The sequence below is a fragment of the Mercenaria mercenaria genome, chromosome 10, assembly GCF_021730395.1.
Source record: "Mercenaria mercenaria strain notata chromosome 10, MADL_Memer_1, whole genome shotgun sequence".
In the NCBI taxonomy this organism is placed as follows: domain Eukaryota; kingdom Metazoa; phylum Mollusca; class Bivalvia; order Venerida; family Veneridae; genus Mercenaria; species Mercenaria mercenaria.
This window is the reverse complement of record NC_069370.1, coordinates 73,983,751-74,055,839: the sequence shown is the minus strand read 5'-3', so window position 1 is coordinate 74,055,839 and position 72,089 is coordinate 73,983,751. Positions and strand designations below refer to the sequence as shown.

Genomic DNA, 72,089 nt, shown 5'->3' with positions numbered 1-72,089 from the left:
AGATAAAATTATAATATAATATCCATTCATATTGCTTGAAATATTTCAGATGTTTGCTGAAAGGCATATGTTTAACAAATAAAGGTTCATACGACGATTGACGTAATAAATCGCTATAAAAGGTCTTCGATTTTGATCTTGCATAAATGTTGAATAAAAATTGCATATTTTATGCAAAGCTAGCAGGCTGATAGGCTTGTATCTATACACCATTTCTGCACTTGTTGCACAAGAAATTATTATTAATCTTTTTTTACATTTTGTTACACTTGCTTGCGTGTACACCATATATCAGCATAACATTTGTGCCTTTAGATAGTTCAGTTGTAATGTTTGCATTTTTAAACACTGCATTTTGTTACCAACACTATCCTATTTGTCAAGTGGCACTATTAAATAGTACGACCGCTTCTTTGAATCATTTTAAAGTTGAATCTAGTATCTTTGTCTTTAATACTTTTTTTCTCTTCTATGCATCGGAAGACACAAGTAAATAATGGGAATTAGGGGGTTATGAACTAGATATGTTGTTGGCCATACTGGCATTCCGAAGAGAAAACTATAAAACATGAACAAAATATTTCAACAATATGTCAGTTACAGTGATATCATGGTTAGTCATCTATGAAAGTTTGTGTCTTTCTGCTAAATAAACTGTAAGGAGTACGAACATGTAGGTGGAAAGGAGCATTTCTCACTAGCCGGTGCAAAGACAATGCGACACTGTAAAACTGTATTATGTTAAGTACGACCGTAGTTTGTTTAATTTTTTACAATGCTCAGTTGTTAAATCGGCCTTTCTCGTTTAGGGTAAACCAATTATATTAACTAGGGATCATACGCCGCTTTTCGTGGAATGCACTTTGTTTATCATTGAAGGTTCCATGTGCACCGCCGTATGATTACATCTACGGGTGTCTCTAGATTATATTCTGGTACTTATAACATGTGTTTACAATGTTGGGTTCCGCTTGACGTTGGCTAGAGGAAGCGGACGGTATCTTGCATTTCCATTACCGTTCATGAATCGAGCCTGCAACATTTTCGTTTATGTCGTGTTGGGCGACCTAAGATGTTCCTCTTTTTTCTATTTTGTTTGCCTAGAGTTAGTCTTTAATTGCATCTAATTTTTGAAGTGGAATAACATTTGTTCAGTTTGGATCCTTACTATATGTATAAATAAAATACGAAGAAAGTTCTTATGACAGTTATATTTTCATGTTTTATGACGATATAATTGAATGATTTATCAATGATAAAAAGTAAAGCTTAAAAGGTGAAAGAAACATACTGACCTCTAGCCGTCACACACGCAAAAAAAACAAGGACAAAAGTGCAACCGGTAAAGCCTAAGCTGAAAGAATGTTGCCACTTATACAGGACTACACATGAAAATGTTTACACAAACAAAAATATTGATGGGATGTAACAAACAGACATGCAGAAGAAAAACAGCAATACACCGCCTTAAAAGAGTATGGGGAAAAGCTTACACTGTTTTGGCATCCAGTTTAACTTCTTCTAAGTATAGTGGGAATAATCTAGATTTTCTAGGGCAATGAACGGCAGAAAAAAATATAATTACGACCATTGACATTTTTATCACAACTTAGAAAAATAGTTACACGCCATGACATTAACACTTAACATGTTTGTAGATACTTTAATTCATTTGATGTGGTTCAAATACGTTGTTTGTAGACCTAGTAACAAAAATAGAGAAAGAACTATTTATTAATTTCTTATTACTTATACTCGTACTGAATGATTTTAACATTGTTTTGTGAAGTTTGCAAATTGTAGAAGAAAGGTGTTTGAACCATACGTTGTAATGTTATTAGTCGCATTTTATTAAATATTTCTTGTTGCAGAAATAACGATTAATCTGCTCGTATATGACCGATATAGCATATAAAAGGGAACATATAGCTTTTTACTTTACTCAAATAAATTAAGATTATTTGTTTTCTAGTGGCCTTCGTTGTCGAGTTGTCACTGACTTCAAATCACTTGCCCGTCACCGCTGTGGTTTCAAAACTTCGCTTGGGGTTTAAAATTATTTCATGTGAGGAAGACGTTCATCTGGCTTGTAAATGGTCGGTGGTTCTACCCTGGTGCCGCCCATACCTGCTCAGAGGGGAACCTTGTTTTTTTCTCTACCAGAGTGTCACAATTTTATTTTATTGTGTCGGTGTGACGTTAAAAATTAAATTATTTCAACTATATATTATAAATAATAACCAAGTTTTCATAGTTTTCATTTTACTTTTCATGGCCACGTTTCAGGTTCCTGTATCCTTTAAACGAATTACAATGTGCATGATCTTCTTATTGCAGTCAATGATATCATCTATCATGTGATTATTGTATTTGGTATATCATATCATGTCAGAGACTTTTTGTGATATGATGCGGTATCTCTTTGATATGTTTACTCTTGTTTAAACTCACGTCTTTTTTCTATAAAAACGTTTCATTGTATACATTACAATAACATTGAATATAGATAATAAAAAATGAGTTCCGTTAAAATTCTGTAATTGTTATGCTCAAGTACATTTTTATTATTTCTTTTTACAAATATAAATGAAGCCACTTGAGTTACTTTTTTATACTACTTAATTGGATTAGAATTATTAAATATTTAAAAAATTAAAGGCATCTTACTTCATCTTTTTTCCGCTTTTGAATATCCGTATTGCCAATCAATAGATATTGTACATCTTCGTTGTAATGTCAAGACCATAATTGAAACGATATTTTATTTATCTTTCAAGTAATTCTTATTTCAATCATTTTTGCAGATGTTGTTAGGCTTTATGTTGTATTTTACATGTAATGATGATAACACTATCTTCTCGTGCGTTGTTATTCAGTCTGTTTAGTTCGGCAGCTTTACCTTGTTTGTTGTTATTTACATGCTTGCCAGGTTACACATTATACTTCTGCAAATAAATGTGCGTAAAATAAATAAAAATATGTTGCAAATCGTACTTTTAGGCATTACATGAATAGAATTTTGTGCGATAATTTTACAACACGCCTCTTGTGTAATGGGTCAGTCACACTACACCGTATAGCGTTACCGGACGTCCAACGTATAACAAAATTTTCAATCCGTCCTTGTCCGTTCGCATGCGTTTCTTTTCCGTTTCTCGTGTGGCGCCTGTGCTCCTTGTCCGGCAATATTCGTTCCATCCGGTGGATGAGCATGTTCAAAATTTGGAACGTACACCACCGGACAAAGTTGTCCGTTAGATGTACGGTAGCAATGCGCTGGTATGCGTTTTGTTCGTTACTCGTGCGTTCCTTATTCTGTACTTATCCGGTTCGCATCCGTTCGCGTCCGGTGGACCTGATTCACGGCCGAACTATTACCAGACATGCAACGGATGTAACGTATGTTCAAAGGACGATAACTGACGATAACTGACAAGAATGTTTTGTCAATTTCTCATGCGTTGTGCTTACATTTAACGCGGTAGAAGTCCGTTACTAGTACGGTGATATCCGTTAGTTGAACTTTGTTCGTTTTGTATATGTGCGTTGATCTTGCGGTCATTGTGCGTTTTGTCCGTTTTATGCGCCCCGTACACCGATCACGAGAGCACCGAGCAGCAACAGGGGATGCCTTTCGTCACCGGATAACTTTCTGCCGCAATTTTTGTATACGTTGAGCGTCCGTTAACGCTATACGGTGAAGTGTGACTGATCCATTAACCCAAGCAGTGGCAGGCCGATGCGTTGGCCGTATATACCGTTGTCGAACAATTTGATTTGTTATTGTGTGTGTTCTTTCGACAGCGAAATCACTACATAAGCATTACATGGTCGATTCATCGATTCACAAGAAATATGTCCACGAAAGCTAAAGGTCAATGAAATGTTCCAAAATTTGGTAGAAGTCATGATATAATTTGACTTTGTAATGAAGATTTTTTTGGGAAAACTACAGTGAAACTTTTTTTTTAATCTGATCATTTCTTTCTTTTTCTACTACATCTACCTGTCAGTTATACCTTTATCCTAACGTTCGTCCGCCTTACTTTATTTCTTTGTGAACTTTTATTCTTCTTTTCTAACAAGGTCACGGAGGCTCATCGATTCATCAATTTAAATATACTCTATTACCATATTACATAAGCTGTAATATTTTCCTGAATAATTTACTTCATCTTTGTTTTTGTTCTTTTTTTTTCGGTATTGAGATTCCAAATGTGTGTTTTCTCCATAGTTCTTTACTGCTAAGGATGCCATCTGTAGTTTCTGTGATCCGTCAGAACGAAAGCATCAAATTTTAGCTATTGTAAGATTCATCAATCATAAAAAATGGCCTCATATTGTTGTCATTTGCGTTGCAAATCCGTCCTTATTCAGTTATCATCATGTTTTATCGGGCATGTTGTAAAATTTACAAAGAAGACATGATTAACACATCATATCTGATATAATCTGACCATCAACACGTCTCAACTTTTGTATGCTTCACAATATACGTGTAATTATTGTCTAATTATCATCATTAATTCCGTAGTCATTTAAAAGAGATGGGCAATCTGATTTTTTAATGTTATTTTAAATGCTCACAGACGTGTGTGATTTGATGTATTCAAACAGAGATGTACAACTGTGCTTCTTTTATTACTAGTGTCTTTTTTTGTAAAATTTATTGGACATCTGATTAAACTAATTTGAATTTGAATTTCGTAACGGTGGCAACCGCTTTTATTTTTTCCTGAAATATATTATAATAGTTTCCTTTTTGGATAGAGGTTACACCTGAGATCTAAACAGCATAATTTTGAAGATCTTTCCAGTAGCTTGGATTCCTCGCGAAGTGTTGTTGTCAGCTAAAACACCATTTTTAGAATATTTTAACTGACACACTTCACTAAACTGCGTACTAGTTTTCTCAAAGTCAGTTTGCAAGTTAGTTTCAGTTCGTAAAGATACGTATTCCACAGAATCGAGAAAGTTTTTTTTCCACTGACATGGTTTGAAAACAAACAACTGAAACATGAATATTATACTTATGGAAAATCAAAGGTGTACCGATTAATATCGATAAAAATATATACCAAAAATGAGTTTACTATTTTCCTTGGCAGGAAACCCGCTTGATCTCAGTATTGTTATTAACTATTGTCCTCTGGGATTATGGAGTCTATTCAATGTTCTTTTTATAACAGAATTTCATATAAGCAGGTGCTAGGGGACCTTATGTGTGTTGCACTTTTCCTTTTTATCTCTTGAACACACTCAGTCAAACACAGGCGGCTATTAATTTACTTTGTTGCATCACCATGCTTCCAACGAATCTGCTTATAGATTTAATACAATTTCTAGTCAAATATGTGTCGACAGAAAAAGAAAACTTTGGTCACTGGTGTTTAAAAAGTAACGTACCCCATGCTAAACGCCATATCAGTGATGAACTTGAAATTCAAAATTGAATATGAAATTCCATATGAAAACATAACAATTTATTACCAATGTTATTGCTGTGCTAAAGATTAATGAGAGATGAGATAAGGGAAAATTAAACAGATGCCTTCAATCTTGTTTGCGCCATTTTTTGTGAAGTTAAACGGGTACTGTACATTTATGAGCCGTTTTATATAGTACAGTTTATGAGTCTGTACTATACATAAAGTATGTTGGCAAGTTAAGAAAAATCAATGAGAATACGAGAAATAAATGATGCCAATTTTCTAATTCTCATATTACGCAATATGTGGAATCACACTCGCCTCCTAGCGATTGTTCTCCCAAGCATGGGATAAAATCACATTAAAACCAAATGTTATGTTATCTTTAGAAACCGAGATGGCTTAGAATCTGACAGTGCACGTGACATCACGTGATATGCACGCATAGAAACTATTGACCGTGGAATTGTCGTGCTATGCTCCAAAACGATTTATTCGTTGCAAGGATAACCCCATGTAACGACCAAACACGGCACGTGTCCATTTCGGGATTTCAAATTTCAGATGTCAATGGCAACCGACCGCGATATATTCGAAAATAATGAACTAAAATCTGATATTGACCGTTTGTTTGCGAGCTAAATCAGAAACCAGAAAAACCTGGGATAAGGGTGCCAGTCGCTCGTGAATCTCCCATCCATGTGGGTGACCATTTGCAAAATGTCAATGTATACGTTATGTTGGTTTTATACGATGGACGGTCACGAGATGATTTTGTGTCCTGGCTTGTATCCTGTAACTATGATTTAAAGTTTTGGTTCGCTCGCTTCCTTCTAAAACTTCTTCTTTTGATTAAATTTCAAATCTCTTTTCAATGATTAACAATAAGTTGAAAACGGTTGCCAGTCTAAGCAATATAGCACTAATGGACAAGTTAGTAGTATCTGTAATTAAACTTTCAATTGAACATTTCTTGCAATTTAGCTTCTGTTTAATCAAATGAAATGCTGGTATACATCTTTTTTTTTCAGATCAGGTATTTGTGTGTATTCCAAACAGAGTGTTAAGTGGTTATACTACAACTGATTACGTATACATTTAAATCATATATTTCAATTCATTTACTAAATGCTACCTTTCAGAACAGTGCATATAAGATTTGGTTTGTTATTGAAACACAAATACAAACATGTATCTGTATTCTGCATTTACAAAATTTTGTAAAATTTTACATGGTATATGTTTGTTTTGTATACTATGTTTTATATGATAAAACATTTTTATAGGCAAAAACTGCAGAACTGTGTAGATGGTATTGTTTTAATATATTTTAATATTTTTCTTTTTATAGCTTATGCCGTACATGATTTTATGAATGCGTGCAGTATCTGTGTTTTGCTTTGGCATGTATATCCATCACTAGTTATGTTTCATGCTTTTATAGCATGCATCTTTTCATTCAATTTAAACCATAAAATGTATTTTATATTTGATATGCCTTATGTCAGTACATACGTTTATATAATATTCGCAGTTCGTAAGAGTAGCTCATATGTTTTCACGTGTAAGCAAATATTTCATTTTACTTTTACCACATTTCTATGGTTTTTTTTAGATATTCTGTTATATCTGCCATCTTTTTCTGTTGCCCGGCGTGAGCTTTATCGAATTGAGGCATGTTTAGCCATTGAGATACTTACAAATAAAATCCTTTCTATTTGTGCAAACTGGAATAAAATGCGTTCTATTCGAGCAAGCAAGAATAAAATGCGTTCTATTAGAGCAAGCAAGAATAAAATGGGTTTCAGCGCTTCATGTTGCATTATGATGTATTTGTAATTTTAAGTTCGTGTACACTTATGTCTTAATCCACCAAAATCACTGTTAGAATTAAAATATACCTGAACAATTCAACTTTTCCTTTCTATAGTTATGATTTTATATGTTAAGTAAGTCAGTGCACCAGCTCTGGAAATGTTTGCATAATGTCTTTTGTCGTATCAGTTGTAAATTTTAGAACTGGCCTTACTTAATAATTTTGTCATATATCTCATATTTCCACAAGATGTTATATTATTAACTTATCAGTAATTGGAATATTTCCACGTTTCCATAACGTATGACTCTGTATATGTTGATTGACTTTTAAACAAGTTTGCTTTGAATAAAAAAGCGTTTCAAACTTGTTCTTTGCGTTGTTGTCAGCTTCTAAGCCTGATGGAATAATAATGAAACTCATCTAAATAAGCGTTAGCTTTTAGTTTTGCAACATTTCATCTTAAATTCCTGTTTGTTCAAATGCTATCGATTTCGTTATTATCATTTCTGGTAACATATAACGGCCAATGACATGGACCAAAATCTTATCAAAGATAAGTTTTCTAACTCAATTACCATCGTAAGATTCGCAATAAACAGCAAAATGTACTTCTTACATTTTTATAATTTTTACATTTGTATAACTATGTCTATGTACAACTATACCTTTTTAAGTAGCGAAACAAATACTATAGTTTTAATCATTATGCGTCTATACGAGGGAAAGCTGAAACAAATACTTCACTCTACTCTGCATACACATATCATTTCTGAAATTGCAGTCAATAAACTCTTAAATTTCTGTTTGTTTGGATAGTTTCATCATCATCAACGTTTTGGGGTTTTCTTTTATTTGAAATTTGATGGCTATTTTCGGCCAGCAGTACAGTCAGAAGTTTTGTATGGCCGGTACTTTTTGTATTCAAGGACAAATTTAAGTGTAAGTAATAAGGTAATGGTCTATAAAATATAGAATTCAAAAATAAAAATTCGCATGTGGAATAAACTACAACCATTAAATGAACCTTTACTTATACCAGTTCATTACTACGGAGTATTAAAATAACTTCTGTTTAAACTAAATCAAACACAGAAATAGGAATGTATTACAATAGTAAAATATATCACAGATAAAAGAGAAAATTACAGTCCACGTGACGAATAAAACCTGTTTTGTAGTGCAGAACTGCCTTTTCATATTTTTTTTATTTTTAGTGAATATAAACAATATCCTAATCATTGTCTTTTGTTCCTTGACGTTAACTATGAACATTTTTACATAGCTTTGTAACAAACACAGAAATCACGGGAAAGAAAAATCCAGACTCAATTATTTCTACGTCATCATAAAGCATACATCATATAATGCGTAAAGATAATGGCGAAATAAATGCCGATTCGGGTAATTGCCTATAATAGCAGATTTAATTATGAGAAATAGGACACTGTGTATTTCCCTTCGCCGGAAAAAGCGCTGGAATAAATGGCGAGGACGCAGGGGAACTTGGCATTTGTTTTATAAAATCAATTTACGCTGTGACAGAAATGTCAGATTTAAATGGTAGTCGAGATTGTTGTCCCGTTCTTGTGTTACTGCTACGGTAAGAACGGTCAAGGAATAATGGTGAATGATGTTTAAGAAGTGGCAAACAAAAATGAACATTGCTCTTAACATTTAATTTTGTTGAGCGCTAAGCCTATTTAAAAAATAGTCGTGTAGACATAATTTATGCAGAAGTTCATCAAGCTCAGTTATAAGAAATATTGTTATGAGGATATTACATAAATATACGCCAATATCTGTGGACAAAGATCAAACAGCAATAACCACGCTTGTAAAGACAGTAATGATATTTAGTCTTTCCAGAGACATTACTTTTATTTTGAACGAATGGGTGGTACCAGAGTGAAACATAAGCTATATTTTATTATTCTATTTGTGAAATGTGGAAGAGACTTATTCTTTTAGAATAAGTCATTTTAAAGATTTATTTTAATTCTAGCATCAAAAATATACACATAGATGTCTTAACTAAAATTATCTATTTCCACGGCTTCCTCGTGTGTAGCATAGAAGTCGATGGAATACCTGATGACAGCTCATCAAAATATATTGATGATTTGTCTTATGTATAATTGCTGACGGTATATGTTTAATTGCTGATGGTATATGTTTAATTGCTGACGGCATATTAGTGTTAAAAGTCTACGTTTTGCACATAAGTAACTCATATCGGTCCCATTCAATTCATTTTAACCTTTGGCCTGCTGCCTGCACGGATGTGGTTTGCACTGTTCGCTATTCAGCAAGTAAATTTTCAATGAACACCCTTTTGAATAAGAAGTGATACTGCCCATATTGAATGATGGACCAGTCCATTTTAGAAATTTAGCAGGGTAAAGGTTAAGCAACATCAGGTAAGAATTGCTATTGACAGACTTACCGTCAGAAGTAATATGTATGATCGTAATATATGATGTAACTTAAAACTTTATATTATTTTGAGGATATATTCACCATTGTGATAAACTGTTTAAGAATATGTGATTATTTGTTTAATGTTAAATATGCGAAATGATCTAACTTAATCGTGTAAGCTCGGGTCGACCTCAAACAGTATAAAAATATCGTCTGTTCGTGCCCTACGCATTTTATTCCTATTGACAATGACCTTAATATCCTCCATCATTTTGTTACAAATTAAACCATTATACTGTTCCGCTTCAACTATTCAAGAAGTGCACAATTCATCACAGGTATTTGCATTTTAAGCATTTATCAATTCAAATATTAGACCAGGTCTGTTATGTAAATACTCAGGAGTTTTCTATGTTCAATTTCAAACAATCAAGAATGAAAACAAGTTGTAACTTCCCTAATAAATGGTAGAAATTCCTGCAATGCAATATTTGCTTTATAGATTGAGCGATAATTGCCATATCGTTATATAATAGATATTTTCGGGTACCGGGTTTAAATTAATACAAAATATTAATTAGTGGGCTTGAAAGGGGCTGGAAACTTCGCAAAGTATGCCTTTTATCTAATAGAATGGGCCTTTTGCTGTTGACTTTCTAATAAATCCATATAATCGAGTTTCCGTCAAAAACTTTTTTAAATGTCGGAATGAACTTTATCAGCAACAGAGTAAATGAAAAATGAAAGCTCTTCTCATATTTTATAGTATAATAAGTGAAAGATTTAGGTAACAGATCATCCCTTCAAAGCTTCAAACACGTTATACGTGCATGCTGTAGAAACAAAGCGGACACATTTAAACAGTTGGAACATGCAACAATAATTCATCACGTGCATAGGTATGTGAATGTCGGTATGTAAGGAACCAGTGAACAAAATAAATCAGACGTTGTTAAATTTAATCATATATACTTATTTCAAATGATAATAATTTATTAAGAAATAATTATTTTTTCGGTGTTCATGCGAAATAAACGACAGAATAGGATCGGCAAATCTATGAATCGCGCTAGCGATTCATGTTTAGTTTGCCGATCCTATCCTGTCGTTCATTTCGCATGAACACTGAAAAAAACATTTCTTATATTTACATTATATTTCCTTTCCATTCGAAAACAAGATTATATTATAAAGTGCATACATTTTGTTGCATTTAACATTAAAATCAGCGTCCCGGCCATTCTGTTCACCAGACGGAACAACTGCGACGTTGAACGTTCGCCCTGACTATACGCGGACGTCGTCAAAACAGCGACCCGTTATCACTAAGCAGCGTTGACGTAACTTTCGCGCCTTTCCTTTTGCTGTTCATACGAAATAAACGTCATAATTTTCAATGGAAAAGAATAGAGCGAATGTAAAAATTATAAATTATAAAAGTATTATACTGATTCCAAAAGTGTGTAGTCATATCTATAGACAAAATTAGATATGAAATGTATAGCCTTACTGTCGTTCGCATAAAACATAGTTTGCCTCTCAAAATCGTTCAATGGTCTTCCGTAGGAATTCAGTTTTCCCTAATTGTGCATTTTCTCCAGGAACGTTCAACCACAGACCCTTTGCCATTTGATATATGGCCTGACATGACTGATAAAACTATTAAGTGTAATTTAGCACAGAATTCAATAATTTCCATATTGAAAATTGATTCATCCGCGTTGTATTTTTAGGACCGCAGTTTCGTTGATGAGGCCGTCAGCTAAACATGAATCTTGAGTCTGGGTTGGAACAATCGCACGCGAATTTAGCGGGAAGGTAGCAATTTCGCATCGATTCCGGGAAAATAATTTGAGAATGGATGCCAGGGGTAATTTAGGATTTTCTTCTTTCCTTCCTTCAGACGTTTTCGATCATAAAGCTATTTTAGCAATAGCGTACTCATGTGCGCAAATGTCTTACTTTTTCTTTAGATAAATAGGCATTCAACTGGAAATGTTAGTATCCGATAAAAAATATGTACTGTATATCTAATTTGTAACTAAATACACATGTACGCAAATAAACAGGACGCAGATCCAACAAGAAAGCCATGTTCCAAGAACACAAGCCCTTCAGACAGAAACCTTAAAACAGTGTATAATGAAGTGTACTGTTTTTATACAAAACAATACGGAACAGAACATACTTTTTAATTACGATTTTCATCCATAACATGTAAATAACAACACACAGGAAGGTTACATATAATATCACAAATGATATCTTGAACATAACTCTAATTTCTGTTACACAAATATGTATCAAGTCAGCAAATTTTCGCGTATTTTCTATACATAGACAAAGTAAAATATGCAGTCAACATGGACAAAACAAACATAAAGGAACACGCTGGGTCACCGTCTTGGAACAGCCACTGGGGACTTTTTTTAAACTTGTCAATATGTACACCAAACGTCACTTTTAATCCAACTATGTTCCAAAGTTACAGAAATGTGCAGATGAAAGCAATATTTGCAAGGTAAATCCTAACACATGTATTTTAAAACTCTTTAATAAACTTCTGAATCTGCTGACCAAATTTTGCAGCATGTCTCTTAGATTAAATCTACTTTCAAATTAAAGATACATTTGAAATTCAGCAGATATTTTAATGCTCGAATTTGAGCATTACTTGGTATTTGAATTGAAATGCAAGTTAGAAATACAAATAAAACCCAAAGATTTTAGTTAGATGGACTACTTAAACTGTGTAGTTGTCCTGTGCGAAGACAAGCGTCCAGTCTACGTAGTTATGCAATGATAAGTGGTTGAAAATCCTATCCGTTTCATTCCTTACGAATGTCAAAAATATATTGACTATTTTTTCAACTATGTAAATGACAGTGTTTATTAAAAGGTAGTCAATTTCTTGAGGAGAACATGAATTTCAGCTGCTAGTATTCCATTTAAAATAATGAGAAAAATAACTGTAAGCACAGGTAGATTTATTTAAGTATTTAATAGCTTATATAGATATGAATTTCAATGGTTTAATAACATCGTTTCAATAAATACTTCACAGAGTACATACGTACAGCTTCCATTATCAACACTATTAGATGAGGCAAATTTGTAACTGAGATAAAATGTAATTTTAGGTTGAGATAACATTTAGTTTCTCTATCAAACAATTTACAAAATATGTTTAGATAATATTTAAGGCATATGGTTCAAATATTAAGAACAGATATCTTATATCATCAAACTTATATCAACAGATAAATTTGTAAGCTTAAACATTAAAATGCAATATTAAAATGAAATATGTTTCAACAACGTGAAATGGTGAGTAACGCCAACTTTAGCAGCTTGCGAATAAACGGAAACCATGTACTGATGAATATATATTTTAATTACCTCCGTAATAACCATTGTCGCCGTGATGATATTGTGGTATGGTTTTCTTGCCTAGTGCTAAAACAAGCTATTTCCACAGGAGCCTTGTAACGGATTATACTGTCTAACAATACAGCTTAGAGCACCTGCACACCCCTTAAGAAAATATTATCTACTAGTATTCCAGAATTTTTCATCCACCAATCAAAATGTACAGTTTTAATCAGCTGTTAAATGACCTTCACCCCGATATAAACAGGAAGTAAAGATGAAATCATTACCGGCCTGCGGCCGGAAAAAGATTCTAGGTCAGGATCAACGAAAGAAGTGCATTTCAAAATTAGACTCTGTGTTGTTATTTTTTCAGGTCATTTTGGTTAAAAAGATCCTGTGGAAGCAAAGTTCATTTAATGTTCTTTTAAGATAGAATTTTGCTTAAGCCAATGCTGGGCAGACTATAGGGCTGTTGCTGGGCAGACTATAGGGCTGTTGCTGGGCAAACTATAGGCCTGTTGCTGGGCAGACTATAGGGCTGTTGCTGGGCAGACTATAGGGCTGTTGCTGGGCAGACTATAGGGTTGTTGCTGGGCAGACTATAGGGCTGTTGCTGGGCAGACTATAGGGCTGTTGCTTGGCAGACTATAGGGTTGTTGCTGGGCAGACTATAGGGCTGTTGTATTTTACATTACCTTTTATGAACAGACTAACAAAACGAAATGTTATTTCTTTGCCTAGCTATGGTTTGTTTATAACTTATGTCTTAATGCGTTTTCCTGAATGAATCGAATTGCCACGAAATTTAACTGACCAAAACGACGGAACATTTTATCGGCCACAATGCTCGTTTCGGTCATACTTGTTTATGCGTCATTTAGTCATGCGAGACACGTGAAATTTACTAGAAGCACGTGTTAGAACTTCTGATATTATAACCTGACGTCGCTATTGTTCTTTAAGGAATGTAACATTGGATCAATTAACCCTTATCATGCTGGACACGATTGTTTCTGCTTTTGCGACCAGTGCAGATCATGATCAGCCTGCTGTATCAGTATCTTTTTGGTAAGCACCCCTATTAACAGTTAATGGTATTGTCCAAACTGAAAGATGGACAAGTTCGTTATAGAAGCAGGGTAAGGGTTAAAACAAGTGAATAAAAGAGAAAGCAAAACCGAAAACTAAGCCTAGAAATTTCAATTTCATTGTGAAATTCATGGTTGTTTTTAAAATACGCATTAAGGTCGAACCTGTCTGACTGTCACTTTGTGAAATCACAAAAATTTGAATATCCAATGCTGCATACACAGAGTAACAAGTCTTCATCAGACCTACTCGTAGCGAACTGTACGTATCATTTATATGTTTGGTTTGGCCTCAAATAGCCTTTGCAAAACCAGGATTTTAGCCAAATTACCAAGCATTCCGACTCGACTTAGAGACTTTAGTATTACTTTTCAGTTAATGAGGTGATAAGCAATATATGTGTTCATTTTAAAATATTTAATAATGAACTTTGACTTGACATTAAGGTGCCCTATTGGATTTTTTTTATTTGTTTTTTAAATATTTTAGCGAACATGATTTTTTCATTGTCAAAATGTGAGCAGTGAAAATTCATATTTCTGAATAGTAACTTGTACGTTGCAAAAATGGGTATTTAAAAATGAGGTCCCCAATTTAGAATGGGTTTAGAAAATGGAAAAAAATTCGGATTCTTTACCATTGTTACAATAAATTGCTTCCTTATAAAGCACGGTACCAAAAGTTGATCTATCATATACCTTATCATAATTGTTATTTGTGAGTGTCAAATATTCATTTTATTTGATCTCCAAAATAGAACAATAAATTTTCTTTCCTTTTACTTACTTTTTATCTGACATATATCATTTCATCGAGTGGAAGCTTAAGAGTAAAAAAACAACAGATATGTTGAATCATCCATTAAGGTTTTCCCAAGCATTAATGCAAATAAAATAATAGTTTAAATTGAAATCTTCATAATTCAACAAGCATCATGACAAAATAAGGCGGATGTGAAGTGTGATATGACTGAATAAAAACCGTACATAACAAGAAATATCTTTAAAAATGATGGTCGGCGAATTGTAATAAGGACAGAAGTTTATAAATTTTTCATCTAACATTCATCTTTCATCTAACATTTTTCAAATTGCAAAACTAAACACCGCACTTTAACAATTTAAATAGTTCTCTTTTAATTTTTCGCAAAGGTTTCGTAGGGTTGCAATTTTGTTTCGTTTATCCTTAGACGAATAATTACAGCAGTAGTTCGATGAAGATTCATAAAGCGGTTCATGAGAAGAGGTCATTAAACGTGTTTATATTTTTAACTAAATTGGTCCCTATCCCCATTTGTAACAAAATAGCAGGAGACCTTACGATATTGTTACACATCGAGTTTGATAAAAATCCATTACATTTTAGTGGTTAATGCGAAGAAAGGCATATCTACTTTTAGCTATAGTGGTCCCTAATAGGGCCCAAGTTCCTATATAAATAAATTTGGAAGAGGACCTTATAATGATGCTCCAGACCAAGTATGACAAAGATCCACCAAGCTGTTCATGAGACGCTGTATAAAGGCATTTCTAGTTTTAGCTCTAGCAGCCCCTAAAAGGGGTCAAATGTCCCAGCTGAACAAATTGGCTGCGGGCCTAATAAAGATGCTACAAATCAAGTTTGATTAGAATACATGAGAAAAAATCAATTAAAGGATTTTTTTATTTATTATTTTTATTTATTTCTAAAATAGGCCAACTGATCCCGCTTTAACAAATGCATATTCGCTATTCGTGAATCTTTGGACAATGACGTCACACCTATAAAAAGTGAAGTTCAAGCAAAACACACAATTGTTATTATTTCAATATTTCTGTTTCATAAGCAAATTTTGACCGCATAAGCAAAGTTTGACCGTAGTTATATCACATAGATAAACTGTATACAACGTACCTTCATTTCAGTGTAAAATGAGATTCAGTCATTATATAGCATATATATAATGAAACAGATTTCAACTGAGTTCAATACTTGCATACAATAATAAAAAAAATTCATATATAACAAATCAGTTAAATAATTTGTAACAAATATATCAAAGCAAACAAGTACTCATTTTAATATGCAAACTGAATAAGTCACAAAAGCAAGAAACCTTTTCATATACAGACGACAATTGTAACAAGGAAAATCTTTTAAAAAGCACTTCTCTACATAAAAGACTCTTATCACACCCTTATTCATGTGATACGCAGACCGTATTCAGCTCTTTCTTTAATTTGATATATGTTGGTATTTGAACAGGTTTTTATCATATTTATTAAACTTACTTATTATTTTGAGATATATCAATATTCTTGCTAAATATACTGAGCCAAAGTTGACTTTAAAACTGTGAGCAGCGTTTTTAGGATAAACGCTTTGTCTACATTTCACTCAGCGTAGCACAGTCAACAGAGTGAAAGAAATTGACACTCTCGTCCAATCAGGCAGAGTGTTGCATAAATCTTCCGTTTTGATAAATTATCTATAATGCGTTATCAAGTAGTTTGATTGGCAAACTGAAGTCACGTGGCATAGGAAAACGAAAACGAATTTAGACGGCGTCGCCGAAAAAGATTAATTTATTGCCAAAAAGGAGATTAAGCAGGCCCTGACGTAACTTAGGGAGGTATTAGCTTACATTTTAACAAAAATTATCTTATGAGTTTTATGTTTTTCTTTAGTAGTGTTTGAAGCAAAATATAGGGGACATTTCTAAAGGTTATGGTCCAAGTTAGTTACTTAATCTGATTACATAAACCGGTGCTGGGACCGGTATATTGCAACGTCTTAACTTCTCAAAGTTTTATTTGCTAAAATCTTCAAATGCTAGTATCTATTTAATAAGCTTAGATATATTCATATACAATGTTCACAGAGCTGTCACACTAGCTAGATCCATTTCTGGGCAAAAATCCTTGCCTCAATTTGAAGAATCATCTAAAAACGATGCAAAATGAAGAGCAAAGTAATAACATATCTTTTCTGTCACATTTGCGTACCACAGAATCACACCAGATTAATTTCTCTACCTGAACGATATATGAATTAGATGGTAATTACTATACTTACGAGTCTGCTGTTGTTGTTTTTTGTTCTTCAAGTTGCTTTTTGCATGCTATGTTTCCAAAGGATCTTCTTATAGATTTTATTAACTATCACTACAGCAGTGTTTGAGTACGCTGTACATGGACTCAGTTTTGTCATATTTTCTGGTACATTAGGATCGCAGGGTCCATTCCATGTTTATGTACAATGCAGATATTTCGCTTAGTTGCATACTTCCAAAGGATCTTCTTATATATTTTATGTATTGCCCAAACCAACAATGTTAGTAATAGATAATTAACGACCTTCGTTTGTTTTTGGACAGGGTTCTTCTATAAATAAAAAATATTACTTTCATATGTAGAAAAACAAATTGCTTACCAACAACGCTATCACTTTCATATTTAGAAAAACAAGTTGCTTACCAACAACACTACCACTTTCATATGTAGAAAAACAAATTGCTTACCAACAACACTATCACTTTTATATGTAGAAAAACAAATTGCTTACCAACAACACTATCACTTTCATATGTAGAAAAACAAATTGCTTACCAACAACACTATCACTTTCATATGTAGAAAAACAAATTGCTTACCAACAACAACAACACTATTACTTTCATATTTAGAAAAAAACAAGTTGCTTTGCTTACCAACAACGCTATCACTTTCATATTAAGAAAAACAAATTGCTTACCTTGTATATTTAAGCATACGGGCCTCAGTTTAATGTGTGTGAAAGTATGATATCATCCACGAACATCTCTATCGCCTACGGGTAGCAATTTTAATGACTTTCTCCTTCAAAATATAATTTTAATCAAATATGTTGGGTTCATGGTGTCAAACGTAGTTGTATATATACCATATTATGGTTGCATACTCCATTAGTAAGGTTAGATTAATATTTGATTAAACTGTGACCCCTATCACAAAACATGATGTGTTTGTAAAACACTATTTGAAGAATAATGAATCTATAAATATTCATAAACGATCAGAAATTATAACAGTGCAGGTGTTGAGAGTTTGTTATATTGTAAAATATTGTGCAAACGAATTTAAAACCGTCACATTTACAGCCCATGGATCGTGAATCTGCATTTTTGTGATGTAAAGATGCCACAATATGTTATACTAATTCAAGTGTTAGTCATAAAATGTTTAGATGTTGAGTTAAATTTAACACGAAACGTAACCCCTTTTCAAAGGAGACGTAAATCAGTTTTGCTACTTTGTATAATAATATGGAATACATATATATGTAAATATGTACTTCGTATTTTTGAGAATTGTTGAATTGGCTGTATAGTTTACATTACACATATTTCTATTCATTTAAATTTAAATAAAAATGAACATCTTTGACGGGCAAAAAGCAATTCGTCCTAAATTGCTTGATTTGCAGTCAAGTCTAGTCAAATCATGTAAAAAAATATCAACAAAACTATATATACATGTTTCGCCAAAAACACGTCATTTGATTTGCAATATGTGGCTTCTTTTTATTGTTTTATTTTTTAAGGTTTTTTTTCGACTGCATAAAATGTTTGGCTAGTAGAGCTTTTACTTACACAAAAATATTACATCAATTTTCATAAAGTATCTTGTTATATAGGAATAACCATTTTATGATTTGGTATATATATTCTTCTACGCAACAGGTTTATACCTCGAAGCGTGTGTCGCAATCCCTTCTTGGGTAGTGGCCAAGACAAGGAAATATTTGTCTTATTTTCTTAAATTTATTGCAATAAAACATGATTGGTATGTGTATGTGGTATGTGTACTTCAGAGGGGCAATAAATAGGATTCTTATAGTTTATACATCTGTAACGTAAGTAAGAATACACCTTTGCAATTTAAATTTATATTTCCATTTTATTGGAATTAGACAATTCGACACCGTTTTATAGCCCATTCCAGATTACATGTTTGTTTTTATGATGCAATAAAACGTAAACAATGGGGAACTACAAAGCAAATGTAAATTGACGACTTCATACAGCCTGCCATAAAAGTGGACTACTGAAGTAGTCATACCGTGGTCATATAGAGCTACCGGCAGCTAGATGGTAATTGAGTCATGTTGATATAATGATGGTACACTTCTTAAATATAGATAATGCACACATATCATATTTGAAAATGTTAAAAATTTACTACACTGTATTTGTTTGAACATAAAGCAAACACGTTTGTGTGTATAAACATTACTATGTGTTAGGTTTAAATTGTGCACATTAATAGTTGCATTTATAAATAAACACAGTATTTATATCGTTTGATGCCACATAACAATATGGAAGCTTTTAAACGAATGAGATTACTAAAAATTGAATTTAATGACGGTTGCAGCTCTTCATGCAGCTATTCATATATAATTTGATGAGGATTTTCTAGATTTAAAACGTGTTTATTGATAAATTGTTTTATTGGAAGATAAGCATAGTTCATCTTTAAATATGAGACAGCGTCATAGGAAAATGTGTTTATTACGAGACAATGTTATACTTGTACATGTAAGGTCAAGAAACAGTTTCGACTAGATTAAGGACAACCGGTGCATTATAAAATCTGCAATTTATTGTAGTATATTTAGTTTTCTAGGCCTGTCATTCTTTGCTAGTTTGTGAAAGTTTACTTTGATATTGCATTATTTATTACAATGATTTTTTGATATCGTGGTTTATTTCTTTGAAATCTACCAATTTATTAATACATTTTAAATCCACTTATGCAAGTTCAAATTAACAACAACGTCTGATTCCTAACATAAATATGATCTTTTAGGTAGTAAGTATTGAAAACTACATATATGTCACACTGACATTGCCCTCTTATTTTCATGTTATTTATTTAGGAACACATTTGTTAATAAAAATATCATGCAATGTAATTAGAAACACGAACTGTATCATTGCTTTATTTGAAGGAATGGCGTTTTGTGTTCGTTTATGAGCGAAACATATACATTGCATATATAAATGGCAACATGCGAGCAAAAGAACTTTTTTTGAAACAGAGCCAAATGAAAAGAAAGACTCACTGAAAGATTTGAAACCTTAACGGAATCAAAGTTTCATTGGCAACTCGCAATTTGATTCAATAATGAAAACATTATGATAGAGTATAGAGTTTCCTTTATTGCACTCTATACAAACATATTAAATATATACTAAACCACCAGTTTAAACCATTGATCCGTATTTTCAGCCCTTCATTTGTTTGCACCTTATGTTTTACCCCGAATTTCAGTCGGGTAAGTTTTCAACCTCCTGTGGTGTCCCTGATGTTCAGCTGATTTGTAGCGTGCACTGTACGGCTTTGGTATACCATTGCTATAGATGTTGTTTGCATCTTTCAAATATTCTGTCTGATGTACCATTCAAGTCAACCTTGCTTAAGGTTATGTTTCAGTAGGTGAGATTTGGATTTTTTTTCGACGCTATTGTACTCACTTGTTTGGACATACAGTGGGAGGAGAATGGTTAATAGTTTGTGCTTGTGTTACAGGGAAAGGAGGCATAGTTGTCAACCTGTTAAATAAATTAAATGGGGCCTCCGTGGCCGAGTGGTTAAGGTCGCTGACTTCAAATCACTTGCCCCTCATCGATGTGGGTTCGTGTTGAATTCTTCATGTGAGGAAGCCATCCAGCTGGCTTACGGAAGGTCGGTGGTTCTACCCAGGTGCCCGCTCGTGATGAAATAATGCACGGAGGGGCACCTGGGGTCTTCCTCCACCATTAAAAGCTGGAAAGTCGCCATATGACCTATCATGTGTCGGTGCGACGTTAAATCCAAAAAAAAAATTAAATAAACGTAAATATAAAAATAAGACAAGAAAATATGAGTATGGATTTAAGAAATTGAAAGGCCTATACAGTAGGTTAAGAGTGAAATATTTTAAATTTCTATATGGCAACATAACAGGGTCAGTAAAATGAATGGCCCATTTGCAGACTTTCAAAAGCAGCCTCTCATCTTGGTAAGGAGGGAGTGCAGTGAACGTATAGCATCCATTGCCAACTTCTTTAATATGTCTCACTTTATTATTGCAAACATTGACCAACGGGGATATACCTCTAAAATAGTTTGTGTATTTTGTCTCATTTTTAATGTAAACACACACAACAAAAACAACGGCAACAGTACTGACTGACCTAATATCTTGTTGACCACTTTGAAAATTGCAATACTAGAGCTTCTCCAAAATAAAATCGGAGGTGTTGTTACACAATACATTATCATAAATGGGTATAAATGTTAAGAAAGTGTGTACTATTCTCATAATATTCTTATCATTTTAGCATCAAAACATGTATTTTCATTTTTGTTCAAGTGCTGAAAGGTTATTCAGATCGGGATCAAAATTAAGTAAAATAATGTACTTTCAACAGATTTTTCTTCCTTGTCTTCATGTTGGTTATATGGATGGTGTCTCGGTAGGTATGTCTATGTCTATGTTGTACTGCCTAGCAATCGTAAATGATTATTATGACTAGCAGGCGCGTTGTCACGGAAAGCTGTTAAAAATAGTAAAAATACAGAAATTATGTGCATCACAAAGATAGAGTAAAAGACCTATTTTACAGGCTAGGTTAAAAGTAAAAGCAGGAAGTTGAATTAGAACTGATAGAAAGGAGGCAGCTGCCCAGCAAATACTTCTAAGCTGCGACTAGCTTGCAAAGACACAGAGATACTTTTCCACAGTCGTATACTTCTGGGAAAAAAGGAGTTTGCATGATAGTGTGTCTTTGAATACGGTATCAACTAGTTCAGGTTTCTAGTTCTTATAAGGTGTCTATGGTCAACACAAACAAGGTGGTTTTGGATCTCATACAACATTGTTACTGACTGATCTTACGGCGTTGTTCTAGGGGTTGCCAGTTTAGTTCATTCAACATTTTGGAAACACTACTGGTGTAACTCTAGTCATTATAAACATATCTTGCTGCTGATCTTTGGACTTGCTCTATTTTGAGGGTTAGATATTTTGCCACGGATGCTATATGGTGGAACAAAACTCTGACTGGGGTCTAACATAAGTTTTATATGCAACCTCTTTGACTCTTTTATTTGGGGTTTTGACATTTAAAGAGTCTTTGGACATAATGTTGTTGATATGATCGGTCCATGATAGACCTTTGCTGATGGTTTCAAGGCTTAATAGGTCTTCCTGTAGAGCTTAGGCATCACCTTATCATTTGCGAACAGCCTCACTAAGAGAAGCGTAAAGTGTATTCAATTACCTCTATATAAAATACAATTTTTTGTCGCTGAAATATAAACCTTAATGAGCCTCTCTGTGAAGATAATCAGCAGCCGAAGATTGTCTTCAACTTGTTGCTACTTTCAGCGTGACGCTGACTCTACTGCCATATCTACTAACTACAGTATGTAGTTAAGATAGTTTGTATGCCCGTTCCCATTTCCATTGTATTCAAAGATATTATAATCAACGAAACAAACAAAATCTCAGGTTGCAAACCTAAACATTTAAACACTGTTTTCGAACAGCATTGTTCTTGAGCTTCTGAAGAATACTTTCACTTTTATTAAACTACGTTGCCGAAAAGGCTTACAAAGTTGGCTAACATACCGTGGGAAAGTATCAAAAAGGAAAGCATTGTCTGGTCACAATTTTTTTCATCTGTTCGGTGTTTTATATCAACATTTGATACCAGTTTCTCTCTATATCCATGTGTATGTTGATATATTTTCCCGGACTTCAAAAGCGATATTAATACTAGATTACATAAGGCTTTGACCCTATTTAACTGTACACTGATTTTTGTTGTCTCTTTGAACCTAGTTAGTGAATTTATTACAATGATTTTTGTTGCCTCTTTGAACCTAGTTAGTGAATTTATTTTTGACAGGTTTAAGGCAGATGATACAGTACTTCCTGAAAATTTTAAATCCTGATAGTTTGAAATATTATTCTCTAATTATTAATTGTCATGGCTAAATAACCTAATTGAAAAGTGGGTTTTTGATTTCTTTAATTTGCTTATTTCTTTAGTATTTTGTTGTCTGATGATGTATCTGCATCCTTTGATGTGGCTTTTCCTGTTGGACATTCGTCCTTATATTGTGGACATTGCATGTTAAAATGTCTGTCCCTTTACTCGGAATACGTTGTATTGGCATCAATTCAGACTAATTGTCTAGCTGAGAGCACTGTCAGTGCCTACCAAGATTGTGTCTTTGTGTAGTTTGTTTACCCATGTCATTATAATTTTAGTAAATATCAGTATATACTGGATGCATCTTAGCGCATTAGAGTTGATCATTGAGCAATAAATGCCATTTTTTCTAGAAGATATAACTGTATAAGAATATGTGTGTGTGATTATTACTGTATGTATTAAAAACTTTATTCCAAATAATTTCGACCGAACAAATATAATATAAATTGTGACTGGACAAAAGCGGTTAATATACCGGTAAGTCTAGATCATTTTAATTCTGTTCGTTCATAATAACATTTTGATATCATAGCAAAGATATTACAAAACTCAACATCAGTGTTTAAATGCCGTATGGATGCCTTAAAAGTCACCCAGTATGTATCATGTAATCCATTCAATATGCATTTTATAACAACGGAGTTTCATCTTAGCAGGTGCTACGAATTATATGGAGTGCTGCACTTTATATTATCTTTCATGAACAATGTCTGATTACGTTCTATGCTTCCACTGAATCTTCCAAGGAATCTTACTATATATTTATTTATTTATATTGCTTTAATTATAAATAACACATATATTCACCATGGTATGCAACGACCTTAACATGATTAAATGAATAATGTATTTTTCATTAGGATTAATATAAAACCTAATTGCTTTATGGCGCGTGTAAGAAATCTGATTCTTACAATGAATCCATGGGAAAAAGTAACAAAATAAGATATAAGATTCAACTTTAATCTCATTTAACTACATATTAAATGCGCTGTGGTTTCACCACATACTGAACATGTTAATAATATAACTTACAAAGAAAACAGAGAACAAAATGAAAGTAAAAATATAATAATCTAGACATGTAAGTAAACTGGGACCTAGTCAATGGAATGACAGAATGGTCATCTGATAAACACAAGAGTGAGTTGGCTGAGAATAAACGCACTGTTTCCTTAATATTTGTTTCTTGTTTTATCTTTAAAGCAAATGTGCAAAATGAAATCCTGTCGCAAATGACATATTCTAGCTAGTGTTATATATATAAAGTGTTTTAACGTTTCTCACAATTACATTTTTGTATTTTTTCATTAATAAAATCTCCAAAATGAAATTCTACTGATGCAGACGACAAACCTTAGCTAGTGTTATTACAAATTCGGATTTTTCTTGAGTCGCCTGTTGTTTAAACTGCTTTTGCAATGATAAAGCAATGTCATTTGTTGTTTCATCCAATTTTGCTTTTGAGTTTTTAGTTCCAAAATTAAACTTTCACGTTTTCTTTGTCTATACCAACTGTCTCTTTTGTTTACCAAATGACATGTATAATATAGCTTGTGGACGAACGGACGAACAACAAATTAACAACTTCCAACCTGTAAGCACTGATTATATATAAAATGATTGTAAAATTGGAAAACTATGCATCCATTTCTTTTGGGAATGTTTTCTTTCATTTCAGTACAAAAAGAAAAGAAGGAAAAAGATTGAACAATCCTGCCTGAATGGCCAAGTTAAACAGTGAAATAAGACAATTTAACCAGTTTGCCACAACAACAACATATGTCAATTCACAGAAGAGTTTTTTTTTTAATTAAACACGGTTTCTTATAGAAACATACGTCAAATACGGCAATATAAAGTTATATTGTTTACTTAAATCATTTTTTACTTGTTTTCGTTTGCAATATTTAATGCAATTAAGTACTTCACATTAGTAGAAACAATTTACATCATTTCCTAGACAATATAAAGCAATTCAGAAATTGCAGCTTGTGTGTTGCATATGAATAGGGCAAACAGGAGTTTTCGATTTCAGTAGAGATAAAAGTTTATATTAATAAGTAAATCTGAAATAACATTACAACATATAAAACATTTAAAATAAAATTGCAATAAATATATACACATATAAATTTGATTTTTATAATTGTCATGGCAGTTCACTGCTCTAGTGATTCGCAATGTCATCCTTAGTGCTTATCCTCAAAGCCCTGAGTGTACACTTTTAACTTTGTCCAGCCATATCGGGCTACTTCAATTGGCGTTCATTTAACGCCAGTGTTTCTATGCCCAGTATAAACACCATTTCAACATACTACCCTTTGCTTTCTTCATGACATCTTTTCGAAAGATGCCAAAGTCTTCATCACAAATTTGAACACCCATGTGCGTATTTATATAAATTTGAGCATTTTCTAATACAGCGTTATTCATTAAGAGACAGGAATTATAAAGTAATGCTAGAAGCAATACCGCAGAAGTTAACTGACAATCCACACGTCAGTTTCGTATCCAGTACAAATTTTCTATACGTTTCATTTTATAGACAACTTCTTCAAACTAACTCTTCACAGCGTCCAACATTCGGCTTTTGCAGTAGCACTAAGACGACGTCTAAAAATAGACATTTCTGTGCACTTTACAAATGTCCTCTTAACTGTTGCACATCCTCGGGTTTCGTCTGTGTTTTATTCACATCTGATCAAATAAACAATAAGCTTGCTCGAACTGTTTTCCAGACCAGATTTATTCTGGGGCAAGAGCTTTTTTGAAGCTTATTTTAAACTCGAAATAATAAACAAAACTGAAGAAGTCTAAAATGTCTTTAATGAGCTACAATTAAGTTAGAAGAGACTGCTGGTGTGGCTGAGAGTACCAAGAATAATGGTGAGGTGCCATAGCAGACATCGGAGGCATGCCCGACATGTAAGCATTGCCCGCCGACGATGGGTTCATGTTATTTATTTCCGACCATTTCATTTCAGGTTGAGGACTGACGGATGAGGACTGTGGGGGCATCATGGAATGATGATGTCCATTAGGGACACTGTTGTTATTATTATGTTGTTGTTGCTGCTGTTGATGACCTCCTTGTCCATGCTGGGAAGTTGGGATCTCTGATGAGTGTGGAGGAGGCGGAGGAGAAGCCTGGGACTGCTGTTGAGGCTGGGGTGTCACAGATCCTGGATTTCCCAAAGACATTTGACTTGGTGTGGTGCCTGGACTCTGCTTCATGATCTTCTTATATTTGGACCGCCTGTTCTGGAACCATATCTTTACCTAAAACAGATAATTTCATTAAATTTCGTAAACTTGAAATAAAAACAGCAGCGTGTATTTCAATTTAAAAACTTTATAAATGATTTGTTCATTGGTTCTCAACTAGAACTTATCTTTTGACAAGAACGAGAATAAAAACTGCTGAAGAAACTGTAAAAGGTAAAAACATTATGTATGTGTCCATATGTTTGCAAGATATATATTAAATAGATACTCCTTATATATACAAAATGAGGAAATAATTACATTTCGATTACAAGAAAACGTATGGTTTTGTTTAGTTAATGCACTATTTATTTATGTTTTCACATGCATGTAAAACAAATACAATGCACAAACAAACACACAAAAACAGTACTTCATGCAGCTATTAATATATAATTTGATGAGGATTTTCTAGATTTAAAACGTGTTTATTGATAAATTGTTTTATTGGAAGATAAGCATAGTTCATCTTTAAATATGAGACAGCGTCATAGGAAAGTGTGTTTATTACGAGACAATGTTATACTTGTACATGTAAGGTCAAGAAACAGGTTCGACTAGATTAAGGACAACCGGTGCATTATAAAATCTGCAATTTATTGTAGTACATTTAGTTTTCTAGGCCTGTCAGGTTGCAAGTTTGTGAAAGTTTACTTTGATATTGCATTATTTATTACAATGATTTTTTTGATATCGTGGTTTATTTCTTTGAAATCTACTAATTTATTAATACATTTTAAATCCACTTATGCAAGTTCAAATTAACAAACAACGTCTGATTCCTAACATAAATACGATCTTTTAGGTAGTAAGTACTGAAAACTACATATATGTTACACTTATATTGCCCTCTTATTTCATGTTATTTATTTAGGAACACATTTGTTAATAAAAATATCATGCAATGTAATTAGAAACACGAACTGTATCATTGCTTTATTTTGAAGGAATGGCGTTTTGTGTTCGTTTATGAGCGAAACATATACATTGCATATATAAATGGCAACATTGCGAGCAAAAGGAACTTTTTTTGAAACAGAGCCAAATGAAAAGAAAGACTCACTGAAAGATTTGAAACCTTAACGGAATCAAGTTTCATTGGCAACTCGCAATTTGATTCAATAATGAAAACATTATGATAGAGTATAGAGTTTCCTTTTATTGCACTCTATACAAACATATTAAATATATACTAAAACCACCAGTTTAAAACCCATTGATCCGTATTTTCAGCCTTCATTTGTTTGCAACCTTATGTTTTACCCCGAATTTCAGTCGGGTAAGTGTTTCAACCTCCTGTGGTGTCCCTGATGTTCAGCTGATTTGTAGCGTGCACTGTACGGCTTTGGTATACCATTGCTATAGATGTTGTTTGCATCTTTCAAATATTCTGTCTGATGTACCATTCAAGTCAACCTTGCTTAAGGTTATGTTTCAGTAGGTGAGATTTGGATTTTTTTTCGACGCTATTGTACTCACTTGTTTTGGACATACAGTGGGAGGAGAATGGTTAATAGTTTGTGCTTGTGTTACAGGGAAAGAGGCATAGTTGTCAACCTGTTAAATAAATTAAATGGGGCCCTCCGTGGCCGAGTGGTTAAGGTCGCTGACTTCAAATCACTTGCCCCTCATCGATGTGGGTTCGTGTTGAATTCTTCATGTGAGGAAGCCATCCAGCTGGCTTACGGAAGGTCGGTGGTTCTACCCAGGTGCCCGCTCGTGATGAAATAATGCACGGAGGGGCACCTGGGGTCTTCCTCCACCATTAAAAGCTGGAAAGTCGCCATATGACCTATCATGTGTCGGTGCGACGTTAAATCCAAAAAAAAAATTAAATAAACGTAAATATAAAAATAAGACAAGAAAATATGAGTATGGATTTAAGAAATTGAAAGGCCTATACAGTAGGTTAAGAGTGAAATATTTTAAATTTCTATATGGCAACATAACAGGGTCAGTAAAATGAATGGCCCATTTGCAGACTTTCAAAAGCAGCCTCTCATCTTGGTAAGGAGGGAGTGCAGTGAACGTATAGCATCCATGCCAACTTCTTTAATATGTCTCACTTTATTATTGCAAACATTGACCAACAGGGATATACCTCTAAAATAGTTTGAGTATTTGTCTCATTTTTTTAATGTAAACACACACAACAAAAACAACGGCAACAGTACTGACTGACCTAATATCTTGTTGACCACTTTGAAAATTGCAATACTAGAGCTTCTCCAAAAAAAATCGGAGGTGTTGTTACACAATACATTATCATAAATGGGTATAAATGTTAAGAAAGTGTGTACTATTCTCATAATATTCTTATCATTTTAGCATCAAAACATGTATTTTCATTTTTGTTCAAGTGCTGAAAGGTTATTCAGATCGGGATCAAAATTACGTAAAATAATGTACTTTCAACAGATTTTTCTTCCTTGTCTTCATGTTTGTTATATGGATGGTGTCTCGGTAGGTATGTCTATGTCTATGTTGTACTGCCTAGCAATCGTAAATGATTATTATGACTAGCAGGCGCGTTGTCACGGAAAGCTGTTAAAAATAGTAAAATACAGAAATTATGTGCATCACAAAGATAGAGTAAAAGACCTATTTTACAGGCTAGGTTAAAAGTAAAAGCAGGAAGTTGAATTAGAACTGATAGAAAGGAGGCAGCTGCCCAGCAAATACTTCTAAGCTGCGACTAGCTTGCAAAGACACAGAGATACTTTTCCACAGTCGTATACTTCTGGGAAAAAAGGAGTTTGCATGATAGTGTGTCTTTGAATACGGTATCAACTAGTTCAGGTTTCTAGTTCTTATAAGGTGTCTATGGTCAACACAAACAAGGTGGTTTTGGATCTCATACAACATTGTTACTGAGCTGATCTTACGGCGTTGTTCTAGGGTTGCCAGTTTAGTTCATTCAACATTTTGGAAACACTACTGGTGTAACTCTAGTCATTATAAACATATCTTGCTGCTGATCTTTGGACTTGCTCTATTTTGAGGGTTAGATATGTTTGCCACGGATGCTATATGGTGGAACAAAACTCTGACTGGGGTCTAACATAAGTTTTATATGCAACCTCTTTGACTCTTTTATTTGGGGTTTTGACATTTAAAGAGTCTTTGGACATAATGTTGTTGATATGATCGGTCCATGATAGACCTTTGCTGATGGTTTCAAGGCTTAATAGGTCTTCCTGTAGAGCTTAGGCATCACCTTATCATTTGCGAACAGCCTCACTAGAGAAGCGTAAAGTGTATTCAATACCTCTATATAAAATACAATTTTTTGTCGCTGAAATATAAACCTTAATGAGCCTCTCTGTGAAGATAATCAGCAGCCGAAGATTGTCTTCAACTTGTTGCTACTTTCAGCGTGACGCTGACTCTACTGCCATATCTACTAACTACAGTATGTAGTTAAGATAGTTTGTATGCCCGTTCCCATTTCCATTGTATTCAAAGATATTAAATCAACGAAACAAACAAAATCTCAGGTTGCAAACCTAAACATTTAAACACTGTTTTCGAACAGCATTGTTCTTGAGCTTCTGAGAATACTTTCACTTTTATTAAACTACGTTGCCGAAAAGGCTTACAAAGTTGGCTAACATACCGTGGGAAAGTATCAAAAGGAAAGCATTGTCTGGTCACAATTTTTTTCATCTGTTCGGTGTTTTATATCAACATTTGATACCAGTTTCTCTCTATATCCATGTGTATGTTGATATATTTTCCCCGGACTTCAAAAGCGATATTAATACTAGATTACATAAGGCTTTGACCCTATTTAACTGTACACTGATTTTTGTTGTCTCTTTGAACCTAGTTAGTGAATTTATTAAATGATTTTTGTTGCCTCTTTGAACCTAGTTAGTGAATTTATTTTGACAGGTTTAAGGCAGATGATACAGTACTTCCTGAAAATTTTAAATCCTGATAGTTTGAAATATTATTCTCTAATTATTAATTGTCATGGCTAAATAACCTAATTGAAAAGTGGGTTTTTGATTTCTTTAATTTGCTTATTTCTTTAGTATTTTGTTGTCTGATGATGTATCTGCATCCTTTGATGTGGCTTTTTCCTGTTGGACATTCGTCCTTATATTGTGGACATTGCATGTTAAAATGTCTGTCCCTTTACTCGGAATACGTTGTATTGGCATCAATTCAGACTAATTGTCTAGCTGAGAGCACTGTCAGTGCCTACCAAGATGTGTCTTTGTGTAGTTTGTTTACCCATGTCATTATAAATTTTAGTAAATATCAGTATATACTGGATGCATCTTAGCGCATTAGAGTTGATCATTGAGCAATAAATGCCATTTTTTCTAGAAGATATAACTGTATAAGAATATGTGTGTGTGATTATTACTGTATGTATATAAAACTTTATTCCAAATAATTTCGACCGAACAAATATAATATAAATTGTGACTGGACAAAAGCGGTTAATATACCGGTAAGTCTAGATCATTTTAATTCTGTTCGTTCATAATAACATTTTGATATCATAGCAAAGATATTACAAAACTCAACATCAGTGTTTAAATGCCGTATGGATGCCTTAAAAGTCACCCAGTATGTATCATGTAATCCATTCAATATGCATTTTATAACAACGGAGTTTCATCTTAGCAGGTGCTACGAATTATATGGAGTGCTGCACTTTATATTATCTTTCATGAACAATGTCTGATTACGTTCTATGCTTCCACTGAATCTTCCAAGGAATCTTACTATATATTTATTTATTTATATTGCTTTAATTATAAATAACACATATATTCACCATGGTATGCAACGACCTTAACATGATTAAATGAATAATGTATTTTTCATTAGGATTAATATAAAAACCTAATTGCTTTATGGCGCGTGTAAGAAATCTGATTCTTACAATGAATCCATGGGAAAAAGTAACAAATAAGATATAAGATTCAACTTTAATCTCATTTAACTACATATTAAATGCGCTGTGGTTTCACCACATACTGAACATGTTAATAATATAACTTACAAAGAAAACAGAGAACAAAATGAAAGTAAAAATATAATAATCTAGACATGTAAGTAAACTGGGACCTAGTCAATGGAATGACAGAATGGTCATCTGATAAACACAAGAGTGAGTTGGCTGAGAATAAACGCACTGTTTCCTTAATATTTGTTTCTTGTTTTATCTTTAAAGCAAATGTGCAAAATGAAATCCTGTCGCAAATGACATATTCTAGCTATGTGTTATATATATAAAGTGTTTTAACGTTTCTCACAATTACATTTTTGTATTTTTTCATTAATAAAATCTCCAAAAATGAAATTCTACTGATGCAGACGACAAACCTTAGCTAGTGTTATTACAAATTCGGATTTTTCTTGAGTCGCCTGTTGTTTAAACTGCTTTTGCAATGATAAAGCAATGTCATTTGTTGTTTCATCCAATTTTGCTTTGAGTTTTTAGTTCCAAAATTAAACTTTCACGTTTTCTTTGTCTATACCAACTGTCTCTTTTGTTTACCAAATGACATGTAAATATAGCTTGTGGACGAACGGACGAACAACAATTAACAACTTCCAACCTGTAAGCACTGATTATATATAAAATGATTGTAAAATTGGAAAACTATGCATCCATTTCTTTTGGGAATGTTTTCTTTCATTTCAGTACAAAAGAAAAGAAGGAAAAAGATTGAACAATCCTGCCTGAATGGCCAAGTTAAACAGTGAAATAAGACAATTTAACCAGTTTGCCACAACAACAACATATGTCAATTCACAGAAGAGTTTTTTTTTTAATTAAACACGGTTTCTTATAGAAACATACGTCAAATACGGCAATATAAAGTTATATTGTTTACTTAAATCATTTTTTACTTGTTTTCGTTTGCAATATTTAATGCAATTAAGTACTTCACATTAGTAGAAAACAATTTACAATCATTTCCTAGACAATATAAAGCAATTCAGAAATTGCAGCTTGTGTGTTGCATATGAATAGGGCAAACAGGAGTTTTCGATTTCAGTAGAGATAAAAGTTTATATTAATAAGTAATCTGAAATAACATTACAACATATAAAACATTTAAAATAAAATTGCAATAAATATATACACATATAAATTTGATTTTTTATAATTGTCATGGCAGTTCACTGCTCTAGTGATTCGCAATGTCATCCTTAGTGCTTATCCTCAAAGCCCTGATGTACACTTTTAACTTTGTCCAGCCATATCGGGCTACTTCAATTGGCGTTCATTTAACGCCAGTGTTTCTATGCCCAGTATAAACACCATTTCAACATACTACCCTTTGCTTTCTTCATGACATCTTTTCGAAAGATGCCAAAGTCTTCATCACAAATTTGAACACCCATGTGCGTATTTATATAAATTTGAGCATTTTCTAATACAGCGTTATTCATTAAGAGACAGGAATTATAAAGTAATGCTAGAAGCAATACCGCAGAAGTTAACTGACAATCCACACGTCAGTTTCGTATCCAGTACAAATTTTCTATACGTTTCATTTTATAGACAACTTCTTCAAACTAACTCTTCACAGCGTCCAACATTCGGCTTTTGCAGTAGCACTAAGACGACGTCTAAAATAGACATTTCTGTGCACTTTACAAATGTCCTCTTAACTGTTGCACATCCTCGGTTTCGTCTGTGTTTTATTCACATCTGATCAAATAAACAATAAGCTTGCTCGAACTGTTTTCCAGACCAGATTTATTCTGGGGCAAGAGCTTTTTTGAAGCTTATTTTAAACTCGAAATAATAAACAAAACTGAAGAAGTCTAAAATGTCTTTAATGAGCTACAATTAAGTTAGAAGAGACTGCTGGTGTGGCTGAGAGTACCAAGAATAATGGTGAGGTGCCATAGCAGACATCGGAGGCATGCCCGACATGTAAGCATTGCCCGCCGACGATGGGTTCATGTTATTTATTTCCGACCATTTCATTTCAGGTTGAGGACTGACGGATGAGGACTGTGGGGGCATCATGGAATGATGATGTCCATTAGGGACACTGTTGTTATTATTATGTTGTTGTTGCTGCTGTTGATGACCTCCTTGTCCATGCTGGGAAGTTGGGATCTCTGATGAGTGTGGAGGAGGCGGAGGAGAAGCCTGGGACTGCTGTTGAGGCTGGGGTGTCACAGATCCTGGATTTCCCAAAGACATTTGACTTGGTGTGGTGCCTGGACTCTGCTTCATGATCTTCTTATATTTGGACCGCCTGTTCTGGAACCATATCTTTACCTAAAACAGATAATTTCATTAAATTTCGTAAACTTGAAATAAAAACAGCAGCGTGTATTTCAATTTAAAAACTTTATAAATGATTTGTTCATTGGTTCTCAACTAGAACTTATCTTTTGACAAGAACGAGAATAAAAACTGCTGAAGAAACTGTAAAAGGTAAAAACATTATGTATGTGTCATATGTTTGCAAGATATATATTAAATAGATACTCCTTATATATACAAAATGAGGAAATAATACATTTCTGATTACAAGAAAACGTATGGTTTTGTTTAGTTAATGCACTATTTATTTATGTTTTCACATGCATGTAAAACAAATACAATGCACAAACAAACACACAAAAACAGTACTTCATGCAGCTATTAATATATAATTTGATGAGGATTTTCTAGATTTAAAACGTGTTTATTGATAAATTGTTTTATTGGAAGATAAGCATAGTTCATCTTTAAATATGAGACAGCGTCATAGGAAAGTGTGTTTATTACGAGACAATGTTATACTTGTACATGTAAGGTCAAGAAACAGGTTCGACTAGATTAAGGACAACCGGTGCATTATAAAATCTGCAATTTATTGTAGTACATTTAGTTTTCTAGGCCTGTCAGGTTGCAAGTTTGTGAAAGTTTACTTTGATATTGCATTATTTATTACAATGATTTTTTTGATATCGTGGTTTATTTCTTTGAAATCTACTAATTTATTAATACATTTTAAATCCACTTATGCAAGTTCAAATTAACAACAACGTCTGATTCCTAACATAAATACGATCTTTTAGGTAGTAAGTACTGAAAACTACATATATGTTACACTTATATTGCCCTCTTATTTTCATGTTATTTATTTAGGAACACATTTGTTAATAAAAATATCATGCAATGTAATTAGAAACACGAACTGTATCATTGCTTTATTTTGAAGGAATGGCGTTTTGTGTTCGTTTATGAGCGAAACATATACATTGCATATATAAATGGCAACATTGCGAGCAAAAGGAACTTTTTTTGAAACAGAGCCAAATGAAAAGAAAGACTCACTGAAAGATTTGAAACCTTAACGGAATCAAAGTTTCATTGGCAACTCGCAATTTGATTCAATAATGAAAACATTATGATAGAGTATAGAGTTTCCTTTTATTGCACTCTATACAAACATATTAAATATATACTAAACCACCAGTTTAAACCCATTGATCCGTATTTTCAGCCCTTCATTTGTTTGCACCTTATGTTTTACCCCGAATTTCAGTCGGGTAAGTGTTTCAACCTCCTGTGGTGTCCCTGATGTTCAGCTGATTTGTAGCGTGCACTGTACGGCTTTGGTATACCATTGCTATAGATGTTGTTTGCATCTTTCAAATATTCTGTCTGATGTACCATTCAAGTCAACCTTGCTTAAGGTTATGTTTCAGTAGGTGAGATTTGGATTTTTTTTCGACGCTATTGTACTCACTTGTTTGGACATACAGTGGGAGGAGAATGGTTAATAGTTTGTGCTTGTGTTACAGGGAAAGGAGGCATAGTTGTCAACCTGTTAAATAAATTAAATGGGGCCTCCGTGGCCGAGTGGTTAAGGTCGCTGACTTCAAATCACTTGCCCCTCATCGATGTGGGTTCGTGTTGAATTCTTCATGTGAGGAAGCCATCCAGCTGGCTTACGGAAGGTCGGTGGTTCTACCCAGGTGCCCGCTCGTGATGAAATAATGCACGGAGGGGCACCTGGGTCTTCCTCCACCATTAAAAGCTGGAAAGTCGCCATATGACCTATCATGTGTCGGTGCGACGTTAAATCCAAAAAAAAAAATTAAATAAACGTAAATATAAAAATAAGACAAGAAAATATGAGTATGGATTTAAGAAATTGAAAGGCCTATACAGTAGGTTAAGAGTGAAATATTTTAAATTTCTATATGGCAACATAACAGGGTCAGTAAAATGAATGGCCCATTTGCAGACTTTCAAAAGCAGCCTCTCATCTTGGTAAGGAGGGAGTGCAGTGAACGTATAGCATCCATTGCCAACTTCTTTAATATGTCTCACTTTATTATTGCAAACATTGACCAACAGGGATATACCTCTAAAATAGTTTGAGTATTTTGTCTCATTTTTTTAATGTAAACACACACAACAAAAACAACGGCAACAGTACTGACTGACCTAATATCTTGTTGACCACTTTGAAAATTGCAATACTAGAGCTTCTCCAAAATAAAATCGGAGGTGTTGTTACACAATACATTATCATAAATGGGTATAAATGTTAAGAAAGTGTGTACTATTCTCATAATATTCTTATCATTTTAGCATCAAAACATGTATTTTCATTTTTGTTCAAGTGCTGAAAGGTTATTCAGATCGGGATCAAAATTACGTAAAATAATGTACTTTCAACAGATTTTTCTTCCTTGTCTTCATGTTTGTTATATGGATGGTGTCTCGGTAGGTATGTCTATGTCTATGTTGTACTGCCTAGCAATCGTAAATGATTATTATGACTAGCAGGCGCGTTGTCACGGAAAGCTGTTAAAAATAGTAAAAATACAGAAATTATGTGCATCACAAAGATAGAGTAAAAGACCTATTTTACAGGCTAGGTTAAAAGTAAAAGCAGGAAGTTGAATTAGAACTGATAGAAAGGAGGCAGCTGCCCAGCAAATACTTCTAAGCTGCGACTAGCTTGCAAAGACACAGAGATACTTTTCCACAGTCGTATACTTCTGGGAAAAAAGGAGTTTGCATGATAGTGTGTCTTTGAATACGGTATCAACTAGTTCAGGTTTCTAGTTCTTATAAGGTGTCTATGGTCAACACAAACAAGGTGGTTTTGGATCTCATACAACATTGTTACTGAGCTGATCTTACGGCGTTGTTCTAGGGGTTGCCAGTTTAGTTCATTCAACATTTTGGAAACACTACTGGTGTAACTCTAGTCATTATAAACATATCTTGCTGCTGATCTTTGGACTTGCTCTATTTTGAGGGTTAGATATGTTTGCCACGGATGCTATATGGTGGAACAAAACTCTGACTGGGGTCTAACATAAGTTTTATATGCAACCTCTTTGACTCTTTTATTTGGGGTTTTGACATTTAAAGAGTCTTTGGACATAATGTTGTTGATATGATCGGTCCATGATAGACCTTTGCTGATGGTTTCAAGGCTTAATAGGTCTTCCTGTAGAGCTTAGGCATCACCTTATCATTTGCGAACAGCCTCACTAAGAGAAGCGTAAAGTGTATTCAATTACCTCTATATAAAATACAATTTTTTGTCGCTGAAATATAAACCTTAATGAGCCTCTCTGTGAAGATAATCAGCAGCCGAAGATTGTCTTCAACTTGTTGCTACTTTCAGCGTGACGCTGACTCTACTGCCATATCTACTAACTACAGTATGTAGTTAAGATAGTTTGTATGCCCGTTCCCATTTCCATTGTATTCAAAGATATTATAATCAACGAAACAAACAAAATCTCAGGTTGCAAACCTAAACATTTAAACACTGTTTTCGAACAGCATTGTTCTTGAGCTTCTGAAGAATACTTTCACTTTTATTAAACTACGTTGCCGAAAAGGCTTACAAAGTTGGCTAACATACCGTGGGAAAGTATCAAAAAGGAAAGCATTGTCTGGTCACAATTTTTTTCATCTGTTCGGTGTTTTATATCAACATTTGATACCAGTTTCTCTCTATATCCATGTGTATGTTGATATATTTTCCCCGGACTTCAAAAGCGATATTAATACTAGATTACATAAGGCTTTGACCCTATTTAACTGTACACTGATTTTTGTTGTCTCTTTGAACCTAGTTAGTGAATTTATTACAATGATTTTTGTTGCCTCTTTGAACCTAGTTAGTGAATTTATTTTTGACAGGTTTAAGGCAGATGATACAGTACTTCCTGAAAATTTTAAATCCTGATAGTTTGAAATATTATTCTCTAATTATTAATTGTCATGGCTAAATAACCTAATTGAAAAGTGGGTTTTTGATTTCTTTAATTTGCTTATTTCTTTAGTATTTTGTTGTCTGATGATGTATCGCATCCTTTGATGTGGCTTTTCCTGTTGGACATTCGTCCTTATATTGTGGACATTGCATGTTAAAATGTCTGTCCCTTTACTCGGAATACGTTTGTATTGGCATCAATTCAGACTAATTGTCTAGCTGAGAGCACTGTCAGTGCCTACCAAGATTGTGTCTTTGTGTAGTTTGTTTACCCATGTCATTATAATTTTAGTAAATATCAGTATATACTGGATGCATCTTAGCGCATTAGAGTTGATCATTGAGCAATAAATGCCATTTTTTCTAGAAGATATAACTGTATAAGAATATGTGTGTGTGATTATTACTGTATGTATTAAAAACTTTATTCCAAATAATTTCGACCGAACAAATATAATATAAATTGTGACTGGACAAAAGCGGTTAATATACCGGTAAGTCTAGATCATTTTAATTCTGTTCGTTCATAATAACATTTTGATATCATAGCAAAGATATTACAAAACTCAACATCAGTGTTTAAATGCCGTATGGATGCCTTAAAAGTCACCCAGTATGTATCATGTAATCCATTCAATATGCATTTTATAACAACGGAGTTTCATCTTAGCAGGTGCTACGAATTATATGGAGTGCTGCACTTTATATTATCTTTCATGAACAATGTCTGATTACGTTCTATGCTTCCACTGAATCTTCCAAGGAATCTTACTATATATTTATTTATTTATATTGCTTTAATTATAAATAACACATATATTCACCATGGTATGCAACGACCTTAACATGATTAAATGAATAATGTATTTTTCATTAGGATTAATATAAAACCTAATTGCTTTATGGCGCGTGTAAGAAATCTGATTCTTACAATGAATCCATGGGAAAAAGTAACAAAATAAGATATAAGATTCAACTTTAATCTCATTTAACTACATATTAAATGCGCTGTGGTTTCACCACATACTGAACATGTTAATAATATAACTTACAAAGAAAACAGAGAACAAAATGAAAGTAAAAATATAATAATCTAGACATGTAAGTAAACTGGGACCTAGTCAATGGAATGACAGAATGGTCATCTGATAAACACAAGAGTGAGTTGGCTGAGAATAAACGCACTGTTTCCTTAATATTTGTTTCTTGTTTTATCTTTAAAGCAAATGTGCAAAATGAAATCCTGTCGCAAATGACATATTCTAGCTAGTGTTTATATATAAAGTGTTTTAACGTTTCTCACAATTACATTTTTGTATTTTTTCATTAATAAAATCTCCAAAATGAAATTCTACTGATGCAGACGACAAACCTTAGCTAGTGTTATTACAAATTCGGATTTTTCTTGAGTCGCCTGTTGTTTAAACTGCTTTTGCAATGATAAAGCAATGTCATTTGTTGTTTCATCCAATTTTGCTTTTGAGTTTTTAGTTCCAAAATTAAACTTTAAACGTTTTCTTTGTCTATACCAACTGTCTCTTTTGTTTACCAAATGACATGTATAATATAGCTTGTGGACGAACGGACGAACAACAAATTAACAACTTCCAACCTGTAAGCACTGATTATATATAAAATGATTGTAAAATTGGAAAACTATGCATCCATTTCTTTTGGGAATGTTTTCTTTCATTTCAGTACAAAAAGAAAAGAAGGAAAAAGATGAACAATCCTGCCTGAATGGCCAAGTTAACAGTGAAATAAGACAATTTAACCAGTTTGCCACAACAACAACATATGTCAATTCACAGAAGAGTTTTTTTTTAATTAAACAGGTTTCTTATAGAAACTACGTCAAATACGGCAATATAAAGTTATATTGTTTACTTAAATCATTTTTTACTTGTTTTCGTTTGCAATATTTAATGCAATTAAGTACTTCACATTAGTAGAAACAATTTACATCATTTCCTAGACAATATAAAGCAATTCAGAAAATTTCAGCTTGTGTGTTGCATATGAATAGGGCAAACAGGAGTTTTCGATTTCAGTAGAGATAAAGTTTATATTAATAAGTAAATCTGAAATAACATTACAACATATAAAACATTTAAAATAAAATTGCAATAAATATATACACATATAAATTTGATTTTTATAATTGTCATGGCAGTTCACTGCTCTAGTGATTCGCAATGTCATCCTAGTGCTTATCCTCAAAGCCCCGAGTGTACACTTTTAACTTTGTCCAGCCATATCGGGCTACTTCAATTGGCGTTTTTTTAACGCCAGTTTTTCTACCCAGTATAAACACCATTTCAACATATACCCTTTGCTTTCTAAACATTTTTTCGAAAGATGCCAAAGTCTTCACCAAATTTGAACCCAGTGCGTATTTATAAATTTGAGCATTCTAATACAGCGTTTTCATAAGAGACAAAAATTATAAAGTAAGCTAGAAGCAAACCCGCGAAGTTAACTGACAATCCAACGTCTTTTTGTACGTACAAATTTTCTATACTTTCATTTATAGACAACTCTTAAAACAAACTTTCCCCCGGTCCAAACATGGCTTTTGCATAGCAAAAAGCGACTTTAAAAAATGACTTTTCTGTGCACTTTACAAATGTCCTCTTAAGTTGCAATCCTCGGGTTTCGTCGGTTTTTTCCTTTTGACAAATAAACAAAAGTTGCTCGAATGTTTTCCAGCCCAGTTTTATTTGGGGAAAGAGCTTTTTTGAAGTTTAAAATTTTTAATCGAAATAATAAACAAACTAAAGAAGTCTAAATGTTTTAAGAGCTAAAATTAAGTTAAAAGAGATGTGGTGTGGCTGAGAGTCCCAAGAATAATGGGAGGTGCCAAGCGAATGGAGGATCCCCGACATGAAGCTTTGCCCCCCGACGAGGGGTTTATGTTATTTTTTTCCGACCTTTCTTTTCAGGTGAGGACTGGGATGGGAGGGGGGCATCTGGAATGATGATGCCCATTGGGACACTGTTGTTTTTTATTTTTTGTTGTTTGGGTTGAGACCTCCTTTCCTGTGGAATTTGGGATTTGAGAGGTGGGGAGGGGAGGAGAAGCCTGGGACTGCTGTTGAGGCGGGGGGTCAAGACCCGGGATTTCCCAAAGACATTGATTGGGTGTGGTGCCTGGATCTGCTTCAGACTTTTTAAAATTTTGGACCCCCTGTTCTGGAACAAATCTTTCCCCAAAAAGATAATTTTTTAAAAAATTTCGTAAACTTGAAAAAAAAACAGCAGCGTGTTTTTAAATTTTAAAAAAATTTTTATAAAGGATTTGTTTTTGGTTTTCTCAACTAGAATTTATTTTGACAAGAACGAGAAAAAAAAAGCTGAAGAAACTGAAAAAGGAAAAAAACATTATGGTGTCATATGTTTGAAAAGATTTTTATTAAATAGAACCCTTTATATAAAAAATGGGAAAAAAATACTTTTTTGTTACAAAAAAAAGTATGGTTTTTTTTTGTTAAATGCACTATTTTTTTTATTTTTTCACAGCATGTAAAACAAAACAATGCACAAACAAACACAAAAAAAACATACTTGTAAAGTGTCCAATCTTCTCTCTCCCCGATATTTTCGCTTTTTAGTTTGTTAGACTCAAAAATTGTTGATAATGGTATGGGTTATATTCAAAAAGCTTTCAGTCATTTTAATGAAATCGTTTGATTACTTCAAAAAATTCCAAAAAATTTGTTATTTCTTCAAGTTAATTAAGGAAACACAAACAAATGTTTTACATAAAATTTAAAATATAAAAAGTAAAATAATTTACACAGGAAGAAAAAAAAGTTGTACTTTTTAATATCTTTTTTTTAAACAAGACGCAGGACATTCCACTCTACAATAAAAACCATTTTATTAAAGTGATATTTGTTCCTTTTTTAAATTTCAGAATAAATGTGTGTTAATGTGAATGTTTATTTTATATTAAGTTACGTTTGTGTCAATCCTTCGTAATAAAATCCAGTTGTATTAGCAATCAGGCGGAAGACATTTTTATTTATTCGTACATGAAGTATATTAGAAAATTAACACTACTGAAACAGACGTACCAAACCTGACTTAGCAAGATAAAAGTTTGCAGCAATTTTCGTTCGAAACTAATAAAAAATTTTTTTCTTCTTTCCCATTAAAAAAAAAGAAAACATGCTTTCAGAAACACAATTTAACCATGTTTGCCCCTTCGATTTAAGCAAAAAAAAATTTGGCTTTTTGAATTTTAAAAATGGGGTTTTTTTTTGGCTAGAGCAAAAGATTCAGTTAATATGCAAAAATATTAAACCATGCCCCTTTTATTGCGGCGCAGTTTGCCTGATTTCTTTTTCCTATGAACGATAAAGCCCCCTGGTGCACAATGATTGTGTTCTTCTGTATAAATGAATTGTGTCCCCTTTCCTACACACTCCGTACCCATTCCCCTTTGTGGTTTGTAAAAACCAAGTCATGCAAATATTAACTTAAACGAGATATTTTAGAAAAAAAGAAATGTTATGTTAAACTATGTTTAGGAACGTTTCATTTTTGTGCATAAATAGGGAAACAGCACTGCAGTAAATAAAAATAAAAATACTCCTTATTCTTGTTTTTATGACATTTTCTTTTTTTGCGTTTATGTTCTGTTAAAAGTTTTTTACTAATTGTTTTTTAGTTAGTAAATCTAAAAAACGTTAGTTTAGAAATGTGATTTTTATTTTCGACTTTAACTATTTAGAAATTGTACCATGTAGCTATTTTCAGACCTTCCACGAATATACATTAATAATAGTATACATTTTTGCCTATATTTTTGTGTTGTTGTGTTTTTGTTTCGTATATAGTGTATTGTATTATCATTTTTGAAATATTCAGTTGTTCCTTCTTTTGGATTGTTTTAAAGTTTGCTGATTTGTTAATTTGGGTACAGCCTCGTACCAACACAGTACAAATGTACATGTTAATGTGACGCCAAATAGTACATGTTAATGTGGCGCCAAACAGGACTTTACATCTCATTTATAACGATGGAGTCCATTGGAATCATAGAGATATAGAGACACCAAGTGTTCAGACGCTATACGCCGCCTCTTACGATCATCCAAGAGTAAGACAATGGTTCCAGTTCCTTTCATACACAAGCTGACCCAAAAGAACACGGGGAAACTTTTATTTAGACTACAAATAAGAATATATGTTTTTGTTTTCTCCCTTTTTTCGATTATGTTAAATTTTATGTAACTTATTTTGTTCAATATGATTTAGTTTGCGAAAGTGGTCCTAAAGTAAAGGAAAACAACCTTAATTTAAAATGCAAAAGTTTGATTGTGAAAATACACTTGACAAGAAATGACAATACTCCTGCTGAACCAGTTTCATTGTAACCTAAATAATTGCTGCATTTTCAAGTACATCAAAATTGAATAGACAATAAATATTTTAGCTTTGATAATAAAATTGAAATACATTGTTCTAAATCTCTTTTAAGTGATTGAACTAGTCAGTCACTTAATTGTACGACAGATATTAATTAAATAAAGCCATAAGAAACTATTCCGCGGAAATCAGTTTCATTCTTTATGGTAATCAGGTTTCATGCAAGCTTCATGTAAATGTCAGGCAGAAAAACGATTTAAGGAAATGTTACGACTGTTTTATTGCTAATCGCGTCTTTATTTAATGTACAAACACTATTCCGTTCAATAAATAAAAGCACGAGATAGTTTATAAAGTGGAAAAATCAGTATGCACGGCTGTCGTATATGTCCGCATGGCACGTAGCGTTTTAAACTCCGCTTACAGAATTTCATGCGTAAGTTCCAGATTTACGCCAATTTTTGGAATTAGTTATGGAAATGACTCAGTATAGTGCAAATAAAGGGCCAATAAACGTAAAGTGTTACCGAATCCTTATATAACTACAGTAACCCTATATGCGGCTATAAAATAGGTCGGTTTATAATTTGATTCCAAACTAGCTGATTATTTCTAACGTCAGGGGGAAAATGGATGAAAGAAGTGGTTTCTCTATGAAAATGTTAATGGTTCTTCGTGGACAATAAAGCAGTTATAATATGAACTCATCTAGTTTTACAAGAACTTTGTCTTGCTGCAAAAAAAAAGCAAAATGAAATGAAAATATAATTGCTACTGTTTTAATATATACCCGCTTGATAGTTGTTGTTGTTGTTGTTGTTTGGATCAATTTTTGATTCATCTAATCACGTAAAAGAAAACAGACAAGCATGCGGGAAGATTGGTAAATATGCATTGTCAGAATATGTCTTAAGCCTCTAACAATTTCAACCTTGTAAGTACGAACGACTTTTCTTACTCTCTAATTGTTGTCAAATTTATATATTTTTTATATGTTCAAACCCATATTTTTAATAGTTATTGTGATTTTATGTTGTTAATTAAGTACCTGTGAAATTTTGTACCGCTAATATTCAGTATGCTTTTCAAGCTACCTTACCTTTTAGTATTAAGAAAGTGCAGTGTGCATGAAAACAAAATATTTGATGTTTTAATAACCATTACGTAACTGTACAATCTGTTTCATATTTGATCATTTGCGTGTGGTTAACTTTCTAACTTTTCCCGGCAATTTCTATATATTATTATATTCGAAGTGTGGGAATACAGCGAGTCAATGATTTGAAAATTGCAACTATGATATATACTAATTGCCGGTTTCATATTTACCTAACAATCAATAATTACATGTTATAATAAGTTAACTACATAGTTTTACACATTTCAGCAAAAGACGTTTTGAGAGATATCTGGAAAGTTTTGAGGGTCATTAATTTGAAAGAAGTGGACATTATCCAACAGTTTTTCATCTAGAAGATGTTAAGGACCCGGCTTCCCACAGTGCTTGACAATACCCCTGAATGATGCGTGTAACATCTTTCATACGAGCCGAAAAGACGGCATTGCAGTGTATCACCCGATACCAGTGACCCTTGAAGTTACAGGCCTTTCTACACATAATACAACAATACCTGGTCAAAGAATACTTGATCATTAGTCAATCGTCCCACCTTCACCTATACAACAGGAAGTCACAGCGGTATTTCACGGAAAATTTCATTAGCCGTCAATAGACAGGAAGAAAAGGAGAGAAGTGAATGGAGTGTTTATTTCTTTGCACACGGCACGCGAAATGATGAGCGTCAAATTGGCGCCTTTCTGTGGTTAAGGCATTGAGAGAGCTCTATAAGATGACACAGGGAAACATATTGAACAGTTATGCTGGTCAAAAAATCCCCAGCTTGAAATGCAAGGACATGAATATTTTGGAAAATTAAAATGAACATTTAACCTAATTATCAAAAAATTCACTATCTTACGTCATAACTGTGACGTACATTGTGCTCAAATTAGCTTCATCTTAAGCGACAAATAATGGAAATAAAAAGCGTTAATTTATTACTTCAAGATCTAAAAGTAAATGCATTCTTTACGCGTCTGTCAGATTTATATCTCTGTTTTCATTTTTCATTTTTTGTAATTTATTTAAACTTGCACGAGTTTAAGTCACCTTTATGTGAAAGAAAACAAGAAGTTTCAGCCTTAATAATCAGTTCCATGTATAATATATGACCTTGTCGAAGTCCATTTTTCATGCTTTTGCAGCTGTAATCGCGTTCACTTAGTCATATGTACCCGCAAAATAGACGTTTGTCGTGTAGTAAATACGCTCTCCCTCGGCTTATCACAATAAAACATCTTACGTATTCGTTCATCTATGAATTTGTTTCTTTGTTAAAATCAAAACTCCATGTTTCCCATTTATTTCTAAGCTTTTGATGTCGTTGCCGGTGTATTTGTCTAGTTTTATATTGTGTGAGGTGCGGGGTGGAATATAGACTGTCAATCAACTTAATGTTTACCTAGAGATTTGTATCTGCTATAAATACCTTTATGTTTTATAGAAAATATGAGCAACTTGTAAAATCAAGTGACACAGATATACAAATCGAATATTGCATATTAATGTACCAATCAATATATTTTGTATGTAAATGTTTGGAGACGCAGTTCTTAACAAAACAGTTCACCCACCACTTCTTATTTTGCCAATATCATATCTCAGACTTTCACTTCATGTAAAAGCATTTCATTTCAATGCTCTATAGAAGAAATCTAATTTCTTTAATTTATCATTCATTTTAGGCAATGCATTCATATTGTTAATATATATATTTATTAGAAATCTGATCTTTTGTCCTAGGTTATAACCCAGAATAGTCAAGATGTTTCGTCATTCAAGTATCTATGTATACAATTAAAATCGCTTTGCTGTTGTTGTTGTTGTTGTTGTTGTGATTTTTATTTCATGCTCATTTACTGCTGTAAGTCATTTTTGTTATGATGTTCGGCTGTGATTTGGAAAACAAATTGTTCTCAGAACTCATTTATTTTTTTGTTTTCTCTGGTCTAATATCTTGACATCATTTGGATATATCAAGGTCAAAGGTCTTGGGCAGATGCGGTCTTCTTCTATACCCGATTATATTCCTTTCACCTGAGATCGTGTCATGCGGTGCAAGGACCATAGGACTACTGCTATTTATTTTGTTTGTTTAATTTTATGACTTTACATCGTCCATAAATTCATTTTACGATGGTTTTCACATTGAGGTATGGGTACTCCTGGCCGAACAGCCCAAATGCGATCATACAGTTTGATACGATAGCCTTCGGACATCTAGCTATTGGTAATTGCAATTTTATACCCCTGGAATTGCGAATTTGTATTTCTTTTGTTGAAGAGTGGCAAATTTAACTGCGTCAAGGAGACATTTAGCTAATCTTGTTTAACTTAACACTAGGTAGCTATGTCTAAAATACCATTATCACGGACTTGACAGTTTGTGTGTTACTGAAATGTATATTTTAGCGTTTAAGGCGAAAGATATATACTGGCTTAGGACAGGAATCAATTTCACAACCGAAATTCTGAGGAGGCAAACAGCGTTGACTTTTTCTGGTAAAACTGAGATACATCATAGTGCAGAATTCAGTGTTTGCATATCATGCTATATACTATATTCGTGAAACAAATATTTATGTGCGATACATTTAAAATACCTGTTCTCAACTCAGATCAGAACAATGTTGACGATATACAATTTCAATATAACTCTTTGTGTTTGCATGTTTGTAATATATTATTTATGACGATGAGCTGTTGAGCTCAAGTCTAAAACTATATGTTCTGTTCTATAAACGAACAACTGACAATGAACGTTTTCCTGTCAAATATTCTTTTGCTGAATGGGGAGATTGTTGGGGCATTTCGTACGGATTCGGCGATTGTTTGCCCTATATTCACAACTGAACTATGAGACTGAAGAAAAAATTAAAATAGAAAAAGTTTGCAGTACACACTTTTTTTTCTATGTTTTATAAAACATTTACCAGAAAAGATATTAGAGTCCTGCAAGTCCATATGTGAAAAAAAAATTGATATACTGTATAGTGTATAAAGAACATGGTAAAAAAATAAGCGTATACTCTCCATTTTAAGTAATAAGGTTCAGGTATAGTTGTGTTATTTGATCTCAGTGACTTTTTCGAGAAAACGTTCTTCCTATAAAAGTGTCGATTTCACTCGAACTCTACCAGTAATCTAAATGCAGGAATACACAATGTTTAAGCTTGATGCAGTCAGTTCTAAAGGCTTTATGGCATCTTATTTTGCCCTATTTTATCATTTTTTGCCCTAGTTGTAAATTGCATACTTCTGTTGTAAAATATACCCAGTCTAACTTCTGAAACCAGCTACGTTTAGGCTGTAAATATGCATTTAAAATACATGTACATCAAAAGCAGTGCGATTGCGCTATTTCAGATTTTCTTCATTTTTGCTGAAAATTGCAATGAAGTTGTCTTTTTCTGATGTGACCTCATTAGTTCATTCCTATCCTCATCTAGACCAGTTTCACTTTTTTACTCCTATTCAATAAGATTAGATTGTATTAATTCAGTTTCCTTATCATTTAATATAAAATACGTTATTTCGAGACTTTAATTTAAACACTAGAGTATTTGAATGATCCGAAAACCATACATATATAGGCATTTAGTATATCTCCTTATCAAATATGAAAAAAAAATGTATTGTTAAATGATAAACTGTTTTGATTCCATCTAACATTATAAATACTTTGCCTTAAGGAATATTATAATAAATTTTCTAGTCCTACCTTATAACATATAGTGTTTTCTTCATTTACTGAATAAATACATGTATGTATTTTAGGGACGAAAATAATAGCATTATTCGATGTCTTGAAATTTAAAAAAGAGAGATGTCTTTCGCATAGCATTCTATCTGACTAATGGTGAACTAGACGTTTACATAACTTGGTTCTATTTTGATGCTATTTTAATTAGTATATGTGAAAAATAAGTAAACAGCATCTCACAGATGATGTTTTTCTCAAGAATGAAATTTCTCATTATTTTACGCCAAATTTAACTGCAGCTCAAACATCAGGCGGATCAAAGTGTCAAGTTAACACAGGAATTATTTTATAAAGTAGGCCGGAATTCCATAAGAAGGGGTGCTTAATGTCACAACTGGTCATCAACATACAAATACGTCACGTGTGGCGTGCAAAATACCTATGAAAGTTTATATAAAACAAAATATGCTAATACATACATTATCATACATAAACCATCGATAGCATCTGAAACCTTTTCACACACCTGTTAAGGTTGTAAAATATTTAGTAAACTTTTTACAACTTTTATAAAGCCTCCGAGATGACTAGTATTGGTTTAAGGTTTCCCACCGGCATACACGATATTGTTATATACCAACCCTTCGTGTCAGCGAGCTAATCTGACGCATTTACAACAGACACGGCCACCGGCATCTTCCCCTATATATTTCTCATCGAAAAATACACCAGAATTTTATCGTATTAATATTCTGTTGTTCTTTGTTCATATTCTGACAGTTAATATTTTAGAATAGTTTAACGGTAACTTTGAAATATTTCGTTTGTGTTTCTTTTTGGAGTTTTCACGTACAATAATATCCAAAGCCTTGGTCAGCGTCCGAGGTTTGCAGTTAGTTTTCTCTAAGACATTAACATTGCTGAATACATTATATACGTTTCAGCTTCCTGTTCTTGTAGGAACAGCTAAATTACTAAAGACAAATAATAAGGAATGTTTTGTCATTAAAATGTTTTAGAATAATAAGACAATCACAGCTTTCTAGAATAATGCTGATTTTTCAATTTCGTTTTTATTTTTTTAATTATTATCATTATCATTATTATTATCAATGTTATTAATATTATTATTATTATTATTATTACTTTCATACTCTGGTTCAGTCAGGTGTTTTCCATAAAATCATTTTTTATTTTTCATTTTGTCAGTTCTTCAGTCATAACATTTTCATTTTTTCCGAACTATTTTTCCTATGATTTATCAAACATACACCCCCAAATCATTCCGGTATGAAACATAAAAGGTGACCACCTATAGGTTTTTGACGATGTTACACTGTCAGTTTGGGTGTTCGTGGTCTGTCAGTTTGTTAGAAGGTGTATCAGTTTTACGGGTACGATATTTATTGTACCCAGGTGTTTGTTGTGGGTTATTGTCTTTCTCATCCCTCGTTTCATCACAGGTATTTTGTGTGAACAGGACACCTCTACCCTACATGTTATACATGTTAAAAACAGCTCTTGTTTACTTAAATTTGGGATTAAGACCTTTATACAATCTATGTAGTCAAACTGAGTTAAAATAAACAACCAATTCGTACTTTGTTTACGTATATATTTGAACACTTACAGAGTTGTGTTATATGCTTCATGTTCTCTAATGTGAGTATTTAAAACTGATTAATTACGGAGCTTTGTGAATATATTAAAATGATCATAGTGAAAGGACAATATGACTGTTTTCCAAACTGCATCCCATATTGTCAAAGACAAACGGATTCTTTTTACAATGGCAGTATATGTAATTGAAATCTGCCTTTAACTTCCCAAATGTGTTTTGTTTTTGTTGGGTTTAACGTCGCACCGACACAATTATAGGTCATATGGCGACTTTCCAGCTTTGATGGTGGACGAAGGCCCCAGATGCCCCTCCGTGCATTATTTCAACATGTGCGGGCACCTGGGTAGAACCACCGACCTTCCGTAAGCCAGCTGGATGACTTCCTAACATAAAGAATTCAAGGCCCCGAGTGAGGCTCGGACCCACATCGATGAGGGGCAAGTAATTGAAATCATCTACCTTAACCACTTAGCCACGGTGGCCCCTTTTAACTTCCCAAAGTCAACCAGTCAGCATTATATGACGAAATACATATTTCAGAAAACATTTGCTTAGTATTAATTGCTAAATGTCAGAATATATTCTAGGTTCAAATAATTGAACTGGGAAGTGAACTAGAAAAGTAGCCTTAACTGAAATACAACCACTGCAGTTGTGCATCGTTTTTATTGGCGACCAGTCAGATAAGGTTATAAAGTTAAGAGTGGAGACCAGTATGGAAAGGCTATAAAGCTGAGATTGGAAAATCAGTCTGGAATGGCTATAGCCGAAACTGGAGACCAGTCTGAAAAAAAGTTATGAAATCGAGATTGGGGATTGATCTCGAAAGGTTATACAGCTGAAATAGGAGACCAGTCTTGAATGGTTATAAAATTAAGACTTGAAATCAATCTGATTTTTTTTTTAAAGTTGAGCATGGAGATCAGTCTGAAAAATTTATAAAGTTGAGACTGGAGATCAGTCTGGAATAGTTATTAAGTTGAGACTGGAGTCAGTCTGAAATGGTCATAAGGTTGAGATCGGCGGTCAGTCTGGAATGGTTATTAAGTTGAGCATGGAGTCAGTCTGAAATGGTTATAAGGTTGAGACTGCAGTCAGTCTGGTATGGTTATTATGTTGAGACTGGAGATCGGTCTGGAATGGTTATTAAGTTGAGAATGGAGTCAGTCTTGAATGGTCCTTAAGTTGAGACTGGAGTAAGTTTGAAATGGCTATTAGGTTGAGACTGGAGTAAGTCTGAAATGGTTATTAAGTTGAGACTAGAGTAAGTCTGGAATGGGTATTAAGTTGAGACTGGAGTAAGTCTAAAATAGTTATTAAATTGAGATTGGAGTCAGTCTGAAATGGTCATTAAGTTGAGACTGGAGTATGTCTGAAATGGTTATTAAGCTGAGACTTGAGTCAGTCTGGAATAGTCATTAAGTTGAGAATGGAGTCAGTCTTGAATGGTCATTAAGTTGAGACTGGAGTAAGTTTGAAATGGCTATTAAGTTGAGACTGGAGTAAGTCTGAAATGGTTATTAAGATGAGACTAGAGTAAGTCTGGAATGGTCATTAAGTTGAGACTGGAGTAAGTCTAAAATAGTTATTAAATTGAGATTAGAGTCAGTCTGAAATGGTCATTAAGTTGAGACTGGAGTATGTCTGAAAAGACTGAAATGGTTATTAAGCTGAGACTTGAGTCAGTCTGGAATAGTCATTAAGCTGAGACTGGAGTCAGTCTGAAATTGTTATTAAGTTGAGACTGGAGTCAGTCTGGAAAGGTTATAAAGTTGTGACTGGAGATCAGTCTGGAATGGTTATTAAGTTGAGACTGCAGTCAGTCTGGAATGGTTATAAAGTTGAGATTGGAGGTCAGTCTGGAATGGTTATAAAGTTGAAATTGGACACTTAATCTGAAAAAATATATAGTTGAGACTGGAGATCAGTCTGGAATGGTTAAAATGTTGAGATTGGAGACCAGTCTGGAATGATTATTAAGTTGAGACTGGAGTCAGTCTGGAATGGTTATAAGTTGAGATTGGAAGTCAGTCTGGACTGGTTATTAAGTTGAGACTAGAGTCAGTCTGGAATTGTTATAATGTTGAGATTGGAGGTCAGTCTGGAATGGTTATTAAGTTGAGACTGGAGTTAAGTCTGGAATGGTTAAAATGTTGACATTGGAGATCAGTGTCATGAGAGTGCAACCTTACTATTCGTCGATTTCAATGCTGTGCTTACTCAAACAGAAGCGATCAGGTACTCAAAATTTGAGACTGTTCACCAAAATCAGCTTCCTAGTATCTGCTTGCAGCATTTAACACAGGTTGGTGTGTATGACTTTTGCCACTATATTTATTGAACTGCCTGTCGGTCAGTAGTAAAAAAATGTTTTCCGGGGTCCAAAGGACCAACGGCAAATAGTTTTGACTATTGACCGGCAAGCCATTAAATAATTGTTTTATTATACGTCATCGAAAATAAATTATCATATTTTCCTTAAACTTTTGACTTCAGTCCAGGTCAATTCAGTGTTGACCTTATGGACCGTTCAATAGCCCAAACTATGGACCATCAATGTATTTAACGAAACTTGTAATAAACAAGGAGCTGCGTTCCTTTAAATGTTGATGCCCCCGGTGGCATCCTTGTCGATACAAAGCAACCTAAGTCCAAAACGAGGTCAAGGTCAAACTGAGGTCAGATGATGTTTGAAGATGAGGAATGGTCACAGGTTACATCTGTACAAGTATCAATTCATTCTTGTAAGGGGTAATGATGCTAGACGAAACGGTCCCATTTGGTTAACCAAGAGATGGCCCATATAAAGCAACCTAATTCCAAAATGAGGTCAAGGTCAAACTGAGGTCAGGTTATGTTTGAAGATGAGGAATGGTCACAGTTTACATCTGTATTAGTATCAATTCATTCTTGTAAGCGGTATTGATGCTAGACGAAATGGTCCCATTTGGTTAACCAAGAGATGGCCCATATAAAGCAACCTAATTCCAAAATGAGGTCAAGGTCAAGGTCAAACTGAGGTCAGGTGATGTCTGAAGATGAGGAATGGTCACAGGTTACATCTGCATTAGTATCAAGTCATTCTAGTAAGGGGTATTAATGCTAGACGAAACGGTCCCATTTGATTAACCTCGTACGGACGGACGGACGGGCGGGCGAACGAACGAACGGACGGACAGGACAATCACTATATGCCTCCAATCTGACTTAAGTACTTGATCTTCTAAACGAAGATTGAGAAGACTATTCACATTCGTACTCTGTCATTAGTATTCCAGTATTGCTATTTAATGTTTATCAATCAGACGAAATTGTTCATGTCAAGAGTAAAAACCTCGTGGACGGTATCAGGGCTCGAACGCGACGGAACCCCTCACTTACCAAAGCAAGTGACCTACCGACTGAGCTAATCGGTATCATATAATTACGACCATAAGAATTGTTAAATATCAAAATGTCAAGGTCTGCAAGTAGAATTTGTCAAGATGTTCATTGTAAGTTAGGCTCTGATTGCTAGCGAAAGGGTCGTCAGAACGAGGCAATGAATAGGTCGTTCTCAGATCCTATGCGTAGCGTAATAGGAGATGTACTTTAGTCAGATTGTATATGCCTCCCGCATCAGTAGATGCCGGGGGCATAAAAAGAATGTGTTTCCAAAAATGTCTTACGTTCTTTAACTCAGCAAAATTTTATTTATTTATTTTCGTAACAATTCTCTGTTGCAGGTAGGTTTTTAAAAAAATTGGCCAAGCCCTATTAATATAACATCAGAAATTATATCTAAACTAGACTATGTCGCAAAGTATTGTCTATGTAGGATAGTAGGATAGAGCCCAAATGATGACTTACACGATTTAAGAAGCTTATTAATCGTTTGAAATCCTTTGATTTACCAAACTCAAAACGTGTTTGTTAAAACAACCGTTGCACCTATTTGAATTGTATTTCTTGTTTTCTTATGCATCGTCAAAATACTCCAAACCACTAGAAAAATCGTTTCATTTTTGTTTCAAAATCATTATCCGGAACCCACACATCTTGGTTTATTAGCATTATTTCTGTGACTAATTTGGGTGAACAATGTCAAACATTGATAGAAAACTTTCCAATTCCCATAAATCATTCACCGTTGACCGCCCGATCACGCCCAGCTCACTCCGGCCAAAAGTATGAGCCCGGATAAGATTGGAGAATCAATAGCTACGACAGGAAATAAAGAAATGGATACCAAGTCTGGCATATTTACGTTTTAAGCTTTACAGGGAATGGACAGACGTGATTTACCTTCCTGACATATAAGAATTGCGGGTAGATCAAAATCACTAAACATTTGCACCGTGTAACCCCAAGGTCATTGCACATTCGGAATGGTAAATGTCACGGTGTGTTAGTCTAACCATTCACCGACAGGGGAATTAATTATTAGCGGTTAAATGATACAGTTGTTCTTAACAAAATGCTTAATTGTATTTGGTAACACGAGAGAAATTATTACAATCAATATGTCCTTATCTTTAACGGCTTTAAATCAATTAAGATGGACGTTTAATTAGGTCGATGTCAGTGTGATGTCTCCTATTTCCAACACAAAAAAAAGAATAAAAGTATTAAAACGTCTTCGTTTTCTTTTCGTTATTTTTCATCAATGTTTGCTTGTCAGCAAAGATTTCTGTCAAATTCCGAAACCAGCTTTCCCTAATTTGATTTATCTATACAAATATGAGTAAAAGTTCATACAATATACATTCTGCTTAAAATTCATCACGGCAAAATAAATTATCATCGAAGTCAGAATTATGACGTATGCACTATTAATGAAGCAATTCCGCGGCTTATGACCAATCTGCTATTTACGCTAATAATTATTAGCAAATTGATTATTAAAATGATCAGCAATAGAATGCCATTTTTAGACCCTAGATTGTTGGATCATAGTCAGATTCCTGGGAAAAGTCGGCTGCGGTAAAATTAAGGGAAATGGCGGTAATTTAGCTCGATTCTATGTTATTACTTCAAACCTTACAATTTTCTCGAAAATCAATGGCAATAGCTCAAAAACCACTCCGTCTGTTCCCTGGATCTTATTAAACCTTTACACTACCCGTTAAAACTAGAAGCTTGTCAAATAAATTAACTATAAAACAGCAAAACGCCTAATCAGGGCCTATTATGAAATTTCAGCCAAGATCTGGGATGAAAATTACATGTAATCTGGATAAATTTTCTTGTTGACAAACCTAACACTTTAGCCTAATCAAAAATGGTAAATATCACCTTAGATTGGGGAAATTATTCCATCGATATAAATTGGTCAATTTTAAGGGTATATAAAAGCAGACTTAAATTTTGTATTACAGAACGGGAAATCTCGCCTAAATGGCCACTTGGGACTGTGAGTTAAATATGTGTGTTTGGTTTTACTAAAACATAAACGTTAGAGGTTGCGTATGAGTTACGGAAAAGGATAGACATAATTTCAACTATTTTATGAAAGTACGGATGATCTTTTTCTCTGGATTTTTTTCATCCTGGAATAAACTCTGGAAAAAGTTTCTTTAGTGTCATATGAACGCGACCTGAAGCAAAAGGAAGGCAATGCTATGTTTAAAAGTGAATTTCTAATAGTCACTTACTAGTGAAACTGTTGACCTATATGTACGATTTAAAGGATTTTTACTTCTTTTGGAATTACTACCAGGCGACAAAATTAGACTGGCTTTTCTCAGATTAACATCTAAACAGTGCTGAGCGGATATAAACTTTTGCCTTACGGATCTATTTTTAATTAAACGCTTATATAGCATAATTCACCTTCTGTCAAAAGTTTTTCATCACTATAAGTTTTATAGATAATGTTTGAGTATTTTGCTGATGTAAATAAAAATGTATCAAAATTGACACAGCTTGTCTTTTATGTTGAAACTTTCGGGAAAGGAATAATTGTCAGTGTAATTTTTAAAAAATGCGTTTCCAATTTTGCACTGAATGTTTTTACTGAATGTCATGTGATTGTGGAGCGTTTTTAATAAAGATGTATATTTTTTAGTATTGGAGTCACTCTACTGAATAATCGAGGTGATAAATATATGTCTGATCGTTATCACAAAGTCACTTCTGATACGGAACGATACATGGAATAGAATTCCGGGTTGAATTGATTTTTAAACAATCTTTTCACGTGAAGATATACAGTCTTAGTGAGTCATTTAAACAGAATTTTATCTTGTAAATCGAAATTTTGCGATGACAGAATGAAAATCTGCACATGTCATTTCTGAAGGCATATATTTTCACTGCATCAATAGGAATTTCAATTTAAAATTCTTACGCAGAAATGTAAAGGACATTCGGTTCAGTGGCAGCCTTTTTTGCAGTATGAAAATCATATCATAACGTGATTCATGATTACAAAAAAATAAGATTGTTTATCAACTAAATTCCTAAAAAAAGTTGACGTCGTAAATTTGATAAAACAGGCAGTTTCTTCCCGGGATTTATGATTTTAAAACTGTTAAAGGCAGGATTTTCTTTTTCTAAATTCGGAATAAATTTGTACTTAAGTTATTATTAGTGAAAAGCCTTGTGTGAGTGTGTATGCTTCTGCAACTTTAGTTGTTGGGTTGTTGATTTTTTGTCGTTGTTCTTTTTGTACAAATGCACGAAAATTATACGTGTGAGAGTAGAATAAAGGAAGTCTCTCCTTTTTTGCCTTCTTTTAGTAAATAATTATAATAATACTTTAAAATGTAGAATGTTTTCTTATTTTTACCAACCTGTGTTTGCGTGAGTCCTAATGAAGCAGCTAGTTCGGCTCGTTCCGGAAGTGCTAGATACTGGGTCCGCTGGAACCGTCTGTTCAGTTGTTGAAGTTGGAGACTCGAGTATATCGTGCGCGGCTTTCGCATTTTCTTGCCCTTAGTCATCCGTAAATCTTCCATATTGGGTTTGTCTGAAACACAGAAAGAAAAACTATTTGTATTTTTTTGTTATTAATAATTTACTACCTTGCAAGTTAATTATTTATAAGATGCCAAATAAGTTCCGAAAAAAAATAATTTAAACAATTTTCTTTTACATAAAAAGTTTGCAGGTGGCGATTGGCATTTAACTTTTTTTTTGTTTTTTGAAAATAGCAACTGAAAACTCCTGTTTATTTTTTTTTATGTTTGCACATTAACACTGGATGGAATTCTTTGAGCTGATATACTCATTTCATGAAATCAAACAATTCTGATTTCGAATGTACAAAATTCAACGACCAACAATAATAAATAAATGACTGATAAATAAATAAATAAATGTGTTTTTGCATGCATTATCAGTGACTTTAATATGGAATACATTGCTAAGCGCCTAAGAATATAATAACAAAAAAAAATTTTCTTCGAATTTCTATTCTATCTCTTGTTTCGTTTTGTCTTCTTTCTTGAAATACAAACTACGCACTCTTTATTTATTCAGTCGTTGAAAGAGACTTCCCACTTTAATTTATGTATAACGCAACATTTAAGGTTTATTTAGCGTTGAATTGGGTAAGCAAGAGGGACCCCCGGGGAGGAGATGTCTCTTTGGGCGTATTTTACCATTTAACACTTCACAGTCGCGTATTGTTACACAAAACGATGGTTTACTTTGTCTATTCTTCTCTCGTGCATTGTGTAAAGGGAACTCAGATTTAATAAGTAATAAGACAAGGCGTAATAATATCCAAAACTTGGACAACTACTTCAGTGTTCCTTTTATAATCTTATTCTATGCTTCTGAAGATCATGGTCAGAAAATTATATTCAGTACTTTACTTCAATGATACAAAAATTATGTTTTAATGAAACGGAATTAAGCTAAAAGGGCTGTTTAACGTTAATTTAATACACACTACCATTGCTCGCGTGGTATATAATATTACAATAATATAAATGAAATGTAATTAATTGTACCAATATCGCGTAACATTTTATATAAATTTAATTCGTCTCCTCTAAATTGCTCTCGGTTTTAACAAATCATTTTCTACCATTTAAAAATTCATTTAAAAACTCGTGTTACGTTTTATCCGCACTTGATCTGTGTAATTAGGTTTTCCAATCTGTCTTCTATTGAGCGTTAATAGAATGATATCATTGCGCATAGAAGCGCTAGAACTGCCGTACCCTGGGGACTATTTAACGCAAAAGTTAACATGGTACCCACAGGGATATTTTATGGGAATTAATGTGCCACCACAACTGTGAATATGACACCATTGTACAAATTAAATAATAGAATTAGGAGCATTAAATTGTTGTTTTGTCACAAAGTCAAGATGTTGCCCTCAAACGGTTATAACATCTTATGTTATTGCGTGATAGAAACTTCAAAAATGGATATTATGTAACAAGGGACAGACAGAAAAAAAAATGCCTTTAAAAGTAGACCCAAGCTTGTTAACTAAATGCTTATTTTGATATATATTTTAAAGTACGTTTTCAAAAACAGACAAAATACAGCAAAAAGTATATAACAAATTGCATTTCCGCATCTAAAATAAACGTAAAATGATATAATTATGTATACAATTTCAGCGCTCTCAATACAAACACTGAAACCTTATATTGTAGAGTGCAAAATATTACAAATTAAGCGACTTCAATGCTAATTCGTTATTTTCTATATGAAAATGCTCACAGTTTTATCTTAAGAAAATAAAGTACTTTTAATATTAATATCAGCTCTTTGATTATTGGTAAAAAAATGCATTTACACCATGAAATGTAGAGAAAATATGTGAGAAATAAAGGTAAAATGACATCCCCTTCCAAACACTACTTCATGTCAACTGAAATCATTTTATACTAAGCGTTGGCATTTTTTTTTTTTTTTTTTTTTTTTTGATAGGGTTTCCCTATATTTCTTGACAAATATAAAAAATAAAAATCATTAAAAAAAATTCTGACGTGTTCGGTCACACAAAAAATGTTTTCGCCTCTTTATAAATTCCGAAAATTTTCAGCTTTTATGTTAATGGAGTATGATTGAATTTCAAAATAAAAATGGTTGGGGGGAATATATATATGAAGTTGAGCCCTAGTTAGGCTAGCATAGTAATTCAACAAGTACACTATTAAAATATGAATCAATGAGACGGAATCCATATTAAAAACACAAAGACTGCATTGTTCAGATAGCTACCTTGATATAAATTTGCAAAAACATGAATGCAAAAATTATCAAAATTGTCATTTATACCCGAAAGTAATCTCTTTTCTTTCTTTCTTTTTTCAAAATGGAGGGGGGGAAGGGGCGAGGGGGGCAGATGTGATTCAAAAGAAAATGTATTAATCATTGTGATCGTGTAATTTTCCATGATATAAAACTAATTCCCGTGTATGATATATATCAAGTAAGATATGTGTATCCAAAAACTATGTATAATGTGGTAAAACACGTACAATGTTACGTTAGATATGTCAACATCCCTTTAACTGTGGAAAAAGGAAACATCCAACATCTGTAACAACTATTAAAATTGACCATAGCTTGCGACTGGGTAATGAACAAAGAACAAACATTTACATGTTATATTATGTCCGCGAAAATCCCAACTAAAATTTACATTATGTGACATTTTATTCAACGCAGCAGAAGGCTTGTAAAGAAAATTATTGTTGTTGTTGAAAAAATGAAATTTATAGGGACAAATATTCATTAAAGTAATGTTTAATATTTTTATATGGAAATGCTTCATTCTTATCTTTATAGCACGAGTTTTACGTGTTGACAACTGAAATAAGTTTATGGTACTCATATCTCATATTTTTTTCTTTATATCCTCATTGCTTTTATTTGTAATGTGCAAGAAACTAGTAAAACAAAATGACGGATATTGGCCGCTATCAGTTCCACTTAGTTAATGAAATCATTGTTTGTCGGCTGAATTGTTACTGAATTGCTACTCATAAATATTTCAGTGGAAACATTGTTTATATAACAATGGCATGAAAATGTCCGTTAAACATGGAATGGTTTCTTTCGCTATCCTTTACTGATATGTTCCATTCCTCTTTTATGTAAATTTTTCTTTCAAGATATCGAGAGGATATTTCTGCGATACGGAGGATGGGAATAAATTTACACTTTCCGGAATAAGACAGTTCGAGAAATTCAATGACGGTATAAATGACAGACTATGTGTTTCAAGAAAATGTCACATGAAAATATCTCCTTTGAAATGAATATTAATGTAACATTGAATATAACAGTCGTAAGAACGGCAAGTTTTTATGTGTCAATAAATAAGAAAATATTTCAGGCAAATAGTTAAAAAAATAATAAGATTGCGGTTGTCAAAAAGATAACATTTTAAATGAGTAGTTATCAGCATGTCTTTCCTTAAATAATTCTATCCTGAAATATTAAGTGATTATAAAAATTGAGACCAGTTGCTTTCGATCAATATTTTATTGTATATAAAAATCTGTAATTTTACAACAAAATGCTATTTACTAATATAACAGTTTACAGTAATATTCACTTTTGACCGGATTGTTTTCCAAAATTTGTACTTTGGAGCGTTCAGGTTCTTAATCAAGCAGTTTTGGATGTCACCACATTTTGTGATACACATTAGTTGGGACCGGAAAGAAAAGGGCTCAATTTACATGTTTTAAATCACGGATCTACAACGATGTTTTTTTTTTCTGGTAAATAGACTGGTTAAGAAATCCATTTATATCATTTACATATATATGTCCAGTATTTAATAAATTGTGGCGATATTTTATGTGGTTTGAACGTCTTTCATTCTATTATCATTAACAACCATGGAACGATGACATTAGATTAAAATGTGTGCGGATGTACAAAAAAAAATCTTCTTTGGTTATGATTTTTGTTTATACGAACTTTGCCCAATTTGATCAAACCTTAAAAAATGAAAATACGGATGTATTTGAACAAGTTTTGCTGGGTGACGAATACACAAAGGGTTTCTTATTATACGAAATTTTGGGGGTCCATGATTTTACATTGAGCCCGTAGAGCTTTTGTACCGGCTTAATAATGGCGTAAAATCTCGACAGAATGTGGTTAATAGAAATAGACACTTGCTATACAAACCGGGTAGCCTTTTGAAATACTCTGCTATGTGCTTTGTAAGAAGATAAGACATTTTAAAGTTCATAAGAACCCTTTGTCATTTTATACCAATCTGATAAAAATGTGTTTGTATTTCTAAAGAGGGCCATTAAGACATATTAATTTGTTAATTTACTGAGGCTTGCCAGCAATCCATCTCCTTCCATGATATTTGCATTTAACTCAATTCAAAATCAATCAGGGATGTAATGATTTTTCCCTCAGTGTTAATAGGTAACTTGTTGACTTTATTTTTCCGTTCATTATTATTCTAAATTGATACTTTTTGCATTTTGATTTTACGCACGTCAAATTCGTGTACAAAACGGAATTATACAATACAACTCGCATACAAATATTTGCATTTTATAATCGAATACTTTCAGTATTCATTGGTTTGAGTGAACTTTAAGTAATTTGACAACATATTTCAGCAACAAAATGCACAGATGCGGCAAAGACCCTGTTAAAAAGCATTTGCCATGTCACATATTGGTGAAGTAAAATAAAAAATCATTCTGAAGTTGATGTAACTTTTTCGGATTATTAGCAATTCTTCCCATATACCCATTTTGTTTCGTTTTTTTTTTGGTTTGTTTTGATTTTTCATCATTATTTTGACAATATATGTTCCAAGTAAAAAAGGGGGACGGGCCTTTTTAATATCTTAGACACACATACACCAAACAAAATGAACCAGAAAGTGTTAGAATAGACATAATACTACAAATCTCTTATAACACTCTCTCGAATTGATCCAATTTATTTCATATCAAAGGCACGATTATTGAATTAAGCATTTTTCGGATGTTAGATCACACAATTAAAAATATAACTGTTATGTAAACATCGCGATTTAATCAAACTTTACAATTTTATTATTATTATTTGAATACAATCCCAATCTTCCTTTGTATAGTGTTTCATTCACAGTTATTGAGTCAAGTTAAGGCCGACGTATTTTCTTGTTGTAAAACCTAATTTGTTGATAAAATATAGAACAAAATTTTACTGATACCTTTTATGGAAAATTATAAAAATTAAATCCTCCATATTTTGATTAATTGTAGTAATATTTGATGTAAAAAAAATGATGTTACGAGCGGGGAAAAAATCAACACTTCATTAACTTTAAACGAATTATTTATTTATTTATGAAGATTTCTTGATAAAAGTAAAATGTGACGAAACAGTTGAGTAATTTTAAGAACAAGGTAAAAGTGATAAATTATTTAATTCAGTATCATTCAAGACACTCTTAAGGGAACACACGTACTATTTATTCCGTGTTTTAAGGTTTAAAGCACCGATAATCATCTCTAGATCGAGGTTTCTTTTCAAAATTATAAGGTTACCCAAGAAAGATACACTCAATGATAAAACCGTTCATTAATAGAATAAACAAACAAACTAACTGGGGTGTAAAAAAGGCGCATCGATGATTCAACACAGGTACAAAAAGGGGTAAAAATACTTAAAAGTCAAATCTAACATAGAAATAAACTAATTTACATGTATCTTTGTATACTTGTTGAAAATGGAACAAACTCAACAAGGAGTATTGCTTGTGTGAAGTCCCAGCATTATGTTAACAGGTAATGGATGTTAGATCAGTAAGCTACACCAGGACTATGTTGTTTTTAAGGTAAAATATGTGCCACAATGCAGTAAACCCAATAGGAAAGTGTGTTTTGTTCTTCACTTTTAAAACAACCCCTATCTGATGCATCTTTATAATATCATTATACACAGTAATATATAATCTTATTAGATTAACCATCTGTCTGAACGTTTTTATAATACTCACCGTCTCTTGGCGGCGAGGCCGCCTGATGGTACGGCGGCATTGAAAACGGATGCCCGGGTCCTCCATGGTTATAAGAACTAGGTGACATTGCCATCGAGTTCATAGGAAAGGGGTACGCTAGTCCCCTTGACGACTGTGAGGTTGACAATTGATCGTACTGTCCGCTGTGTGGGTGGGGCTGGTATGAGGATCGGATCGGGTACGCCGGGTGTCCCATCCCGGGACCACCCATGCCTTGGTTCTGTAACTCCATGAAAGCCGACTTCTGGTGCTGATGTGCCATTTCCGGGTCCATACCCTCGGGAACTCCTCCAATGTTCAACATTGCTGTAAAAGTATTTACGTTACTAAAGTTTAGCACTAGATTCTATAGAAACCAGATTCACAGTTAATAAAGTAGGTAAAAACAAAAACTATTATGTTTAGCACTTCTTAAAACACATGTTTATTGATTGGTGTTCGATTCACGTATACACCTCTGCGAATGTAAACAATGTAGATTGCAGGTCATAGAAACCCGTCCTCCGTCCCAAATTCCGTGCATTCCCATACACACGTACCGTTATCTAAGTCCACTTAATTTCTGTGCACATCCAATTAAAATTAGAAAGTATGTAAATAAAAAATAAAAGTCCAGTTATATCAACAGCACTAATCAGCCTTAATGACGTCTCACAATTGATGGCTTGATTGCTGTGCTGTAATTTCGTCAACTGTCTTATAGCGTCTAATACTGCTAATAACTCCAATTCAACTTCAGTGTTTGATTAGGGGTAATTTTCAGATAAATATGCTGGAACAACTGATCATGTACCATCTAACAACTCGAAATAAACTCAGCTATACAACACTTAAATCAACACAAAAAACTTCATGCACATCCAATATTCATTAAATTTGCATACAAGTCCCGCCTCTCGATATTTGCGCTTCTGTTATTGGACGAAAGTCGCCACTCCGCCGCTCATAAGCTATCCAATTTTCCAATGACTGTCTTCAAATAAAGTCACTATCCTTTTACAAGAATTTGTCACGATATCGCTATCTCCAAATATTGCTGATTTCAAGTAACATTTTCTGTGTGTCCATATTGTTGAATCTATTTTCTTTGATATGACAGACTGCGAGATATTCTCTATTTGTTACGATCGCTCAGTCACTCAAAAGTCCGTGGTTTTGTTGAGATCTTGTGAACGCATTCAAATATACGGGTGACTGAATACAGTATGAATAAATATAGATATATTGTTATTTGTGATATAATCTTTCTCACATTGGGAACGTTTAAAACTCATTTGTTTGTTAGCGAAATTTTAAAGCTTGTTTAACTCGGAGTTTTGTGTTTTATTCATAATACTGCTGAGGTCATGAACAATCTTGGTTTTTAGTTCGTACCGTTTTATCACATAAGAATTTCGCATGGTGTCACAGAAAAGCCTTTATACAACACAAATTTAAAATAACAGAAATCCACGCAACCTGATTACTTTAAAAAAGAGGCCGTGACCACGGGTGGATGTTCTGTGACTTACATAATTCTGTACCATAAAGGTAAAGGTAAATTTTATTTACCGTCGCTTTGTGAAACAATGAACATAAGCTCTATAGAGCTTTTGAGCGGCCCTGTTTTACGAACAGTTAAAACCAATTATACCTTACCCCCAGCAATTTGCTGGTACCTATTTACAGCTGGGTCGACACAGGCAATCGTGATAAAGTGCCTTGCCCAAGGACACACCGCAATGGGAGTAACCAGGAATCGAACCCGTGGCCTTCACCTCCGTAGCCCTCTCGACCAATGCGTCCACACTATCAACAGAATTATGAGATCATTTAAATGGCATACAAATAGATGCTATACAAAACAACTGCGATATATGAATGCTCTTGGTTTTATCATTTTTTTAAAACAGTCAATAAATATTTAAAATATAAATGTTAATAGAATATGTCAAAAATGTGGTATTAAACGATTTGTTTATGACCGCAAGTATGGAATATTCGTATACGATATTTGCAAATTTCAAGAAAAACAAGGAAAAAAAATAAGAAGGAGGACATGATAAATGTGTCTCTTAAAGTAGCCAGAAATATTTATTTGATTTATCACAAGACCCCGTTGTTTTTCTCATGTTGTAAAAGGCTGTACTGTAACAGACGACTTTCACACGAAATTGGCGCCATCCGTACCGCAAAGCGGTGTTTCCATTATATCAGCACGAAAGTGAAAATGCCTCTTTGTCATCCGTTTCCGCAGTTTTAGGGATCGCTAGACTCCCGAGAAAACTTACAGGAAGTTTGGGAACATCTTGTACGAGAACAATAAGGGCAACCGACTGATATTATCTCCTTTAAAGACACACGATTTCTTTGTAGTTACCGAAATCAATAACGAATCGACTTGATAATTTATTAAAAAGACAATCCCAACAGCAGTGTATATTGTTTTATACGAGGTGCAGATTGTAATGCGTTTTGTCAAAACAACAGGAAAATGTGTATGAAATGCTTGAGCTAGCAGTAGACATGAAGTCTTACGTGGTGGGTATGAATGAGCGTTGATTGAGTCACTGAGTGTAATTTAAAATTAAAGGTAGGTATTTTTGCGAGTCACTGTACGGCGGCTATTAATAAGACTGCAGACTGTGTCACAGAGCAGAAATATGTATCTGTACATTCAATACATACAAATAATCATTGTAATGGCTCAGTGCTAATGCTTTGTTCCCATGTGCTAGTGATCTGAACCTTCTACCTTGAATTTCTGAAAGCTACGTCCGTCTTCTTGCCCATCGACAAACTGCATATTTCTGCTGTGCAAATCATTACGTTATACCCGTATATCATGTACACAGGAAAATTGTCTTTCTACCATGCATACCGATAATATAAAGATGATTTTCATACACACTAACAAGATATATCTATCTACCAGTCAAAGAAATTAGTAGCTACATCCGTCAACCAGTCAAACACCTTTGCAAGCTACACCCTACCCCGCTACCACTCATACACATTAGCAAGCTGAGTGTATATCAAAATCCCCTTGATCAAAATCCCCTCCACTGAAAAATGACTGGGTGTTACAAAATCCCCTTCACACATTTGCAGGGGGTATCATAATCCCCTCTGTGATTAACATTATAGATATATAGATATCAGTGCTCCAAATTATATTATGTTTGCTAAAGGCATTGTATTTACGTGCTTTATGCAATAGCCTTTTAAGTTGTAAATAGTTGTATTTGAACTTGATGAAATAAGTAAAAATCACAGAGGGGATTATGATACCCCCTGCAAAAGTATGAAGGGGATTTTGTAACACCCTGTCATTTTTCAGTGTAGGGGATTTTGATCAAGGGGATTTTGATTGTCTCCCTAGCAAGCTACTACCAACTACCAGTCATATACATTAGCTAGCAACATCCATCAACCAGTCACACAAGTTAGCAAGCCGCATCCATCCACCAGGATTGTAGGACATTTGCCCCCCAGGACATTTGCCCCCCAATGAAAAAATGAACTACTGGACATTTGCCCCCCAGTTGAAATGCCAGATAGGACATTTGCCCCCCACTGCTTATTTTTAGAATGGACATTTGCCCCCCAATATTTTTGTCCTATATACCAGTAGATATGATTGTGTATTATGTTGTTTTATTATCAAAATTACTCTAAAAGGCAATTTTTCGTCCTAAAAACTTTTTTTAATTTGATAAAAATTTGATGAATATGTTAATTGCATCCAGGTGTTAAGGTAAATAATAGCCTATTATTGAGTTATAAAAGAGCTCATAACAACATAATATTTTTTAATTTGTGCAATGTTTTTAGCACTCAAACTTGTTAATTTGGCAATTATGTGCTAGAAAATTGTAAGAAACAAAGACATTGTTATCCGCAATATGATGATTATCTTCTAATAAGTTCATAAACAATCACTGGGGGACAAAAATATTGGGGGGCAAACGTCCGTTTCAGAAATAAGCACTGGGGGGCAAATGTCCTATCTACCATTTAAACTGGGGGGCAAGTGTCCAGCTGTCCACTTTTTCATTGGGGGGCAAATGTCCTGGGGGGCAAATGTCCGGATCCCATCCACCAGTCACACACATTAGCAAGCTACTACCATCTATCAGTCCTACAATCCTGTCTTCAAACCAGTCACACAAGTTAGCAAGCCGCATCCATCTACCAGTCATACACATTAGCAAGCTACTACCATCTATCAATCCTACAATCCTGTCTTCAAACCAGTCACACAAGTTAGCAAGCCGCATCCATCTACCAGTCATACACATAAGCAAGTTACTACCATCTATCAATCCTACACATTAGCGAGCCGCATCCATCTACCAGTCATACACATAAGCAAGTTACTACCATCTATCAATCCTACACATAAGCGAGCAACATCCTTCAACCAGTCACACACATTAGCAATCTACATCCACCAACCAGTCACACACATTAGCAAGCAACATCGATCTACCAGTCATACACATTAGCAAGCAACATCAATCAACCAATCACACACATTAGTAATCTACATCCAGCAATCAGACACACACATTAGCAAGCAACACCGATCTACCAGTCATACACATTAGCTAGCAACACCAATCAACCAGTCACATACATTAACAATCTACATCCACCAACCAGTCACACACATTAGCAAGCAACACCGATCTACCAGTCATACACATTAGCAAGCTCTCTCCATCTGCCGGTCATACACATAAGTAAACCACATCCATCCTTCAACCAGGCATACTTATAAGCAAATTAGGTTTGTAAATCGGTAATACTCATTTGCAAACAACATTCAGCATCTAGTCATACACATTGGCAAGCTAAACCCATTTACTGGTAACACACATTGGCAAGCCTCGTCAATCTACCAGTCATTCACATAAACAAGCTAAACCAATCTAAAAATAACACACATTAGAAAGGTACTTTCATCTATTAGCCACACGCATTAGGAGCTCTTCGGTTCTAGACATTAGCAACCTACGTCCATCTATCAATCATACACATCGTCAGCTACATTCCTCCTCTAGTCAAAAACATTACCAAGCTATTCGCATCTACTAGTAATTAACGTTAACAAGCTACATTCATCATTAACCATACACATAGCAGACTACATTCATCATTAACCATACACATAGCGACTACATTCATCTAAAAATCAAACACATCAGCAAGCTACATTAATCTACAAATCAAACACATCAGCAAGCTACATTAATCTACAAATCAAACACATCAGTAAGCTACATTAATCTATCAATCATACACATTAGCAAGCTACAATCATCTTCAAATTATACAGCAAGCTACTAGCATCTTTTTAGCACATATTAGCGAGCCATTTGTATCTATCAATCACGATGGACGTCTTTATGTTGCATGCCTTGGCAGCCGTCTTCCATGAAAACCAACACTGGGAAGCATTATTAACAAGCTACATCCATCTGTACGCGTCTACCATATACATTTGCAAGCTACATTCAGCTACTAATCATACACATTAGCAATCTACATTTATCTACCAAACATACACATTAGCAAGCTACATTCATCTACTAATTCTATACACATTAGAAAACTATATTTATCTACCAATCATACACATTAGAAAGCTACATTCACCTACCAATCATACACATTAGCAATCTACATTTATCTACAAAACATACACATTAGCAAGCTACATTCATCTACTAATTCTATACACATTAGAAAACTATATTTATCTACCAATCATACACATTAGAAAGCTACATTCACCTACCAATCATACACATTAGAAAGCTACATTTATCTACCAATCATACACATTAGCAAACTGCATTTATCTATCAATCATAGACATTAGAAAGCCACATTCATCTACCAATCATACACATTAGCAAGCTACATCCACCTTCCAATCATATACATTAGCAAACTACATTTATCTTCCAATCATAAAAATCAGCAAGCTACAATCATCTACCAACTATACATATTAGCAAGTTAATAGCATCTATTAATCACGTATTAGAAAGCCATTTGTATCTATCAATCAGATTGGACGTCTTTAAGTTGCATGCCATGGCAGCCGTCTTCCATGAAAACCGACAAAAAGCACTATCAACAAGCTACATCCATTTGTACACGTCTATCATGCATATTTGCAAGCTACAACCATCTGGTCACGTCTACCATGCATACGGGTAAGCTGCAGCCATTTGTATATGCCTACCATGCACATTTGCAAGCTGCAGCCATCTGTATACGCCTACCATGCACATTGACAAGCTGCAGCCATCTGTATACGCCTACCATGCACATTGGCAAGCTGCTGCCATCTGTATAAGCTGATGCCATCTGTATACGCCTACCATGCACATTGGCAAGCTGCTGCCATCTGTATACGTCTACCATGCACATTGGCAAGCTGCAGTCGTACATGGTTGCAAGCTGCTGCCATCTGTATACGCCTACCATGCACATTTGCAAGCCGCAGCCATCTGTATACGCCTACCATGCACATTGGCAAGCTGCTGCCATCTGTATAAGCTGATGCCATCTGTATACGCCTACCATGCACATTGGCAAGCTGCTGCCATCTGTATACGTCTACCATGCACATTGGCAAGCTGCAGTCGTACATGGTTACAAGCTGCAGCCATCTGAATACGCCTACCATGCACATTTGCAAGCCGCAATCATCTGTATACGCCTACCATGCACATTTGCAAGCTGCAGTCGTACATGGTTGCAAGTTGCTGCCATCTGAATACGCCTACCATGCACATTGGCAAGCTGCAGTCGTACATGGTTGCAAGTTGCTGCCATCTGAATACGCCTACCATGCACATTTGCAAGCCGCAGCCATCTGTATACGCCTACCATGCACATTTGCAAGCTGCAGTCGTACATGGTTGCAAGCTGCTGCCATCTGTATACGTCTACCATGCACATTGGCAAGCTGCAGTCGTACATGGTTGCAAGTTGCTGCCATCTGAATACGCCTACCATGCACATTTGCAAGCCGCAGCCATCTGTATACGCCTACCATGCACATTTGCAAGCTGCAGCCAGCTGTATACGTCTACCATGAACATTGGCAAGCTGCAGTCGTACATGATGGCAACCTGCAGCCATCTGTATACGTCTACCTTGCACATTTGCAAGCTGCAGCCATCTGTATACGCTACCTGCACATTGCAAGCTGCGCCATCTAACGTCTACATGCACATTGGCAACTGCATCGTAATTTGCAAGCCTGCAGCCTACAGCCATTGCAGCTCAGCCATCTGTACGCTACATGATTTGCAGTGCAGCCATCGTACCCCATGCACATTGCAGCGCACCGCCATTCACGTCTACATCACATCAACTGAATAATTTGTCTACTATGCACATTGGCAAGCTACAGCCATCTGCACAGTCTTCCATGCACATTGACAGACTGCATTCATACTTATTGGCAAGCTGCAGCCATCCGAACGCGTCTGCCATGCACATTGGCAAGCTGCATCCGCCTGTTCACGTCTACCATGCACAAGCAACAAAATAAAAAGCTGCGTACGGGTAATGCTACTATACAATCATTTGTCTATAGAAATACTCTCAACAAACTTCAAATTTGGATTCCTTCGAAATATTTGCATTTTTTTTCTTTTGTTAATGGTGCTATAACTTCAAGGCCAGACTTTGCCATTTATTGAGATAATATGAAAATCTGATTTAAGCTCCTACAGAAAGGTCAAAAGCAACTTTTATATGCCACTTGTCCAGAACCAGGATACTAGGTATTTACTCTGTAATTTATGTCGACACATGTGTTTGAAAAAGCGATTTACTCTTCAAACCATTGCCGGCCGTAATGATGCTTAATTTGAAAATGACTTGTAAAATGACCAATTTAAGCATATGATTACTTTAAATGTCAGACTTGTGACCGATAATTCTTTCCACGTGCCTTGGCATTTAAAGTATTGTGTTCATATTTATCTTCACTAACGAGCAATGATGAATGTTTCGTGAAATTGTCATCTTGTAATTGTCGCTATCATTTTGTTGTTGTTGTTGTTGTTGTTGTTGTTGTTCCTGTCGCTGTTGTTGTTCCATTTCATTCATTCATTCATTCATTCATTCATTTGTTGATTTGTTAATTTGTTAATTTGTTAATTTGTTAATTCATTTATTTATTTAATTATTTATTTGCATGTACGCTATTCAGATTTCTTTTCATTTTTTTTTTGTTCTTTTTCCTATCTCAAAAAACCACAAGAACTTTGTGACATCTCTCGCACGATTTCACTGTAGTCGACGAAAATCTACGAGAATCCATTTCGCTTTCACTTTCTCACAAAGTGCACTTACCAAACCTGTGATAAATATCAAAGACGTCTTACTAGGAATGCTTAAGGCCCTGTCATACCCGATAATTAGATATAATTAATGGGAGAAGGTGTAATAATTAGTCCTATATACAACTGTTGGGACATATTTGCCCATTGAAGTCGTGTCAAAATCGAAGCAATGTTTTCCTTTGATTTTTATCGCGTTCGTTTGTCTTCACAAAATATCGAGTAGACGTTTTTTCCATGTTCTTTACTTCGGCTACACATACTGCCAACAACTTTAAAGTTACATGTTCACAGGATAGCTATAAAATATATAACGGACATTTATACTTACAGGAGGCAATAGAAATGCCCGTTGATTTTTTTTTCATCATTAGACGCTTTACTCCCATCGAAACGTTTGTTTTTATTACCTTAAAACGGATACTTTGCAAATTTGCAAATTCCGTATATCAGAAAGTCGCCTTTAGAAAAAGAAATTTTGACAAAGTTGGAAAGGACAAATGCGAAAAATTTGCTTTAATATGTTAAACATTTAGCTGGTATTCAAGAGGCTCACATCCTGTTATACAAGATCCCTATAAGACTAAGCCTTCCTAGATTGGCATCAGCCATTAGAATCGTTAAAAATCTCTATTGATTTCTGAAATATTGAATTATCTCTTATCTTCGACTAGCTGAGATGAGCCTGGAGAGAAAGGGGATTTTCAGAAATCAGAGAAAACTTGAAGGTCCATATAAAGAAACACTGCCAATGATTTACAGAATTAATCTTACCAGTAGCGTAAACCTTATGGTCTGTATTTGGTTGCGACCAGTCTGGACGATAGGATGACACAGAACCAGTCTGGACGATAGGATGACACAGAACCAGTCTTATCAAAGTTTGCAAGACTACGACCAGTATATTACATAATACCGAAATTTAAACATAAAATGAATCCATGTCAAGGACAAAGTTCGAAAAAAAAATCACGTTCGAAGAAACCCCGCCCGACCCACACGCCCCGAGCCTCCCACCCGACAAACCAAAAGCCCACACCAATGCACGTATAGATGGGGTTGAGAAATAAAATAAGGAACAGAGACCGAAACATTTTCAACTTCTGAAACATTTCTGCAACGACTTATCAGAAACAAATGGCGTAAAGAGCGACAAATCTAGCTGCCTCGGAAACTTGGGTCAGTTGGACAGGACTCAAAAAGTCAGAAGTTTGTTCAACATCATTGTACTCGAGTGCGTTATAATCCGTCCGTGTAAAATTTTTATGTGCTTAAATAAAGATAGCAATTTTCTCACCGTGGTGTGTGAAGAGTCCCGCAGTGTCTCTTTTGACCACATTGACCTTATTTGATTT

The 72,089-nt window shown here is 34.0% G+C and overlaps 2 protein-coding genes across 2 annotated transcripts; both read right to left on the bottom strand.

Moving 5' to 3' along the window:
- Window positions 1-25,975: 25,975 nt before the first annotated feature.
- LOC128546456 (uncharacterized) lies at window positions 25,976-26,371 on the bottom strand. Its single transcript, XM_053516982.1, has one exon. It carries the CDS (start codon window positions 26,369-26,371, stop codon window positions 25,976-25,978), a length of 396 nt encoding a protein of 131 aa, XP_053372957.1.
- Window positions 26,372-33,052: 6,681 nt separating this feature from the next.
- LOC123561285 (homeobox protein Dlx6a-like) lies at window positions 33,053-63,472 on the bottom strand. Its single transcript, XM_045353537.2, has 3 exons — window positions 62,363-63,472; window positions 56,217-56,392; window positions 33,053-33,665 (listed from the first exon to the last, which is right to left on the bottom strand). The coding sequence occupies exons 1-3, from the start codon at window positions 62,685-62,687 to the stop codon at window positions 33,225-33,227; spliced, it is 942 nt and encodes a 313-aa protein (XP_045209472.1). The 5' UTR covers window positions 62,688-63,472; the 3' UTR covers window positions 33,053-33,224.
- Window positions 63,473-72,089: the final 8,617 nt, after the last annotated feature.

Bases quoted from the DNA above. Each gene is read 5' to 3' on its own strand.
- LOC128546456 (XM_053516982.1), bottom strand. From the start codon at position 26,371: ATGAAGCAGAGTCCAGGCACCACACCAAGTCAAATGTCTTTGGGAAAT.
- LOC123561285 (XM_045353537.2), bottom strand. From the start codon at position 62,687: ATGTTGAACATTGGAGGAGTTCCCGAGGGTATGGACCCGGAAATGGCA. The intron at 56,393-62,362 runs GTGAGTATTATA...TCTGTGTTTCAG, and splicing joins GGCCTCGCCGCCAAGAGACG to ACAAACCCAATATGGAAGAT. The intron at 33,666-56,216 runs GTTGGTAAAAAT...TATCTGTTTTAG, and splicing joins TAGGACTCACGCAAACACAG to GTAAAGATATGGTTCCAGAA.